Genomic DNA, 61144 nt, shown 5'->3' with positions numbered 1-61144 from the left:
CCATTGGAACAACATTAGAAGACCTGCTTCAATGAGCAACACTGCTTGAAAATTTGAAGGAAATACCTTTTTTTTTTAATTTAAAAAATAATGCAGTTGGAATACTATGTGTGTAAAATTGTTTGGCATGCAAAATGCTACAGAGTAGTAGATAAAATATACAGTACTTATATGTGATATGTTTTTTTTTTTTTTTTGGTATTATCTCAATCACGCTCTCTTTAAACATTTTAATTTTTCTAATCAGAAATTGTTTTTTTTTTGGTGGTATTTTTTGTAGACTAAAAAGGTAAACATATTATTTAAAAAAAAAACATCCACAATCATTTATGATACATGAGTAGTAAATAAAAAAATCATTATACTATTCAATAATTCTAATAAAATATTAAACATAAAAAATAAAAAATAAAAAATAAAAAAACAATTGTTTGATGAGGCAAGCTACAAGGTGTTGTAGCCAACCAATGTGGAACTTTATAACTTGAAACTTTTGTAGTTTAAAAATCTGATGTGGCAAGACAAACTACAATATGTTGTAACTTGCCATTGGAGATGCTATAATGCCATAGCATTATGAGTTGTTAATTACCTAAGTTAGTTGCTTGAAATGTAAGGGGTTCTAATGCTACCTAAAAATCAAAAACAAATTATATCTATATCACTGCCATTTCTCTCCCACAATAAAAATTAAAGAAAAATAAACTTAGTATTGGTGATCTCCTAAAATCACGCTTCAGGTTTGCCCAATCGAATTCTTCCTTTTCCTCCACAAGCCAACCAATTTTGGAAAGAGCATTTCCAATATCAAGAACATTTTTTTTTTTCTTAATATCGAACTTCCTTTAGGTTGGATTGACCTTCCAAATTTCATTTTTTATATAAAATTCAGAAGTTACAACTTTTAGTAATTCCTATTTCTTTGAATCTTTAAACGTCTTTCCATGTACAATTTTTTGGCCACTTCTAATTTCTTCCCATTTTTATTTTACATAATAATAAATTTACAAAACAATAATAATCGTACACTTAATGACTAATACTTCACCCCATCATGTGTATTTTTCATATTTAACGCGCGTGATCCTCGAGCCAAAAAATTAGTACTAGTACATAACACATGGATAATTAAACTGTCGGATTAATTTTGGTTTTTCTATAATTTATTTTGTCAATATTCAAAGGCAAAAGCTAGCGAACGTCTCGGGGCGTTTGATAAGATAACTAAAAGTAGAAATATTAAATTAAAATAAACATTAATTACACCGATCGACGCGTGATTTGATCATGCATTTCCAAATTAATACCACTTTAGGTAATAATTTAAATGTTTATCTAACGACCCGGGGACGTTCTTTAGCAAGATTCATTTTCAAAATAGACAATGCATAATTAACTACGAGTAATTAAGATTATCAAAATTGTTGGAAAGTCATGGGTTTGTTTCTTGTTTGGGAAAAGTGGGTCAATCAGAGTTCCAGGATGCGTGGAGAGCATGAGACTCTGATGTGTAACCACGCCGATTTTGCTTGCCCTCATCCACTATTCCCCCTCTCTATTGTCTCTTTTATTTTTTTATTAATTTAATTTCTTTTGTCAACATGATTGTATTACTCCGTAGCACATCACGCGTACTACTCTTCTTGAATTCCTAAATTTTTTCTAAACTTGTATTGAAATTTAAAATTTTATTATGCATTTTGCGTTTATCAACTATTATCTTATGTTAGTATGTTATCCATCACAACACTTCACTTTGCGTTTATCAACTATTATCTTATCTATCACAAAACTTTGAATAAACTTGATAGGCATGGTAGCAACAAAATTTCCCACATAAATCCTTTAATTTCACAAATAATCCTTCAATAAGTAATCTATTTATTTTTTAGGAAAATGATAAATGCAAGGAAAGATTAAAAATAATTGATTATTAATTGCATTGATTGACACATGCTTTTGACATAAATTCTCAAATTTATACCAATTTCCTACTCTTTATAGTAATGTTTATTACATTTTGTTAAGTTATCCTCCTCCTATGGTCAGCAAACGGGTTAAAACTTTAGCTTGTAACTAGTACAAGTATTTACTTTTCCATTTATGGTAAAATATGGAGTACTTACTACTGTTTAATAAAAATGATGATGTTGTTATTGAAACATGGATCTTGCCATTTTGGTAGAGCTAGTCAACAAACTTTGGCATGATACGACACAATAGACACGTGCACATGGACACGTCAATGGGTTATGAGTAATGTACATGTAGGCACGAAAATTTAAATTTATCACTTTCATAATCTGTAGAGATTATTTTTGGGCTTGTGACACAATAGTCGGTAAAGATTAGAGCTGGGCATGGGCCGGGCCGGCCCACGGGCGGCACAGGCACGAGCACGGTAGCGGCCCGACACAGCACGAACTCGCTAGCGGCACGACACGTCACGAGGAACGAGGGGTGGACCGTGGGTCGTGCCGTGAACAAAAAAATAAAAATTCGTCACAAACTTGGCACGAGCCCGCGGGCGGCACGAACTTTTGGCCCGCCAGCAAAGGCCCGCGGCACGGCCTGCCAGCACGACCCATAATAATAAAAATAATTTAAAAAACTATAAATAATAAAAATAAAAACAATAAAAAGAAATATTATAAAAATAAAAATAATAAAAAGAACCATAATAATATAAAGAATTATGAATAATATATAAATATTAAAATTAATTAATTAATAATAAAAATAATGGGCTGGCCCGCGGCCCGGCCTCCCAGGCACGTGGGCCATGCCATGGGCTGGGGTGTGTCATTTGGTGGCCCGGCCCGGCACGGCCCGCCATCACTCAGGCCTGGCACGGCACGACCCTCCTCCTGGCACGGCAAGGGCACAGCCTGCTGCGGCCCAGCACAGCACGATGCCCAGCTCTATACTAGTAAAGATGCAGAATTACAAGTAGGGAGAAATACTTAATAGTTATAATATTCTGTTCTATTCTATTTATAGTATAGGATTTTGTTAACGAACGTCCCCTGGACGTTAGATAAGCATTTAAAATATTTTCTAAAATCGTATTAATTTAAGAATACATGTGTAAAAACCTGATTGTGTCTCCCCAAAAACCAAACCCAGTGATGAGTACCTTTCACGTCTTTGATTATCGAGTTAGGTGAAGAGTTGAAGAGTCTAGTGAAGTTTCATTTAGCCTTAACCATTTCTAACCTTTTCTAAAATTTTTTAAGCCAAAATCATTCATTTCGTGCCTTTAAACACTAAATCATTCATTTCGTGTCTTTAAACCAAAATCATTCATTTCGTGTCCTCTATATAAAAACGCCCAAACCAGTCTATTTTGGTCAATGATCAATTATTGTGTAGTAGGATGGGGCTTGAAAAGAGCTTCCAATGATATATTATTATAAGTCCGAATCCGACTTATAACGAAGAAGTTATGGCTACAATACTAAACCGAGCCTAAATCGGACCTAGGTCCATCTTACCTACGATCCAATGATCATGAGGAGGGTCCAGTATCTTATTTCAATCCTAAACCAATTAGGATTCATTAGGAGCTTCTAGAATTCTCTAGAAGGTTATAATTTATCCTTTCCCCAAAAGATAACGATTAAAGAATTTGATATTGAATAAAACATCTATTTTTTTATAAGTCCTAATTCCGTCAAAACTGAATTTTGTGCACCATAATTTTTATCCAAATCTTAAATGTTTGGATATCCCTTGATATTATCTTTCCAATGATATATCATAATCCCAATTCCGAGCTATAACGAAAAAGATATGATTAAAATACCAAACTCTATCCAAAACTGACACTGTTCCACTATTTTGACCATATCTTTTATTCTACAAAAGATATAAATCTGATTCTAATTGGGATCAAAAGTATACTTCTAGAGCTTTCCAACGATATATTATTTATCTTATTCCGATTTCTGGATAAAAAGTTATGATAAAAACAAAAACCGCAAAACTGCAGGGTTATAGCGTCGCGACAAGTCTGTCGCGCCGCGATGGAACCTTTTTTATTCTGATCTGAATTCTGACTCTTTTCTAATCCTTCGACCCTGTTTTTTCTTATAAATTGAGGTCGTTTCACCCCATTTTCAATCATCAACAAGCTTGATCACCAACAATCATCATCAAATCCCTTCTCTAATACTTTCCCTCTCTCTCATGATTCTTTTCTTAGCCTTAGCCTAAACATGTCCTAACATACACATCCTTGATATTTTTCCTAAGAAAACACCATACCTCCTTCACGAGCTTCGAATACTCCTAGCCAACCTCGAAGTTGCTTTCGACCTCGACGTAAAAAGTTGATAGTTCTAAGGGTTTGGTCCCAAATCTATATTTCAATTCTTATTTGAATTATTTACTTTATTGATTTAATCTTTCTTGAAGTTACTAACGTCTGTATTGTTTTGATAGAAAGAGATACGAGGCATCAAAGTGAGTAATTCAATTACTTAACCCTTGGTTTTAATATAGAAATCAAGCTTAGAATATTATTTTGATTCCTAGTATCATGTTTATGGTGTTAATTAATATTTCTAATATCATGTTGATTCTTAGTATCTTGTTTAAGCCAAATCTTTGATCTTTGTTATTAGTGACATGCTAGGGTTTGTTATTAATCCGTTTAGTATCATGCCTAGGATCTTGCTAATCATCACGTTTTGATGTTTTGATTATGATGATTGTTGTGTTAATCATATATTGTTTGATTATTCATTATTTATGGTTATTGCTTGATCACGCCTCTTTTTATAGGTTTAAAGGGAATTTGTACTTAAAATCACGCGTAATAAGATAGTTAATAATTTGATTTAGGGTAATATGATTTTAATACAAGTGATTGCCAATATTAGATTTATTTGTGCATTAATAATCAACCAACATAGATTAAGCAGGTTTAGGATTAACTTGATATATGTATGTTGATCGGAAAGCGCACATGAATATCATAAGAATTAAGTAGAGGCCGATTTAGGGCGGGTTCAATCTCTTTTAGGTTGGATTTTTATCATCATCCCCGAATATCCAGTCATGGTTCCGAACCACTATGGAGTTAGCGATCTCCGTGATCGTGAATGGGGTGTAACCTTCACACCCCTGAACGATTTACAAGTTCCTAAAACTTGTTGGCGATTCTTTTATCTCTAGCATCTTTCCGTTTGGACGTCACCATGCCTAAAAGTATGATCATAGTGGGGCTCAAAGTTGAGTTTGAAAAATTCCCTACAACATGCCAAATTCACTCGTCGATCAATATAATTAAATATATTTACTTTTACTGAACTTATCCAACTCCACGGGACATTCGTTTGTTTTTGCCTATAGTATATCCAAATATGTATCATATATGAAGTAGAAGCAGGATTTATTTTGGTTTGTGAAGCATCATTTCCACATAATAACATTTTTTTTTTATTTTTCAAAAAAGCCTACTCAGCCAATTTAAGAGTACTAGACAATAAGACGTATTGTCTCCGGGCCAAAATTCAAACATAAGTATTTACAATTTTACAAAGGCTCGTAAGGCCCTTGGGCCAAAGCAATCATCAACTTTATGACCCATCTTATTTCTTCAGAGTATGGTCCATTGGTGTCGGGCCCAAATACTCATTGATCCAGTAGCTCATTCTCATCTGAAGTCTAAAGTATCATGCTATCAGCCATGTAAACAATTACAAGCAGTGGATATTATTTTACACAAATCTCAAAAATTTTAAATCCATGGAAAAGGTAGGAATAGGTCAATATTTGGAAGTAGATAGGCCTACAAATGTTATTACCTCCATTCTTTAATAATAGGGTTTTTCTATACACTAACTTTCTTGATTTTACTTTTCTACGTTGTGCCCTTGCATATAGCGAATTACACATTGTAATCCGTAAGTATAATTGGTAATTATACAGTAACATTGTCGTTATCCCGCCGTTAACAAATTCCGTTGTATTGTTTAATCGCCGTTAGTGGGGCCCACTCTCCACTTATATTAATATATTTTTATCGATTTGTGTATTGAAAAATATTCCGTTAAAGATTTTTGAGGTTATTTTGGCTCTTATGGGTATAAATTGAGCTCAAATTTGACAAAAAAAAAAACGTAAATGTCTTGTTTTGCGTGTTAAGAAATATCTCAATTTACATGTCATTATTTTTTTAGCAATGGAAATCTACTTTCGCAACTCACCTCTCACATCCACTCGTATACAATTACGAGTACATCAAATAACTACTTTTACCAAACAAACTAATCCCAATCGTTACAAGTAAAAAAAAAACTTGGAGATGGAATTGAGTTTGGTTACAAGTTAACACTACCGTAGGGAGTAGGGGAGGTTGAGGGTAGCATTAATGGTAAGGACAAGGGCAAATAAATTGGGTCTGAGTCTGACTAACAAAAAATGTAATTGCATTGCGTTTATCACTGCAATTGTCTGCTCCTACACACACTCTACCCTTTCATTTTATTGCCATTTTCATCTTCTCTCTCTTTCTCCATTTAATGCTCTCCCATCTCTCTCTTAACTAACCAGTTTTCATTCAATGCCCTCTTCTCTCGGTCACTTACCACTTATTTTAAATATTCAACGCCCAAAAACATTTTAATTCCATTTATTCATAAAATAAATAATGAAAAGGACAAAAGTATGCCTTAACTAGTATTGTAGTACCATTTCGCAAAAGTTTACTAGAAAGGATTACTATGTTACATCGACTCTTCAATAGTACCCGTACATATACATTTTACTACTAGTACCACGGTTTTACAATTTTTTACTGTGTCTAACAAATTTTGCAACGACTCTTCAATGTTCAATAACATAGGCACCCCGACATAGATATCGACACTCAGATGCTTGATTTTGCAATAAAGCATGTCATGTTCCAAAAATGACCAAGTGCGATACTTAGACATGTGCCTGTGTTAAATACTTAATACCACGTACTATTTGAGCCTAGTCAATGTATTGTAACATACTGATACTACCATACTACCAGAAGAAATGTTACTTATTTCTAATAGTTTTAACTAATTACTACAATTAAACTAAACTACCTAATTAATCACTCTTCTTTGAGCTGCAACTTGCTAACTTCAGAACTGAGACTGGTAGAAAGCTGTTGAGAAGATTCAGGAGGCGAAATTACAGCAGCAGAAGAAGAAGATTCATCTTCTTTTATCAAAGGTTTAACAGGAGGAGCTGCACAAACTGGGATTACTGATCTAATTTGAACCGCAGGCGCAATCCCTTTAAGATTACTGTTATAATTACCCATGATACCCATTTGAGCACAGCTTAACGACGATCCCAAAAACAAGTTCCTGTAATGGGTTTCGCCTTGTTGCTGAGTGGTGGAAATAGTCGATCTTACGACGCCATTAAGTTTACCATGACACACATGATCACCTTCATTGAGGTTGACATTTGTGGTGCTAGTCTTTAAAGTCAAAGGCAGGATCTTTGACATTGTTCTTGGTGGTGGTGGTGGTAAAAGATCAACAAAACTACTGCTTTTTTGCTGTGAAGTTGAAATTTCTGAAGGATTTTTCAAGGGTAAAGTTGTAAAATACTTGTGTGTATCATCTGATCTCCAAGTTCTTGCATTTCTTGATGATCTTCTATGATGATTACGATTATAATGATGACTATGATAATCCCTTTGTTTTCCTGTTTTCTGAGATTTGAAACTTGATAAAACCCTGGCAACAATCACTTGATCTTGCTTTCCTACTCCAAGATTGTTATTTTCTGCTGTTTCTATCTTTGGAAACAAACTTGGCACTGCATAACACAAAGTCACAAACATAACAATTAATCATCATAAAACCCGTGCATCGGCTAATGTAACAATTAAATAGGGACGGAGGGAGTAATACTTAAAAGTCGATAAATATATATACTTGTACACAGGCTACATACTTCTTTTCAAAGTAGACCAAGCAGATATAGCAGCATTTTTCTCAGCTTGCTTCTTAGTTTTAGCTGATTCACCAGTAAAACTCATACCAGCAAGCTCAACAGTACATGTGAAAACAGGAACATGCCCTGGTCCTGTTCTTATAGTTGTATAAACAGGCAGATTAAGTCCTGCTTTGTGAGCTGTTTCTTGCAAAAGGTTCTTGTACACTCCTGTCTCATCCTTCCCAACAACAACAACAACAACAACAAATAAAGACGGGATTTAATAACACCCCCTTGGCTCATAATTAATTGTCACGTTGATAGTCTAATTTTAAAAAAAACGGTAACATGACAACTAACTCCGAACAAAGACTGTATCATATCATAATTAAATGAAATAAAAATAGGAGCGTACAAGAACTCTAGCGGTAAGGGACTTGGACCCTCTAGAAGAGAGTAGATTAAGGGCAACTTCAGCAGCAGCATGTTCAGCTTGTCTTAAAGTAGGTGAATAACCTGGACTTTCAAATATTTCTCCATTAAAATTAACTGAAGCTTTGAATCTAGGAGCATGATCTGGTCCTTCTCTTCTGCAAGCATAAGATGGTAGATTGAAGCAGCTTCTTTGTGCTAATTCCTGAAGTTGATTCTTGAACATATTTTTTTATATGATTCTTGTATTTATGTTATATAAACCTTGTAAAAAAAAAGAGAGAAATTCAAATATGAGTAAGTAGACATGCATAAATGCAAGACAATTGAGATAGTAGAATGTACTTAGAAATAAATAACTATTACTACCAACAACAGTAGGAAGAGTAAATGAGCTAAAATAAAACTGGTGAAGAAATGAGTATAAAAAGGGAGTGAATTGTATAAGAATGAAACAAACCTGCTATTTTTTTCTTTTCTTTCTCTTAAATTCTGTTTCTATGAAGATGACTTTACTCCCACATTTGCATGGAGATTGATTGTTGGAAGTACTCTTCAAGTTAATAATAATAATATGGTAGAGAGAGGGATAGGAGATAGGACAGCTGACCAATAACAAAAATATTTTCCCATGTTTGGACGTTGTAATGATCTGACCTCTCGATAAAAAGTTATTTTTGTTTGAACGGTAATTGTCTTATTTATAAAAAAAGTTAAAACAGAAAGAACTGTTAAAGATGAAGGGAGTAGATGTTTCTGTTTATCATAAAATAGGTATTATATAATGTGTGAAGATTTAAAACGATGCATTACTACTTCGGGTTTTTTGTATTATAATAGTGTTAGTTATTTTACGAGATACAATGAGTATCCAATGCCACATAAAATTATCTGGTATACATGTCATAAAAATCTAAGCAGCCATAAGATTAGATTATGATGATTAAACTGACCAAATCATGTGAAATTTTTTACTAATATCAATATCAAAGTCAAAGAGAAAAATTATTTTGAATGGAAGATTACTATTTACAATAACCATAGAATAAAATTGTTTGTATTGAGACATTGACTTTCCCAATGCAAATAAAAGCACATTTTCCAAACAATTTTTCAAAATTCTGAAAAATTAAAATAAATTAAAAGTAAATTTTCCTCTTCGCTTTCTACTAGGCTAAAAAAAAAAAAAAAAAAAAAAAAAAAAAAAAAAAAAATCATAGCTTACGCATTAATGTCAATTTCAATCAACGTGTCTGTTTCTTTCTCTTTCCTTTGTCTTATTTAAGTGGATAAGTTATTACCCAACAAAAGGTTGTCCATGTGTTGACCAAACTGGTACCTTCCAAAGTATTGACTTTCTGATTCATATTTTTAATGACACCATCTTTTCTTCTGTTTTTCTTTTATTTATTTATTATTGTCTGTTTAACATATAGTCCATCTTTGTCCGCATAATTCTTTGATTTTCTTTTTTGTTTTCTTTTATCTCTGCTCTCTTCTGTCTTAAATCATCATAGGGCCATTTTTTTTTTTTTTTTTTTTTTTTTTTTTTTTTTTTTTTTTAACATTCTATCGTTCAAGATTATGCATAAGGATTAAAGATTCACGAATACTAGTTATTACACTAGTACTTGTTTTTAAATGTATGGAGCTGTACAACTATGAAGCGCGAAGTTGGAAACATAATTAAACTCTTGTATGGCTTTAAGGAAGCAGTTGTCCAGGTATTTTGGCGCAGATTGTTAAGTTGCATTGAAAGGAGAATCAGAGAAAGTAAGAGAAGTGTGAGTGAGGCTGAGAATACAAGCAAGAAGTGAATACAATACAAGGACCACAAAGGTGGAAGGAAAGAGAGAATTCATACATCACACCTGTATCTATGATTTCAAACAGCAGTTTTCGACGACTGAATATCAACACCACTAAGGAAAAACAAATTGAGCCCTACAAATTCACATACAAGTTAAACGTGCTGTTGAATTGGATGACCAAGTTTCCTGAATCACGCCCCGGCCAAACACATACCCCACTAACAATAGAACACACTGATGTAATGAAAAACTTTTACTTAATCCCCTGGGGTTGTCACAATTCACAACTTAATATCTGTATGCTGATTCCCGGCAGGCATCGCAGTAGTGCTGCTGCCACCTACTCTAGCTGCCAATGCAAGAACTTCGGGTGACATTTCCCAGTTCCCACTCTGCCTTCCCCAACTAGAACGTCTAGGGTGTAGTCCACCACGCTCCCCAATTTCATCTACATGACCTCTTGTTTCTGGAGATGCTTCGCCTAATCTTCCATCTTTGATATTTAGGATGTCATTGTCGCTTACTTGTCCTTCACCAGATTCAAGGCCTGGCCCAAATTCTCCACCCCATGTTGCCTTTCGGCCTATCTCTATGTCATCTGTGCCCTTTCCCATGCTTGGGCTGACAAATCCTGCTCCCATTGGCCGGGCTGATGGAGGAGACTCCCTAGGCACCAAGGCCCTGAAGTTGTTCTTTGATGGGGGAATACTTGTGCAAAATATTTCCTTGAAATTCTCCACCACTCCCTTGTTGTATGGGTTAGCCCGTCGATCATATCTATATCTGAAGTTTTCATATGTCGTCTGCAAAGACAGGCATTGAGAGGGAGCAATCCCAATAGTCATTAGAATCAAGCACTGAGAGGTGTCAACTACAAAACTCGCAAAGTTTAAATTCATAGAATGCATTACCTGATTTGTACTTATCAGATACAAGTGGAAGGCCGTAAGGCCACCCACAAACCAAACTGCGATGAATGTATAAACTATGAGAACAATGGAGGCAGGAGTCTTAATCATAGCCTTCCATATTGATATCTCTTCTGCGTCCATGATCCTCTTGATGTAGACCCAGCAAAATGCAAACACATATATACACAAGATTGTAGTTGTAGAGACAAACATGAAGAAGAATCGATAATTTCTCTGCAAAAAGTAAGCTATCATGTAAGCATATGCACCTTCTCAAGATTCCATCATCACAGGAAAGCAGGCACCATACAAGTGAGAATAATGACCTGCAGAGTACATAGTATGATATTCCTCCAATTTCAAAGGTGCTCAAAACATGTGAATTATCATAAAATGTACCAAGATTTTTACAAAAAACACAACATTCATGCCCCCCCAAAAAAACCTTATCTTACAATAAAATTATAAAAAGGTACTCCCATTTTATTGTCCACTTTCTTTAACAGATAGCATATTTCTTTTTATCGCCTTTCAATAATTCCTACCATGCTAACACACAATCTTAATACCTGTAAAAAATTCAACCATACACTTAGCACAGCACTATAAGTCAGTAAAACATTCCTTATACCACTCAAAATTGCAAAAAGTTATTCCCAAAATTCCTTTTTAAAATAAAAACCCGAGAGCTCAATAAAAACGAGTAGTCCTTAAAACATTGAAATTCCAACAAGAATGTCTTTATCAGATATTGCATCTAAGAAAAGTGTCATAAACGTAAAAACTATTACTGTGAAAGTATTCCGGCGGCAGGAGAAAAAATTGTAACAGCATGTAACTCGTCTCATGTTACCAAAAAAAAAAAAAGTGGGAAGACAATAAAAATTTATATAGGGCATAAAGCTAAGAATACAACATTTTTAAAACGAACAAACAAGAGCACAATATTTTGCATCACATTGCATATTTCTAAACACAGACTCTACATCCCCACGTATCACCACAAGGATGATGCATAGCAGCAATATTGGCAGAAAAGCCACTATAAGATACCTATAACCAAGCACTAAGTACTCACCAGCCCAATGCATTGCCCGACCCATGGACAATGATGATCAAATCTTTCCACACAATTGTTGCAAATTGAACAATGAGAGCAACGAGGAGGTCTGTAAAGCATGCAAGTATCACAGTATTTAATTTTCACTGGGATGCCATTGACCTCTACTTCTTTAATTCGCGGCAATCGTAGCTGTGGTGTCTGGGCGCCCCCAGTTTCAGCACTTCCATCAAAACCTTCAGGTTCTGGAGGGTGCGCATTGCGAGGTATTATACCAGGATCTCTTCCAGAAGTAAGTAAAAGGAGAACTAAATCCTGGAGAAAAAGAAAAGAAGCGTAAAATTTCAACATACCACAGATTTTTCTGAAGATATATAACGTAGGATCAAATTCAATACAAAAATTCAGATTTCAACAAGAACAAATGACTGGAATGCCAAAAAGGATCATTTTTGCCACAAATGGTAACAAACTTACAACCAATAATTATTCGGCCAACAGTAGTGATGACTTATGACGTCATACATTACACAACCTTACACTTCAGCTTGGTGGAAAATTGGCAGCAGTTCTTTTAAAAATGGAAAACTAGTTTTTACGTTTACTAATCTAAGCAGCCAATTAGAAACATCTACAAATTTCAGGACAATAAAGAGCCAAACAGCAAGTTACCAGATTTTACCTCAATCACATCAAGCTGCAAAAAAGGAAAACTGCATAAATTCAACATGTGTCTTATCAAGCTACTTTACTCAAACTCTTCATTTCACCTCAAATACTTGGGTAATATCATCAACACTCCAACATAGATAAGGCCAGGCACACTACACTTTTTATAACATAGCCTAAGTCTGAGACTTGGACATGTAGGCATGTAGTTGTGTCAATCATGAGTCCAGGAAACTTAACTAATCAAAAGCACTGCAACTCACTTACTACTGAATGAAAATAATACAAGACGCATATAAAAAATGCTTGGTAGATTAGCAACGTTCAATTAGTCATATAAGGCACGACAAATTTTCTCATAATGTGAGCTCAATGCGTAGTGATACGTAATTTTGGAGGCACCACACCTTCAGCCTTCAGGTCAGTTAAACCTTAAACATGAGAAAGACAGTATAAATATGATGGAATTCAAATACCACCAAAGAACAGTGGAAGTGTGGAACACAATGCATACAAAGATGTCTGTATATACAGTTGTACCAGGAACATTCATTTCAGTAAACAGGAATACAACATATTCCATGCAATTAATAAGTGCATGATCCGGTATTAATTGATACAATGATCAAGCATTCAAGTTATTTTCCTTACAAGTTGAAGAGATATAATAGGTAATCTTCAACAGACATTGTGTTATGTTATAATGGTTGGCAAGAATGGTGTAAAATCTATGCAAAAACCCATTCAAAATAATAAATAGTCCCCATCTCATAGCAGTTTGCTAGGAAATAAAATCTGGACAAAATCAAGGAGAAAGGTGCATATGATGAATCAAAGGGGAGAAAATTCAATAGGAAATACTTTGCAGATAATCAGATACTGCGTAAGGTTGTAATACGTGGTAAATAGGTAAAAATTTATGCAGTAACCATCCGACAAAATGGAGAAAGGAGCAGAAGGAACAGATAGAAAAAGAAATTAATGAAGGGGCAAGAGAGAAGATGCCACTTTTACATGATTCGATGTCTTAGCAATTTGATGACCAAAATGGGTAAAAGAATCAAACCCACCTCGTTTGGAGGTAAGCTAAGCAAAAGATTCCAGAGAGAGAAACAGCAAAGAAAGGGCCTCAAATGAGAGATAATTGTAGGTAAGCTAACAAAAGCATCAGAAAGTAGCAATTACACTTGTTTTGACGAAGAAAATGACTGCTAAGCCCAAAGATAGATCTAATTTAACTAATTTCTGAAGGTCAACATAGTATCATAAACCTATTTTCAGAACAACAAATACATCGTTTGGGAGACAACCTTATCTACACAGCACCCTCTGCTATTTATACTTTCCAACCATGTTTCCCACTCCTAAGGTCTACAGCTAAGATTAGTGTATTTGTCAAAAGTGATTTAACAGAATGAAGTTACTTCAAAGACATAGAATCCAGCCTCTTTTTATTGTGATAATCTCAAAGGGATGTTCCACAATGTCATGCACATATAAGTAAAATGGTTTTAACTTGCCTAAACCCAAAAGAAGAGCAAAGAAAAGGTACAAGGACTCAATACAACCTGATGTACAAAGGGACTTGTTCCAAACAATTAACTGAAGGAAAAACACAAATTTGATGCATCCCTCCATCTTATTTACAGCCTGGGGCCCACTTTGGACAAGGATGCAAATTAAAGCAAATGCAAACAATCCTTATAAAGGAATGAAAAAGAAAGAAAAGGGTAAATAGAAAGCTACTTAAAGCATTGTAACAATTAGCGTGCAAATGTATAGGCAAATAATCGAATTGACCACAAGAAAGGAATGAAAAAGAAAGAAAAAGGTGTACAGAAAGTTACTTATGGCATTATAACAACTTAAAAGTAAATGTATTAGCAAATAATTGAATTGACCACAAGATTATTCAGGAAATTCTGGATCTTCAACCATTCACAATGCCCCGAAGTATTTCAGTAATTGATATCATAAGCTAACATATCATGCAAGATACTTCGTATAATTTATCATTCATTCCATGAAGCTTCGGCACGGACAGCACAGGTCATGCTGTAAATACTGGTTCAACTAACTCAAAAGGCAATTCTCAAACCAAGCCATCTCAAATCCCAAAGTGACAACTCCAAGTATGAAAAATTTAGGATAAGAGGAACCCGACAAATCAAATCATCTTGAGAGATTGATTATGAGAGTAAAAAGAAATTAAACATGAATTAGGATGAATAGGATGCCACAGCATTAAATAGGAGGGAAAATGAGGAAGAGAGAGAACTCACATAAACAGTGACCACCACAACCAAGATTGTAATTCCCAAATTATAAGAATAAGCATGCATCAGCTTTCTAGCTACAAAAACACAAAATACTGCAATCGGGGCAACGATGAGGAATATGGTCAAAAATAATGACCTCACATCTGGTCCAAATATTAGCTGCCCCTGAAGCAAAAATTTCTGCAGAGTAACAAGCAAAAAATTCATAGTTAATGAGCAGAAAAGGCAATGTTAAATTTACAGCACCATGCCAATTCCAAATCTCAAAAATCTTCCAAAATCTGAATGACTAATATAGAACAATCAAACAAAACTTGACATACATAAAACAAGAAAGACCAAAGACTACCAAAATGCACAAAATGTAAACTCAGATTGCAAAGAATATGGCAAATAGGATATTACAAAATAAACACAGCTTCTACAAAAGAGTAAGTATCAGAATGTATAGATCAGCATCCAGCATTGCTTCCCATTTAACTTGTTTATCTTCAAAGATGAGAAAGATCACTTTAGCGACCAAAAATAGACAGTACATGAGAACATGACCATAGGCAACTTAGAGTCACATTGTGCCATAGAAGTATGTTTTGGTAAACGATTGACAATTGAAAGGAATTGAGAAGAAAATTATAGCAGTTCTATAAACCAAACACTAGTTTATCAGATGCTTCATATAGTATACAATTGTAAACAGTTCACAGTTTGTTATTATCCTCCATTAACACCACCATAAAATGCTAATCAAGAGAATGTAAAAATGTGAAGATTGCCGCAATAATGCCACAACGCAAAGGAAAATTCAATAAAGTTGCGAGAGGCAATCGAAAATACATTCCAACCCCAATTAATTGTAGTCCCCTTCTTACAGGACCATGTCACATCATAAAGTAGTGGCTCCAATGCAAAAACTTAACTTTCCTAGTCATCCAAAGCAAAATCATTCACCATTGTAAAGGCCTCCTCATCTCATCAGTTCAAGACACGACACAAAGATTCAACAAACATTGAGGTTATTTATTCATACAAAAGATCTTATTGAATCAAGATAATAATACTCCACATTCACTATCAGTATGCTCAGCAAAGTACAACAAACTCTCAAATGCAAAGTTCAATCTCCAAGTAAACAGCTACTAGTAGAAATTAGAAAGATATAGAATCACCAAAGATTTAGCTCACATTATTCAAAAACACCCAATTTTCAATTCCCAATTCTCAATAAAGCATACTGAATTCAAAAGCAGCATTCCCATAAATATCTAATTGACATTACAACCAAATCTACCAATTAATATCAAACTAATTAAACAACAAATTCAACACTTCAATACCCACTAAAATGGAAAAAATCCTAGAAAATCAAGAATACCCAGAACCTAAAAATATTTATTTAAAAAAAAAAATCAATAAAAAACAACTTACATTACTGCCTTTCCATGTTTGGTAAACCCTTAAATCAGTAGACCCAGATGCCGGATCCGACTTCTGTGACGGCGGCGGCACAACGTACATGCCTTCCTTTTTTTTTTCCTTTTTCTTTTTTTTTTATTGAGGGGGTGAACCCAACCTTCTTCCCCAAAATGCAAACTTTTCAAACCTCAGAAAAAGAAAAAAGATGAAAACTTTATTCTAGGGTTTTGCGAGGTAGTAACAGCTGAACCATTTGAGACCCACCAATAAAAATAAAAATTAAGCTGAAATCGGCGGCGAAAAAATTAATTGATTCACCGGAAAGTTAAAGAACAAAAATCAGAACAAGGGTTTTGCTTAAATTGAACAAACAAACACCCATAAAATTTGAAAAAAAAAAATAAAAGAAAGAAAAAAAAAGGGAAGAATCTTTTATTTATAATTTAATTAGCTTTTCTGAAATGTTTTCCCAAGAATGAGTGAAGAGTTTGGTGGTGGGAAGGAGAGAGAAAATGAGAAAGAAAGGAAGAAACTTTACAGGATGTTCAAACTAATTTGATAACGTGACTTGCTCTGTCTGGTCCTATTTCGACAGCTTTTCAAATGGGAAGGAACTTCAGTACTACGAGTACTATATAATTTAATTTTTGTACCTAATTAATTTGATTTAATTAGGGGTTTATACACTTAAAAATGTTGTAAATATAGGTAATTATATTGTTTCTATAAACAAAAAAGTTTTTAACACCTTTGGTTTGCACTCTTTGCAGTAGTAAGCTTTTTTTTTTTTTTTTTTTTTAATCTGTATTATGCTTTGACTTGTCAATTAGCAACTAATCAACAAGACTACCATGATTGACTTTTTTTATTGTCAAATGTATTGTCAACCTTTTATTTCGAAGCCTAAATAAAAACAAAAGTTTTTTCTCAAAAAAATCAATAGCTGAAAGCATAAGAAAAAATAAGATCATAACTCTTGATATCATCTAAGTAAAATAAAATTTAAACCATGTTTTCCATTAGTTGTTTTTTTAAAAATATTGATGATAACATCATTGATCTACATGCAACACACAAAATGCATCCCAATATTAAATAATACGAGTAGCAATGGTCACTTCGCTCATACACGTCTCTCTGGTAATCCAATCCTTTATAAAATTTCCAGCATTAAGTAGTTGTTCTTTTTAAACCTCCAATATAACCTACGGTTGTCATCACTATTGCAACCACCATTCTTACCCTAACAATTGTGTTTATTCTAAAAAAAAAAAAAAGAAGACAAATGTGTTTATTTGTTTTGCTCTCCTTGACCCTTTCTCAATCACCATCAATACCACCATTGAGGAGACCAATTGGTAGCTATGGAAATGAAATGAGATAGAAAGACATTGTTCTATATCCACAACATTTTCTCCCTTATACGTATACGTGTTTCTTTTAGAAATTTTGAAATTTTATATAGTTGCTTAATTAAAGTCTTTTTGGTCGAATCTTAATCTAATAAGATGACGAAAACTAATATAACTAATTTCAATACTTTTTTTTTCCTGGGATAAAAACTAACTTCAATGGCTCAAATAATCATTCACTCAAACAATTAAGGGGGTATTTGGTTCATCAAGTTGGAATGCATTGGTATAAAATCTTATACTAGAGAGATATGGATTTTAAATCCCATACTAGTCTAAAGTTGTTTGGTTTTATTATTGAATGAATTATATTCTTCATTAATAGAATGGATTGTGAATCTTAGGGGGAGAAGTGGGTATGGGGGGAAGTTAGAACCCCTTGGGTATGAGATTCCAATACTAAAAAACTAACCAAACAAAAAACTAGATGGAATAGATTCTAACTCCATTGCAACCCATTATAAATGATCCAACCAAACGACCGCTAATTTTTTTTCATTACTTAGGTCAATATTAACCTTAAAATCCATGCTTTGTATTTTGCTTGATAGGTTGTGACTTTGTGAGATTTTAAATTTTGGTGCTCTACTGTATCTTCCCATATCCTTTATATTTTCAACATAAAGGTTATCTATTCATTAGATGGGAATAGATGAAATTCCATATCCACATAAATCTAAATAACCTGATTCAAGTGACATTTCCATATGAATTTGACCAATTATTGATGATTAAATCATCAAAGAGGATGAACAATATCAGATTCAAACCTAAGAATATCGCTATTTTATCCAGTTTCATACGAAGTATGTATGTCATTCAATAGTTTCCTACACGGTTCACATCTTCAGACAAGGACAGAAATAAATCAAATAATAGCTTGAGTAAACAATAATCCATCAATAAGCATTGCACTGAAAAGCTTAGCTTCACACGACAAAATGCATGCCACAATGGAAACTTGACAATGGCATGGAGTTTGTTAATCTATACTAAATCCTAGTTTCCTACAATGTATTTTTTTTAAATAAAAATAAAAAAATAAAATAAAATAAAAAACTGAGCTAAACTAGTTTATCATTTTCTATTCCTAACACTTCTAATTCCCTTCAAAACAATGCCAACTTGCAAATATACTCATGGCAACTCTATCTAACTATCCATGGTTATCGATGTATTGCAAGTTCACGATGAACTATATCTCTAGAAAGAATATCTCCAACCAGGTCTTCCAAACTTGAGCCACTTCTACGATTCCTAGTGCATTTGCGCAACCCAACTGCAATTTTCAGCAAGAGATAAGATTACAGTCAAGTGACTTCAGTATTCGCTAGCTATTTTCAGTAAATGTCTCATAAGACTTAAAAGAGAAGATATCTTGCTTGAGATTGTAAATCAAAGATAACTACCTGCTTACACCATCAGAGCCACCACCTGTACTTTGTCGTCTCTTCTCTCTCCATTTCTCTCCCCACAATTTGGCCTCTGCTACAGCCTGCTCTCTATTTACATCAGGGTTCAATGTTTTAGCTGTTTCCCCAGGGGTAGGGCCGATGTCTATAGAAACTCCTTCAGATTCACTGCGAGTACGAACATGCTTCCTAGTTGTCAGATAGCTCATGGCAAGGGCAACATCATGCATGGTGGGCCGAGCAGTTGCTTTCTCTCTCAGGCACATGGCTGCAACCTCTACAGCCTTGTTCAGCGAAGACACAGAGAATTGCCCTTTCAGCCGGGGATCTGCTAACTGCAAATATTTTTTGGGATCTTTCAACAGGGGACGTGCCTGCATCCACAATCAAAACCTTGAAACTCAGACAACTTTCACCTCTTTCATTCCCGCGTTCACTCAAATGTGAAAGTGCTACTTTCAACTGATAAAAAGAAATAAATCAGAAGATACCAGAAATCAGACTTTATTGTGGTAGACAAGGTGAGAGACCATAACCAGCCTAAGATCTCAATCAAGTTAGAGGCACATTGTACAAGATTTTTCCAAACTTTTATTTAGTAAGCTAGCAAGATGATAAAAGCATAATCCTACTACCAATGGTATTAATCATACGACTTTTTTTTTCTAATTACTGCCGAGGCCAAAGGGAAACATTTTAAAGTGCCAATAATTAACTACCATCCATTGAAGATGATGAATACTACCTGAAGTTACCAAGGAGATCTATCTAACATTTAATTAAGCAAAGTCCATAGTTAAAGTGACATAATAATTTTCCAGTCTTCTAGCTAGTTTTCAATCATTCCACTAAGGCTACTACTTAAAAGCAATATGAACTATGAAGGCACCAAAATCTCCCAACAGATTCGACCAGATGACCAGACAAATGAGGAGATACATAATACATGGGGAACAAGTTAAAGAAAATACCCAATCAACAAGAGAAGTTCTACCACCATGACGAGTTGGTTCAACTGCTTTACGTCCGCTGATAAGCTCCAACAAGACCACCCCGAAACTGAATGTATCCGACTGTGGTGTTAATTTACCAGTTAAAAAATATTCCGGAGCACAATACCCATGAGTACCCATGACTCGGGTGGAGACATGAGAATTATCTCCAACTGGACCAAATTTTGCAAGCCCAAAATCAGAGAGTTTTGGGTTGAAATCGTTATCCAGCAAAATGTTAGATGGTTTTAAGTCTCTGAAAATAACAGATGGTTTTGCTTCATTATGCAGGTAGTCCACTCCTTTAGCTGCACCAGCTGCAATTTTCATTCTTGTCTTCCAGTCCAGTGGCTCCTTGTCAGGTGGAAGATCTGCAAAGAGGCCACATTCAGGACATTAACCAATGGTAAAAGAAAGTGATGAGAAGAGCATGCACCACATGCATATGAACTCAAAGTAAAAATAAGATACAAACAATAAACCACTTAAAATGATTTTTCTGTGAATGTACCATGAAGATGAGCTTCAAGGGATCCCATGGGCATGAATTCAAGGACAAGAAGACGCTGAATGCCCTCAGCACAATATCCAATCATATTTACGAGATTTGGGTGGCGCAGAAGAGAAAGCATGAGAATCTCCACTAAGAACTCCTTTTCACCTTGAAGACCAGATGGATTGAGTTTTTTTACAGCAATAACCTGCCAATGATCATGCATATTCAAGAAAAGGAGTTTCAAGACATTATACAGACTAGTAACCCTGAGATTAGAGCTAAAACGATTTACAAGGAATACATATACCTCACTGTTGCTCTCAAGTATTCCCTTGTAAACAGACCCAAATCCACCTTCCCCAAGGAAAGTTTCTCGGTGAAAATTTCTTGTTGCTGTAGCAAGCTCTTGATAGTTGAACACTCTAGCTTTATTTCGTCCATTTCCTACATCATTAGTAACAGGAGACTGCTCTTTGGAATCTACCTCAGCTTTCTGCTCATGTTTATTGGCTTCTGCAACATTAATAAAAAAAAAAATTATGAAGCCCAATGATTAAAAGAAGTAATACAAGCCAATCACACGCTTCAGCCCTCTGAAAAGAACTGAAAACATGAAGAATGCCAATAGTTAAAATTTTATAAAAAATACTTAAAAAAAGTGATGCAAAATTGAAGATTATATACCTTACAAATTAACAATGTAATTCATAAACTACGATACTTATGGTGCTTAAATACTATTCCATATTAAATTCATATACTAAGGGTGCTCACATTCCCAGGTGAGATACCGATAGCTATCAATTATCTACAGACAAATTTTGGTGCAACAAGCAATAAAAAATATAGAACTTCACCAATGATTCTTGGTTACCCAAATCATGTAATATTACAATCTACCATTTCATATATTGGTAAAAGTCATCCTATAATAATAATATAATTAGGCCCTTTAAACACATGTTAGCAAGATGGATCAATACTACCTAAAGATGGGACTCTCACCCCAATTATAGCTTCTCAATATCTAGGCCAATCTCCAAAGGATTGAACTTCAAATTAACAAATATGGAGTACAATTCTTGATGTCAAGGAATAATCTCATTAGAGTTTACAGGGCGAGTAACAATTTGTAGTGATGAGATCGCGGATTACTCATGTATCGATTAAACTATCGGAAAATCCAAAGAAATCATACAAGAACCAATCTAATTACTACATCAACCACCAGTTCAATATCAAAAATCACTTTTCTAATACCAATATCATAATAATGAACCAAATAACATTTCACATTCTACAACTAAGGTATTAAGTAATACCAAAAAGTCTTAACCAACTTCATTACTATCAAATGTCACAATTAAGGCATGTTCTTCTTCAAGCACGCTAGAAATAAAACATTATAATTGACAATTAACAAAAATTAATTCAAATTTCCAAAAATTATCATTTTAGGTTATTTAATTGGACAAGAAATTAAAACGTGACTGAAATAACACTAAAAATTCCTAAAATTTTCGTTTAAAAAATCCTGAATTAAATACAAAACAAAATTTTAATCATGCTAATACTTATTATTAAATTAATTCAAACAGCAACAAATTGAACAGATTAATTAAAATTCGTCATAAAAATAACATATAAATGATCATAGATAAATCTTACCCAAATTACGATCAGGGACAGCAGGGTTTTTAAAAGATTTTAAATTCTCCCCATTAAATTCCTGGTAATTCCTCCTCTTCCTCCACCCAAAACAAAGCCAATCAAGCATTTCTCAACAAAGTAAACCCAAATAATTAAACCCCTCTTCTTTTCTATTCCAAAATTCAGAGGTTTTACAATAAGAATTTCAAGAATTAAAAAATTAATCAAAACCCAAACAATTCAGCATTAATGGGTAATACAGATACAAGAAATGTGATCAAGAATTTGGGTTTTTTTCTGGGTAAATTCAGTAAATTTGCTAGCTTTTTAAAAGGGGGATAGAATTGAAGAAAAAATCAAAGTCAAAAATTAAGAGAGAGAAAGAGAGTGAAACAGAGGAGTATAGAGAGTGCAGTTACAGGGTGAAAGAGGGAGGACATGAGACAATAATAAGAGGAGTTGAGAGTTCAGGCAAAACATGCGATGCCTTAAAAATGAGAATTTTTTTCGTGTTTTCACATTCTGGCTATGCTGTAATATTTATTCCCTCTCACGTGTCCCCCCTTTTTTTTTTTTGTGTGTGTGTTTTTTTTTTGTATTTCATTGTCTCATTTTCCAACCAGCCTCCGGCTCTTGCAGGGGTGGCCCATATGGGCATCTGGTTCGAGTTCGGGTCGATTTATCTTTGATAAAAAGGCTTTGCTGTTTTATATTGTATTTTCCTGTTCAATTTTATTGACATTTACTTTGTTTTACTCTGTTCAGAAGCTTAAAATAATAGAGGTATACTCTCTATTTCGACATAATTGAAACGTTTTATTGGGATTGGGGGTGTAGTTTAAGAACATAATGAATAACGACTATATATTGGGTTGTTTATTTAATGAGTAAATAGTGGGTTTATTTTATATTATTACCAAATGAGACATGTGAAGGTATGAAACTTTAATGAGATGTGTTGGGTGAGTTAAAGACGTAGTGCATCTTCCATTAATAGTCGTGTGTCAATCAAACTAAGACAGTTGAAAGAGATTGATATGGCAGTAATTCTAAAATGGAGTAGACGGATTAATTTTAACCTTTTTTTTATTGAGTATGGAATAGGGTAAAGGTATTCATCTTATTTTCACTTATTTCAAATCTTATAAGTTCAGATAAGATAATTTTAAAAATAAATAAATAAATAAGTTATAATAAAGGTTGTTATCCACATTGAAATTATAAATAAATACCTTTATGATGAAGTGCTATAAATTACAGAAAATGCATGATTATTTGTCAATTAAAATTTGAAAATAAGGAAAATCTTGATTTGAGTATCAAACGGGTAGGAAAATTTTGATTTGAGTAAGGAACAGGTTAGGAAAATTATCATGAAGAATTGTTTAGGATGTAACCTTATTGGATGTATGCATGTATCAAAGCAAGTCAACATCAAGCAGAAGTTGGCCTGTTTAGTCAAAAGTGGTTGCAAGATGGTGATTACCAAAAGTCGACGTAGTACTTTGGTAGTTTTAATACTATAATTAGATTACGTCTTCCATATTTTATCTTACAATTGTGATGATCGATGCCTATATAAACTTATCATACAAGTATTTGTTTGAATGAAGTTACCTGATTCAAGAAATAGCCTTATACTATGTATAAAGTACGCGAAATGTACATTTATTAGTGCATTATTATATATTAAATACAATTATTATTCAATTAGAGTTTTGGTCAAAACACTAACAACTACTGATTTAAAAAAAAAAAAAATCACTCGCTACTTCAATAACTACGGTCAAACACGTCCTTACTATTTCGTTTAATTCCTATTGTGATGAGGATTTCTTAGTATTTTCGCGTAAAAAATAAATAAATAAAGATTGTAAAGTTGCCAAAGGAAAAAAAAAAAAAAGTTTTGAGAGGAAGTTTTGAGTAGCCATTTAATTTTGATATATTATAATAATATACTTCCTCCGTTCTTTTTTACTTGACTCGTTTTGACTTTTACACTATTCATCACCCGTCCTTTGACCATCTTTTGTGAATAATGTGTAAGGAAAAAAATATTCATGTGGGATCTCTTTAAATTCGACTCAATAAGTAGTATTATTATTTATAACTTTTATAAATTTTATTTAAGGAGAATTAAAGTTATTAATCGTTAAAGTTTTACATTGACAAGCGTGATAAAAGAAACAGGTCAAGTAAAAAAGAACGGGGGAAGTACATGATATGAAAGTAAAAGCTACTTAACTACAAAAGTTATTATGTACTCCGATACAAATTTAATCGCATGCAAACTTATTCTCTTCTTTATAAAATTTAAAATATGTTTTTCAGCAATAACCACAATTTCAAATATGTTTTTACAAGTATAAATTATTTTCTTATAATTTTTTTATTTTTTTTGACAAATGTTTTTTTTTATATAATCATTAAAGTTTTCATGTACAACTTTTGTGATTAATTAAATCCATTTATTTTTTTACAAAGGAACCACTTTCTTTGGAGAATAGTATACGTACTAGTGTACTACTCGTAGTTTACTAATAGAGTGCACAAAATAAGAGCTAATCTGTAACTTTTAGAGCGAAAAGCCCAGCTACTTCACCAGCAACTTAAATTCAAATCTTTACCATAATCTTTTGCATTTTCGTGTGGGCAAAGCTAACTAGACCGTAATTTGCGATTTTAATTTGATTAATTATATATGATTCTAAAAGGGCCAAATCTCACAGCATTACACGTTCAAAAAGAGCATGCATACTTTATTCTATGATTCTAAATGCTTTTTTAAAGATTACACCCATAATTTCTTGTACATGAAGCTTAAACTAGATCGGGCAATCGGCTCCTAATTTAAGGCCAGAGCTCTTCTATTCACCTGAAAGGCCAAGGCTCTTGTATTCATTTATAATAAAATTGAATTAAATGAAGCTAAAGATTAGTTTCTCTAATACAATAATAATGGCTTCAAATTGAAGTATACATTAAAATACTCAACTCCCCTCTAATGAATATACGGAATGTAAGCAAGAGGAATTAGCCTTTATATATACCGAGGGTGAAATGGAGAATACCTACTCTTACAAAATTTATATGCCCTCTTGTGTATACTACATTGATGACACTGGAACTTTAACCCCTGTATTTTTCTTTAATCTGCAGTAAGATTGAAGATGTTCTTCATCAATTGTCCCCAAACCAGACAGTCGGACGCCATACATTTTCAATCTGCGAATGTCTCGAGTGATTGGAGATTGCCAAATCCCATCCCACCAGCCTGGTGGAAGAAGTGGCGTGTATGCGCATTGTTTGGGTTGCCCATGGCAACTCAATGGGCCAGCAAATCTGTTCCATGCATGTCCCCATCCTATCTGATTAGTCAATCCATTTCTCAGCATATTGCTATGAAAGCTGCTTAGGAATGAGAAACTGGGGTTTGTGTTGGAAATTTCATCTGAAGATTGGGAGAAAAGGGGTAGAATGTCAGGAGTTATAACATTTTACAGAAAGAATGAGATCAGAAAATATTGTAGTACCGAGATTACGAGCTGCAGCTAAAGCTGCAATTAGCTGGGCATAGGTTGTTCCAACTCGCCTATTGGCCCCCGAAACAACAGCATATTTTGCTCGCGATGCAAGAAAGAAATCCACAAATGCAACCCATCTAGGTGCTGGACCCCAATCCTTGGCCCTAAATGGTAAAGCATGTGATCTGCTGGCCTCGAGAGAAATATTTCTTCTAAAATGCTTGTAATCGAAGTGAAGAACCTGTAGGGCAATTTCAAAGTTAATGCAAAATGTGGAGAAGCTGTGGATCTTCTTCCTAGAGCTTGTGTATAGGGATGTTATATTAGTTCATCCCATCAATGTTCCAAAAACACTAAAGCAGTAGGAATTGAGTGAATAGTATAGCTATTTTAGGTCTCAGATGCATTACATTGGATGTAAAAACGGACAAAATAAACTGAATACCTCAGCAAGTTCTTGTAGACCCGGTTTGATTGTGCTTATGAAAGAGGGGGTATCAGAGACCACGACCACCTTTGGTCTTGCTACCTGTTCGAAGTTCTCCATGGCTTTTCTGATGCAACTTAGTGCAGCTTGCACTGGCCACATTGACCTACACATTGCATGCATCCACAAAATCTCTCATTAATTGGTGATCCAAACACATTGAAAAAAGTGAGAAACTCGATGATGGCAATCAGACAAAAAAATGCCATTGAACATTCAAAATTAAAAGTTATGATTAGCATTAGCTCAAGGCATTTCAAATTTGAAAAACATCATAAGATCATTTACTTTATTCAGAAAATCAATATTTCATGTCCTAGAACTAATATCTTTATTTCTATGTCCCGCTTTGATTACTTTTTTCCCATCTTTTTTTCCTGAATTGGGGAATTGCTAAAGTTATGGTCTATTTAAAGTGGGAAAATCCATACCAAGACGGAATAATTAAAAAAAATATATATATGTTTCAACTACTCTACTGATCATGTAAAATTGACTGGTTGTGCAATGATGATTAACATTTCAAATTCAATGCAACAGGGGTGTCTCCCAACATAATTAACCCTGAAACCTAGTTGCCAGCACAACTTGCTCGAAATTTTCCATTAAGAACAGGAAGATCTCATGGTTGTCAAGATCTGCCATATTGGGATTTCACAAGATCGCAATTATATTAGTGCTATTTGCTAAGCAAAACCTCTAGTTCCTTTCTTTGAATCTAATCAAAACTTAGAGAGACACATCATGTTTTCGAGCCTCCACTGTGTGAGATAGGTAATTAAGTAGTCTTTTTCTGAGTTAGCCAGCCAAGAAAGCGTTGTTGGTTCCTTTTATCCTGATTCTCATTTGGGGTTTCTAGGATTGTAATATGAGAGGGTGATTCACATAAGAACATTGATATAATTTCAGGTGTTCAGCTGTATTTGACAGTGACCATGTGGCATGCGCAGATGCGCTCATGGCAGAACAAAATATACCTTGGGCAGCCATGATGCTTCTGCCTCTACCTCACACTCACCCCCCTCTTCCTCCTATGCCTCTTTCTCCATAGTAATGTTAGTATTGTGGTTTACTTTCTTGAATTTGTCTATATTTTACATTACATACAGAATGAAATTTTCTGATGGAAATTCTAATACCAATTAATAGATATGAACAGGGTTCCAGATTTCACATTACTTTAAAAAGAAAGGAAGTGCAGGGAACTCAAAGCCACAAGTATGTCCTAACTCAACGAATTCACCTTGTATGTCTAATAGAATACTGCCAAATGAAAGACTAGCATCACTGTCACCTTGTAACCATTGCTTATTATTGCTGATAATAATATGAAATATTGATTTCTAAGAAAAGCTAACTTCATTATAGTACCTGCTTGTCAGCATCCGCATGTGCAATGTGATATCTGGCTCTTCACCACTGGCAAGAACAGACTTTACTGCAGCTTCAATACTCTCGGAAGGAGATATAAGAACTCGCATCAACTCTCCAAAAACATTAGGTCTAGTATTAAGTTCTGGCTTTCCAAACAACTCGTAAGCTGCATTTCTCATCTCAGGATGTACATTCTTCAAGAAAAACTGAGCTGCAACAGCATCTGTTGTATTTTGCAACCTATGATAAAAGAAAAGACATACCATGTTAAATCAGCACACTATTACATCTAACAAGAGAAATGTTTTTAATTTTACCAAATGATAGGCTGCTGCCACTTCCTCCAGTTGCTGCAGAGGATGTCTGTACGCAAAGGCTTTTGAAAATCATCAATGCGAACAACCAAATGACGACCATATTTTGCCACACAACCATTCTTTCTCCACAAATGTTTGACTTCTTTCAGGGTAAACGAGGCATTGCTATAAGTAATATAGTCCTCAAAAGGATACATTCCCCTGAAAAAAAGGACGAGTACAATTAACACTTGATCAAGACAGAACAGTGGTCATCAAAAGGTTTATGAATTTATCTCAATTTCCTATCAAACGGTCAAGTAGGCTATAGATATATTCAACTCGTTATGATATCCAAGGTTGAACTCATCAGAATTCCTAGAATAGCCTAGCCTACCTACTACTAATAACAGTATGCAAAACCGACAAAGAGATCGGTCTCCTACCAGCTATAATCAAAGGAGAATCATTATTAAAAGTATCATTTCCTCTATAAGTCTATACTACATTAAAACATGTAAGCCGAAGGCTTGAGAGAGAACCAATTTATGCCTGGTTTGCCCAATGATCAAGGAACGATTTAACATGATGCTTAATGCTGCAGCCGTCAATATCTTGTACATTTCATTCCCAAATCCAGCTTCAGATGCTTTAGCTATGACAAAACCATGCCGACAAAATTGCTCTGGAGGGAGCTTCTGAACTCTTGAAGGACCTGAAATCAAAATGTAGTTAAATGAACTTGATCAAGTTCCAAATCAACAAGACAAGCTTTTTGAAAAAATGCATTTTACCCACATCCAAGTGTGCTACAGTAATTGACATTATATAGATACAATTTGCAATTGTCTCATTTACAGTAAAACACAAAGTGGCATGGTGCATGAACTTTTAGTCCAACAAATTTGATAAATCCGGACAAATTACCCATATAAAAATGTCCAGAAGTAGCATCCTAAACCTATCATTTCCTAATCATTCTCTTAATCAAGAACATTCTACACAAAAACCCTTTATCGTATTTGCATCGATTAATACCTATGTTACCCGAACTCTTCATTTTACCACATGTTAGATCTTTAACACTTGGACACATACCCGTGTCACACTCGAGTATGGTATCCGAGTGACCAAGTCAAGTAACATAGATTACCACACCGGCCCTAGGCCCCTAGTTATGGAAGATTTACAATGATTATGACATTCAACGCCCTAATTATGGAAGATTTACAATAATTATGAAATTCATTACTGAAATAGCTTTTGGCAATAATGCAACAAGACAACACAAACTTCTAGGCAACGATTGAATACAAGCTATAGTTTCAAAAAATACGAAATCATATAGTTTATCAATCTACATAACGCGCAAAATTAAATGCAATAGTAATAATATAAATAGTAAATATTCCAACAAAAAAAGGATAAAATTACCATTAAGTTGAAAATGATGATGAATCAATCTCCTAACACGAAGAGACTCCTTCCAAGCAGCAAAAGCAGGCTGAAAAATCTGACCCATTTGTTCAACAGTAGCACACGACGACGTTTCAACAACCTCATGATTATTTTGAGGAGATAATACAGAAAAAGATGAAGAAGAAAGATTATAAAAATCTGGGTTTTGTTCATTATTAACAGAAATTGAAATTAAAGCTGATGAATCTGAAAACCCATTTGAAGAAGTAATAGAAAATACAGCTTCAGTAGAAGGATCTACAAGCTTAATACTAAGCACTATTAACCCAATTAATGTAATCATACCCATTAATAAAATCATTAATTTTACAGAATGTAATAACACTAACATTCTTTTCTGGCTTGACCCAAATATTCTCATTATTGATTTGTGGAATTTTTCTGGGCAAATATATTTGATTTTTAGCAAATACTCTGACTCTTATTTAAAGGAGAAAGAGAAGAAGAGAGAGAGATTTATATGGTCGTGTCACTGTGTCAGTATCTCCGTGTTGGATTGCATGACGGGAAACTCGGGGTCGAAGAAGGTTTTTACATTTTTGCACCTTATATTATTATTATGGGATTATGGGATTATTATGTGAATTTGAAGCATGTCGGTGTATTATTAATTTTATTTTATCATATGATACAGAAAGTGTTTTTGGATGTGTATTTTCTTTGAATTGAATGGATTGCATTTAATGTTGATTTGAATTTTATTTAGCTTTTTTTATTACGTGGTACGATGCATTTAATGTTGAATAAAGCTAATGTTTTTGCAATGTGAGATGTTTTTGGTCTAGTACTAATTATCACCTGTTATACATCATGTTTTACTGTTCTAGACAAAATAGTAAAATATTATATGAGTGGGTATAGTTAAAAATAAAAAAATATAAAAAATTGGAAAAATAAGAGAAGAGTATGAATGGGGGACCATTAAATTTAATGTAAGAGGAAAAAATATTATAAAACAATAATGGGGTTAAAAAAAAATAATAATAATAATAATATTTCCTCCGTTTTTTTAGTTGACATCATTTGACTTTTACACTATTCACAAACTACACTTTGACTAGCTCTTGTAATTTATAGCTACGATAAAACATAGTCAAGTGGAATGTTGTTTGAATCGTCTCAATGTATATTTTATTAATATCTACTTTTTTTATAATTTTACAATATCGCGAATTAGAGATATTAATCATTGAAATAGTGTGTTGGCAAGCGTGATATGAGAAAAGTGTCAACTAAATCAAAATGGAGATAGTATATAATATGAGTGGGGTTTTTAAATTTGAAAACTAGACACTTAAAAAAAAAAGGCCGTTTTTTAGAAGTGGGACATTTAAAAAAGCAAAGAGAAATGTTTGTTCATACTTCATAGTGTAACAAACTAACGGTTATTTTTAGTAGATATTACACATAATGAAACGGGGTAATAGTTTATTCAAAGTACTAAGGCCTTGTTTAGTTTAACTTATTTTTACTTATTTCAGAAAAAAAAAAAAAAAAAAAAAAAAAAAAAAAAAAAAAGTTTAGATCAGAAAAAATAAGTTCAAATCAGATCAGATCAGAAAAATAACTATAGATCAAATCATCGTTTCATGTGCAGTTTTTTATCGCTAAATATCTTTAATTTCATAATGAAAAAAATTAGGAAAAATTCATGGCAATAATCCGACCTTTAGCCCATTCTTTTTTAATAATCCGACCTTTCGATTATTATTTAATAATCCGACCTTTGGGGGCCTTTAATTTTTATTGGTCCCATTTGACCAGAAACCGGTTGAACAGGTAATTTTATTTTTTTTGGTTTAAAATACACGTGTCATTACATAATTGGTCAAAAAAAAAAAATTAAAAAACCCAAACCCAATTTAGCCACCAGCCCACCACCACCCAAACCCAAACTCTAGAACCACCATAACCACAACCTTCCTTCTTCCAGATCCGGCCACCGGAAATCAGTCCTCCTTCCCCAGCGCCATCCCCTCCTCCCTAGACCAACTAAAGACCACCTCCTCCCTCCTCCGCCTCCATAATTGGCCCTTATAGCCACCCCAACTGTCGCACAGCCATTAGCCGCAAAGCTCGCAACCCCCTTAAATCACTCTTCCTCACCCCAAAATCACCCCACCAGCCTCACCTCCTTCCCTCGCCCCGATTCCGACCACCTCCCCTAAACCACCAACACCCCAGACGGCCAGACCTCCCCCGAAAACCACCACCCCATCCCGACCTAAGGCTTGAACGACCAATCAACCATCCCACCTCTACCCCTTGCGTCGCTTCAGGATGAACGACCACCCCCTTCCCCTCCCTATCTCACCTGAACACCCTACCCCACCCTAAAAAAACCTCCCTCGCCTTGTGGTTGTTTCGAGGAGAGAGATCGAGGGGGTTTACGGGGATGATGGTGGTGGTTCATTCAAGGGAAATGAGGGGGAGGGGCGACGGGATAGGAGGAGGGGGTGGCTGGCTGGCGAGAGGATTTGGGTGGATTTCCGGTAGGGTAAGGGGGGATTGGGGTGGGGATAGGGGTGGCTGGGTTTGGGATTCTGGTGGGCGGTAGGGCTGGGTGGTCAGGGAAGTGGTGGGGCTGGGATGGGTTTTCAGTTTTTTGTTTTTTTTTTTTCTTTTAAAAAATCTTACTTTTTTTTTGAATTTTTTTTACCAATCACAGGTCGCCACGTGTCATAACAGGTTACATGATCGGTTGGGACCAATAAAAATTAAAGACCCCAAAGGTCGGATTATTAAATAATAATCGAAAGGTGGGATTATTAAAAAAGAATGGCCTAAAGGTCGGATTATTCACATGAATATTTCCAAAAAATTATGAAAATTACATATTAAAAAAATACACATTATTACTAATCTAACAAGACCCCAACTTGATATATTTTTACCTTATAGATTATCGTATATTTAAGATCAAAGTTTGGTCAAATCAAACAATCAGATCAGATCAGACCATATCAGATAAGTTCAGATAAGAAAAAATAAAGTGAACTAAACAAGCCCTAAGTATATTATATTACGTGGCTGGAAAAAAAAAAAGGATGAACATTTTGGTGGTTACGAGGGACTAAGGGTGTATTTGGCACTAGCTTTTTAAGTATTGTAGCTTTTAAGAGTTTGACGAAGTCACAATACTACGAAGTACATATTAGAAGAAATAAGAGTTTGGCAATGTAGTGGTTAGGTACGGTAGCCTTTTGTGGTTAAGGTAGCTTTTATGAAAAAGTGGAAAGCCTGATAATATTAGTTTTTGAAAATTAAAAATAGCTGTTGAAAATTTATTATATACTTTTAGGGGAAAAAATATTATTTTTTATATGTTGACAGCTAGTCAACTGAACACTCATATTTTAATTACTACCTCCGTTTCTTATTATGTGCAATAAATGAATATTTTATGTCTCACTAATAATACCTCTTTGTTGTGCACATAATAATAATAAAAAAAACGGAGGTGGTATCTATCTTTACAGCTAAAAACTACTTACACATCTAACCACTATTATAACAACTAACAGCTACCTCCACAGTTGTATTTTGCCGAACACGCCCTAAATAGGAAAGGTCAAAGGTGATATTAGAGCATCTTCAATAGCAAGCTACAATATCTTGTGGCAGGGCCGTCTTAAACATTTTCGGGGCACTGTTCTAATCTTAAAAATAAGGCTCTTACCAAAAAAAAAATGCAATTATAATTAATGAAAAATAAACACTCAATTATTTTTTTTAGCTTTTTATTTTTTATTTAATTTTATTTTCTTTTAAGGGGATAATTCATATATTCCTAATTCTCGTAGGCGTAGTAAGAAAAAATAGTCTGTCAAGGAGAATATTAATCTTGCAATCCAATTATTCAATTACAAATTGTTGAAAAAGAAAACATTTTACATTTGTGCTTGAGAATTAAGATTTTTTAAAAAAAAAAAATCTTCATAACAATTAAACATTTAACCCAATTTTTAAAAAAAATAATCTAAAATCCTAGTTTAAATTGAAAAGTAACTACTAAAACTCTATAAAAATGAAAAATCAGAACAAAAAATATAAAATTAGTGAATTACACATAGAATTATTAGATTTAGCACACCTCGTGAGCAATCCACAAGTAATGCAAGAGGTTAATTAATCTTAATATTTTACCTTTCTAGATCAAATTGTTGACTGATATTGTTGGTTTAGCAGAAATATAGTGATTTGATGGGAAAATCATAGGTACTAATAATTTTATTAGTGATTAATTTGGGGAGAAAATTAATTACTGTATTTTTTAGGTTAGAAATAATTTAACAATAGAGAAATTCATCCTTCGTTTGATTGACTTATTTAATGGCAGAGAAGGGTAAGAGTCTTAAAAGGTATTATGAAGTTTTTGGGTATAAGATGATAATCAACGGAAAATTAGCAATAATTGAAATTTTGAAGTTGTGACAATTTAATGGGAATTGCAATGCATTGAATGGGGGTAATTAAGTTCTAGAAATCTGGTATAATTGTGTTTATTTAGCTCGGATGCGTGTGAATACAAGGAAGTCTGAGGAAATGGATTTTTTTTTCTTTTTTTTTTTTACAATTGGGCTCCGAAAATGTTGGGCCCTCAATATTATGGGGCCTGTGCTACGGGTTTGTTTGCACAGGCCCTTAGCCGGCCCTGCCTTGTAGCTTACCTTGATATATCAATTTTATAAGATAATATATTTTGTAGCTACAAAGTGCTCCAATGGCGAGCGATTGCATATTGTAGCTTGAATATATAAATGAAGCAGTTTTTATCATACACATGTCATATTTTAAGTGGATGAAGTTTTCATTGAAAAACCAAGCAATGTTGCTTGTTTGAGCAGAGTTGTTTAATCTAGCTACATCAATATTTTCAAGCTACATACTTGCCACTTTATTTTATTTCCTAGCATGTTCCTTTTGTGTACCATTGGAGATGTTTTAATTGTAGATGTGATCACGTCTAATCAAACCCGAAAATGCTCAAATTTGTGCATAATTTTTTGGCCCTGAAATTCAGGCTCGGTCTGAACTTTTAATATTTTTTGGTTTTTGGACAACCTATAAATTAATTTTTAGTTGTAATCTTGGCTTGAGCACAAAAGCCTGCTATTTTTGGCCTGAAAAGGCAAAAAGAAATTCAACATAAAATATTTAAATAAAAAGAAATAAACAAAATCACAAATTTTATCTTAGAAAAATATTTAACTCATTTTAAAATTAAATAATTAGAGTGCCACATAAAAAAAATTAACGAATATTAATATTTAGTTAATAAAAAAATAATTATTTTTGTTTTGATAATATGGTTTTAACTCTATAGATAAATAAAGACATTAAATATTTATTTGATCACAAATTCTTATATAAATGTGGTTGGCCACACTGTATGACTGTATGATGACCAGCTTTCACGGGCTTACTTCATCAGTGTTCTAAGAGTTACTCGGTCAGTGTTACAAAGGGAACTCGATAAGTGTTACAAGGGTTACTCGGTCAGTGTTATAGGAATTACTTTGTTATTTTACAAGCAGCCACATGCCAAATGATGTGGTCAGCCGCACACAAAATGCGTCGTTATTTCATAATAAAAAAATTCAAGTAAAAAACGGAGAGAATAAAATCACAAATTTATCGTACAAATTCTTTAGTATAAAAAATATAAGAAAATTGTGCAATGCACGAGTATAAATCTAATGGTTTATATATTCAATTTTTGAAAAAACTTATGTTTTAAAAAAAATAACGCTACTTTTTTACAATATAAGTGTAACTATTCCACACCCTTTGACCCATTTTCATGGATAATTATTAATTTTATACTCAAGCGAATATTATAATGGACCATTCTATTAAATTCCAACATTGTATTTCACTTTGAATAAATTTAGTTTTGAAGCATTTTAATAAAATCTTCCCCAAGAAGGTTATATAAGGATTTGAGGTCTAATGCAAGTATCCAAATAGAAAAAAAAAAACAATTTAAGCAAAACTAATATAAATTTGATATACAAATAAAGGGGCAAAACTTTGATTATGAAACAATAAGTGCTCATGTATTGTAATAAATAGTTGTGAAACCTATTTTCCGTACCCACATTATAAAGAGGGTACCTCGGTTTATCTCCTTAGTGGTGTTTTTCTAGCTAGTTGATAAACAATTTTTTTAAAAGGAAAATGTATTAAAATTTCCATTGACCATGAATTAACGACGTTAGATTGAATTAGAAGATTTTCCACCAATATTAAGCTGGTAATAGAACCCAAATTATGAATTAGAAGATTTTTCTCCAAAATCAATGTTCCCCGATTGTTTAAAGTTTGAGATAAATGAAAATGGGGAATTGAATGAAAGGGGTTTTGAGTTTTACAAGAGTTGCAATGAAACCACAAAAATGGTGAAGAATATTCTTCCATGAAAACCTCGTGATAAGGAGGAGAAGAGGAAGAATAAACTCCAACCCCGCCATTTCTACCACTGGAAAAAATAATAATAATTCCCGATCTAATTTAAAGAAAAACCCTATGATAAACAGGTGTAAATAAGGGGAATGATCAATTCTAATAGGGTAGGCCATGATTTCCATTTAGAAAGCTCAATAGCTAGATGCATGGGAAATTAATGGTGGAGGAATAGAGGTGTTTAATGGTAGAGGAAGCTATGACAACTGCTCACATATACCATATAGTCATTTATCTCCATTAGCTGTACTTTACTTTACATTTACTGTACGTTATACCCCTCAATATACATTTAAATGTACTATTTACTCCTTCATGAACTTTACGAAGTATATGTTTATCAAGGTTATAAACTTGGATTTTATTCATTTTAAAGAAACTAAATCAAAATCTATCTTTAATTTACAAATTAGCGAAATAATTTGATTTTAAAACTTGGTGAATCAACACTCATATACCGTAACAAAATTGTAGAAATTAACTATAAATTAAAAAGTTTAGAATTTAATACTTAGAAATAAGTTGAGTGGTAAGAAAAAATGAGATTCAACTTAATAGTATTGTTAATTTGAAAATGGGGATTAAAAATCTTGTTACTTGAATTGATGAAAAAATAGAGATAACTTTTTTTCCCCTTTTAAAAATGTACAATAAGGTTGTGTTTTCAAATGAAGATCCATAAAACGAGATATATAGACCTTTGTTGAAATCCTTATAGCAATGTTAGGTATACAATGTTGACACTTGGAGCAAAATCATATGTGTAATATTTTTAGTAAAATGATATCAGAAATTAATATAGTAAGGTAGATATTAGATTTAACTCCTTTAACCTTTTTTTTTTGGTCGACCAAAAATGATTAGATTGTGGAGACAGTCTATGGGTTCAAGCCTCCACCATGCCTATGTGGTTTTCGTTATAGGTTGTCTTTAGTGGTGTGAAGAGTGGAAAAGTTGTCCCAAACAGGTTGAAGATGTAATACCCCGTATTTTTATATGTATATTAATTTAAAATATTATTTTATGGAGTATTTAAATAATTTAAAATGAATTATTTATAGTATTTTATTAATTTAAAAAGGTTTATTTTAATTAAAGGTTTATTTTTATTTATTTAATTGTTTTGGAAATATTTTATTTTATTATTTAATAAACTTCGGGGCATAATTATTTTATAAAAGGAAATTTTAAAGTCAATGGAGTTTTAAAGAAAGTCAAATGCCATTTTGAATAGGAGTAGGAATCATTAAGGGTAGAAAAGGAATTTAAGTTAGGATGGTTTTGAGAGAGGGTATAAATACCCATCATATGAGCAAATTAAACTTTGCCCAAGGTGGAGAATACCCAAAGGTAAAATATCTTTCTTTCCTCTTATTTTCTCTCCCCTTAATTTTCCCCCTCCCCTTTTGTTTTTCACCTCACACGCACACACATATGGTGGTCGTCTGCCGCCACCACTTCCCACCGGCCGGCCACCGTCGCCAGCAGCAGCCACCGGCATGGAGGGCGGCAACAACCCCCTCCCGTCCGTGCGGTTGTGTTTTCTTTAAAAAAAAATCTCTCTCTCTCTTTCTTTTGTTTTAAATCAATCCAACCTTGTTTTAATTATTAATTTTTGATGTGTGTGATGATTTCATGATGTTCTAATTATGATTATTATGTAATTAATTTTCAGATTTAGTTTTTGAATCAAAAGCCTCAAATTGAAAACTCTAGGTTTATAAATTAATGAATATTGATGGAAATTTATTGTGGTTGATTGAAATTATTGAAATAAGTGTTTTTAAACATAATTACAACAATTTTATAAGTTTTTATAAAGCTGGAATTTTTATATAAAGGTTAGAATTATGTTTCATGAAAGGATTTTTAATTACCCATTAATTGGGAATAAAAGTAGGTGGTTTAAATTAATTTTCAACATGTTTTAGAGGGTTTAAAAGTGATTTAAAGAGTGTATACATTGCTGAAACTTTATTATGAATAGGTATTAATGTCTCTTTGTAATTTTGGGTTGTAGGAGATTTCCAAGTGAGTGATTTCGTGTAGTCGTGGTGATTTTGAGATCATATTCGAGGTACGTTCACGTACTCGTTATTTATTTAAGTGTGTAGAAGCATGCTAGGCTTTGTTTAATTGATTCCAAGGTAGTATCATGATAGGTATTGGTTGGAATTGTTGATTGAGTGGATGTTGGTGATTGATTTGTGAAGTATGGATTACTTAAGGTAAATAGATGATTGGAATTAATTATGTTGGCATGTTGAATATGAACCACACTTTTATTATTGGCATGATTGAGATCATGTTTAATTAAACTAAATGTTTAATTTGGTTTGGAATATAAAAAGGAGTTTTACGATGGTTCATATAATTTTTATTGATGCTTTAAGCATGGGAGTTGAGCTATCAAGTGTCTTAGTACACAGGGATAAAAGAAAATGCAGTGCCTAACTGCACTTAAGGTGTTCTAAACACCGAGGGATAGGATTTGCGGTGCTTTATGCGCTTAAGGTGTTATTTAACACCGAGGTAGTTTAATTTAAAAGGGTTCAACATTAAATTTATGTGGTCACTAATTATTCAAAAATTAAATTGGTATGTTTAATTGCTTGAATGAATTATTATGATTGATTGTGTTATGGTTTGAGAGTCATCACCAAGTCTAAAAAAATATGTAAACAACGTAAAGTGAAAGAGATTACGCACCAAAACTCTTGGAACGTATATACCTTGAGGGGTCGTTTGGTTTGCACGGGGTAAACGAAATGGAATTAACAAAGGGAATGGAAAAGAATGGAATGAAAATACCTTATATTCTTTATGTTGTTTGTTTTAAAAGCAAAGGGAAACAATCCCACCACCACACAACCACCATTTAATTCACTTTCCACCTTTTCCAGCCACTATCCATCCACTAAATCACTCGGCACACCTCCCTAACCATTCGTTGCCCTTCGCCGGCCCTCCACTGCCCCTCGACGGCAGCCGCGCAGCCCGAAAAACATCCCTCGGCCCCGAAAAACCCTAGAAACATCCCCCCCCCTAAAAACATCCCCCACTCCCCGTAAAACCCATCGTCCGACCCTCCCCCACCCTCGAAACCCTAACTCCTAGGGTTTTGAGGGTGGAGGAGGGTCGGCCAACTGTTTTATAGTGAGGGGGAGGTTGGCTTCGTGGGTGAGGGAATGATTTTCGGGCGAGGGTCGGGGAATGGCGGCGACGTTCCAGCGAGAAGTGGGTGAGGGTGGCTGATGTAGGTATGTTGGTGGTTGGGGAAATGAAATGGGAAAGGCTAGGGGGGTGTGGAATGGGAGTAGAAGGTTTTTAGGTAATCAAAGGGGAAGGGGAATGATAGAAATGGAAAAAAATAACAACAAAGGGAATGATTCCCATGGAATCCATTCCCTTTGATTATTACTGCGAACCAAACGACCCCTGAGTATGAACATATGAGGGGAGTTATGGGGTTTTATATTTAATCATAGCTTATATTGGGAGTACAAGACACTGTATTTTCCTATATTTATTTTATGCGCAGGACGTCCAGTCACTTTCATGTGGCATTTGCCTACACGGTTAGCTCCTGGTGTAGTTTACCTCAATTTATTTGGGCACGGATTTAGTGGGAAACCCGTTCGATGCGTAATCAAATTAAATAAGCAATTCATTTATTTATTGTTGTATGCTTGTAAACAGGTGTAACAAGGTAAGTTGTGTGTTGATAGGATAAAAGCATGATAGTGTGTACTGTTTACGTTTATTTACCCAGCTTTGCTGATTATGTGTTTGTATGTTTGTTTGTCCTTGTCTTTATCTTGGCCCTACGACAACCCATTTCTAATGGCGAGTAGTGGGGACAAAGTAAAGGGAAGTTTTTCAGGTGTTGAAGCATATTCATGATGGGCATGAGTGAAGAGCGATTCCTGTTTAGTTTCCATAAGAATATGACGTGTTTATTCGCTTTGATTATTTTATATTTGCTTGTGAGACTAACACAAAGGTTTTAACATTCGTTTTGGGTTTTGATAAGGGCCTACAATGGTTCCAAGTTGTAGGTTGACTTCGTTCGACTTTGGTTTGACTTTACTTTCGTTTGGTTTGACTTTTAAGTTGACTTGTTTAAAATGGTTTTAAAATGAGTCTTCCGCTGTGTGTCTTTGATAATCGTCTTAGCCATTTTCATGTTGGCAGTAATGTCTTAGAATTTCCTATTTCGTATTTTAAAAAGAGCAAAACAGGTATTTTAAAGGAAAGAAAATTCTAGGGTTTTACAGAAAATGATATGATACTTCTAACTACTTTATAAGTTTTATATGTTATACTTTATCCTTTTTTTAGTTGCATCACTTTTGTAATTGCAGACTCCTATGCAATATTTAGAGAAAAAGAGTCCATGTGATAGGAGAGAGGTAGAGAGAATTTGTTAACTAAAAGGGAAAGCAATGCATCTAAATTGAAACTTTTATTTTTAGAAAGTAATGCATCTGATAAAAAACGGAGGAAGTATGTAATTTATTTTGCACATACAATAATGGGTTTGACTACATTGATATTTTTTCCCCTCGAAACATAGGAATGTTAATGGGGCAGGGCAGAACGGGGCGGATTCTGACATCCTCAACTCCATCTAGCATTTTCATTCCTATCCCCACGGTGGGTCCAAATCTAAGACCATCCCGTCCTACCCTCCACTTGGATATTTACACCCATGACCCATCTAATTGCCTGCCACCTTTCCCGCCCTGAAACCACATTAAGAAAGGAGAAATAAATTAGCCCAATAAAATGGTAGTGATGAAATACTAAATACATACTAAAATGAATTACAAAAAAATAATCAATTAATTAATACATAATCTATTTTTCCTTGACGGAACGATAGCATATTTTTTTTTTCTTTTTCTTTTTCTTTGACACAAAATCTAATATATCATATCACTAATAAATAAAGTCAGTCTCGCAGCCAGGCCACGAGACATCGACACTTGGCATTCCAGTTTTTCGCCAATAGGTATTATTATGACACATATGATGCTAAGTAAGCAAAGTTTGGATAGATATTTAAAGATAAAAAAGTTGTATAGTGTTTTATATAATTATTATCGATATACTTATAATATTTCATATATACAAAATTAATCATAACTTTTAATAAATATCTTATAATTTGGTACTATTTTCATCATAAAATTCGTTTTAAAAAGTTCTTTAAAATAAGACCCATTTATAATATATTTAATTTATTTACAAAATAATAGAGATTTATTGAAAATAAATTTTAATCATGAAAAATAATTTTTGTTTTGGTAAAAAAACTTTTAGTTTAGTAAAAATAATTTTGGTTCAATAAAATATATTTCAAATCATTATGTCTAAATATCTTGCATTATCAAAAGGGATTATATGATCGTATTTAACATTCAATCCAAAAAGTTTATCCTAAACTTTTATCAACCATCTGGGCATCGCCCGGGCATAAAACTAGTCTATTAACTATTACTAAAACAGGAAATTGCTGACATCATCATCTCCCCAAGCTGTATATGCGTCGCTTTCTCATAAAAAAAAAATTCCGCCTAATGCACTTGTCATATATATTTTTGGTTATTTTTTATTTTTAATCATTTTCATTTCAATCTTTTGACCGTTTCAAAAAATAAATAATAATTATTTTTTGGTAACTACGAATATTTTTTTAAAAATTATTTTTATCTTTTTAAGGTTTAAAAAAAATGTTATTTTGTGTATGTGTGTGTTTTTATTAAGGATTGTGCAGCAACTTAACTATGAAGTCATGTACTAATAATATGGATGTTTGTTATACAAAAATGAACTAATGTTGTCGGTAAATGTTTTCATTGTTTTGTAATTCCAAGGTGCTTCTATTTACTTAAATTACAAGTTTTTTTAATTTGTATTTCGAACTCTTAGATGACATTTAAATTCGTATGCATATGGTTTGATTAGATTAGATTGGTCGGCTTTTATTTTTATATTTTGTTACTTATGTAATTTATGATGATAGTTATGTTCTTATGATCTGATTTATAAGTATGTCTGGAGAAATAAATAACAGAAATAAGTTATTTCATTCCAATAATTTTTTTTAATTCGTGCATCGCACAGGCCTAATCTAGTATATATATAAAGGGTAGTTATTTCCCAAGATTTTAGAGCGCCACGTAAGATTTTAATTTTTAAAAAATTATTAGAGCACCACGTAGGATTAGTATTTTTAAACGCTTCAATAGGATTATGCCATTTAAGATTAGTTTTTTTAAAGCGCTACGTAGGATTATAATAATAAATAATAAAAAAAAGCGCCACATAGGATAAATATCAATAGGATTATGCCACGTAAGATTAGTTTTTTTTTAAGCGCTACGTAGGATTATAATGAAAAATAAAAAAATTAATAGAGCAACACATAAGATTATTATTTTAAAAAATTATCATGAATAAAATCAAATGATTTATTTGGGTAATTAATGGAACCAACATTATGACAAATATTTATAAAATTACATAAAGGAGAATTTTTTCAAGATATTTTAGAGCGTCACATAGGAAAGTGTTATATATTAGCCAATGAAAAAAAGACTTGTAATTTTTTTATATCCAAAATTTATATTAATTATAAAAATAAAATCAGCGTGTTTTCTGCGTGGCCGGCTGAGAGACACCAAAACACTAACCGGATAACCCTGACCAAGTAATTCCGACCACACGGTGTGGCTAGCTACACATGAAATTTTGTGAAATAAAACATTATTTTTTCACATTAAGAATTTTATCTAAATATGAGAAACAAAATTAATAATTCATTTTATAATTAAAAAATTCAAGTAGTAAGCATTTGAACGCCACAAAGTTTATCAGATAAATATATATTTAGAAAAGTATTTTATTTGAAAAAATACAAACAAAGCAACGAGTGTTTGAGTTTCTCAAGTCTAAACCTTGAGTAATTTGCATTATTTATTTATTTTTAACTTTTTGTATTGTATTTTGTTTAATTTTTTTCCGAAAATATACGTGTAATTTTAAATATACGGGGATAAATCCAAGTTTATCATATGGTGCAGGTACGTGACAGGTAGTCAGGTACAATTTGGGGCAGGGCGGTTATGATTTTCGTCCCCGGCTGGCCGTCTCATCCTCACCATATGCTAAACTTGGATTTATCCCCGCCCCACTTGGGCCGAGAATCGGGGATGAAATAATTTTTATATTTAACCTGCCCCACATGTGAACTTTATCATACCCCATGATATTGTAACCGTTATTACGTGGATTCAATCAAAGATTTAACCCTTGATTTACTCCGTAATTATGCCAATCAATTATTTGACTGATTACCTTCCCCAAAATTATCTCTTCATTTTATCGTTTTTTTTAGCAATTACCGAGATTTTCTCCCTTGATTATTCGGCTCTTCTCGATTTAAATACTGGACTCTTTCGGTCTTCAAGAACACAGGAAAAAGTCGGACTTCCTCACTGTTGTCCTCATTTCTCTCAAAAAATATTCAAAACACTATTCGAGCATTGTATTACTGAGTTCTCAATTCACATTTTAGATAAAGTCGTGTAACCCTGGGGTCGATTGCCGTGAGTCCGTGTATACGAGTGGGGGGGAAATTTGACTTTAGGGTAGTGATTTCTGTCACGCCACGATGATACTCTTTGCTTTTTAGATAAGTTTTATTTCGTTATTAGTCTTAATTTCCAACATTTACTACCATTAATTATATTAATTTGGGGTAAAATACTATTTTTCTAGCCTTTTCTCTTCCCCGATTTGGAATTCAATATATCATTTTGATGAACTCCTCTGTTATAATCCTTTGTTATAATGAATACTTTTTTTTTTTTTGAAGAAGAATTATATAATGAATACTTCATATTATATACATTATTTAAAATTTTGAACATTTTGACATTAATTTTTGTAGGCTTTTGTTCCTTCTTAATTTGATAAATGTTTTATTGACTACTTCGTAAAATGCTCTTAATGTGTTGCTGTATTATTTTGACATCAATTGTTGGAGGATATTGCTATTTTTTTTTAAATAAAAATTAAGTTTTATTTTTTTTCCATATATGATTGAGTGTGTGATGTAGTTTTTCAGGTGTATATTGATTATTGATATGACATTTTTCACATTTGATCTTTTTGTTCCAATTAGTAGTCCTACTTGCAGGGGATTTACAAAGAGAAAAAAATATACAAAATGGCTCAATCAGAAAACAAGTCAATAAATTGGTTCATTGATTGTGACTTGGTGGTATGTGTTATTTTAGACTGTAATGTTGCATCATTGTTTTTCTTTTATTTTTCACATTGTTTCTTAGATATTTCATCCATAGAAGATTAGAAAGTTCAAGTTGGTTTTTAACAACAAAAAATAAAATAAAAATACTATCAAGTAATAAATTGCCAAGAATTATTTACGATATAAGATTTTCAAGATAAATAGATTGCTTTAAAAGGGTTTTTTGTGAAAAAAAATTCCTTATTTATATTCAAGTGATACGAGGAGACAATTGGGCTTTAGATATGAGTTTTGGTAGGAAATTATGCATGACTTCTTGAGTCCTAAGTTTTTAATGCTAATGCCAAAGCTTTTAAGTGCAGGTGAATCAACAATACAGGAAGAATGTGAATGTCATTTTGTGACTTGAGGAGAAAAAAAAAATTATTATAGGTTTCATAGGATCCATTGATTTTGGTTTCATTAGCTGATCTTTTTCTATTAGCTTTCATGATTATTTATAATTTAAAAGGCTCACAAGTAATTGAAAGATATCATTTAGATGAATAAATATCACAATTGGCAATGCTTAGCTTAGGTCTAAGATTGTAGCAATTTGTTTTACATTATAAAAACATTGGATCTCCTATTGAAAATGAAAATGAAAATGTTAATTATATATGATGTATATATGGTACCATATGTTTTAGAATTTTTGTAAAAGATTTAGATTCATACCTTGCAATATGCTTAATTAATTTCATTCTCTTACTACATTACAAATTTTAATTACATATATTTTGAGTTAAATTCAATCCATTAGCAATTTCAATATGCAAATGAACAATCCTTCCAAAAAAAAAATTAGCAAAAAATTTAACCTGTGCATCGCACGGGCTAAATATTAGTATTTAATAACAGGAACTCTTATAAACAATTTGCCAAAGTGTTGCATTTCACCTTTTTTTTATTATTTTATTTTATTTTATTTTTTTATTTCTTTTCCTTTGATTGTCCACAATTCTTTTTCATGTCATTCAATTTTTTTGGGCCTTTATTTTTCCTTCTTCCTCAAATTTTAAACAAAAAATAGAGTGCCAATTTGCTTTTTTTTTTTTCCTTCCCCAATTCGTCATTATGATCAGATTAATCCTTTTTCACTCTAATCTCTCTGATTTTTTCAAGGTTAATTGTAATTTTCCTTCCCTTTTATTTCTCATATTTTTAATAAATTTCTTTTAATGTTTAAAGTTTGTCTGAAATTTTCAATATCTTTATGTGTTCCTTTTTTTGTGAGAAATTTTTTTATGTGTTCTTTGATTACTAATAATGGGGTTGATGGGAGAATCGAATATACAATTTGTATGCACTATTCTATACCAATTTACCATTTATGTGATTAATATTACGAAATTAAAGATATGTATCTCTATAATTTGTTGGTAATAATTTTTACGAATGTATATTCATATGCCAATTTTGTTACGCTTTATTTTGTTATCACTTGTATATATAGACGGTGAAGTGGAATGAAAAGGCCGGGAAAATTTCTTAACAAAAATATTCACCAAAACCTAATGTTCTTCGATTCTCCTGTTTTCTTATCACGCATACGAAGTACATAAGTATTTGGCATTTGATAGGTTCACTTGTTCAATTCTCTTACTATTTAAGTATTTAGGATGTCCTATCTTTTTCTTTGGGGTTGCAGACTCGCAGAAGTTGACTGATGTGTTTATTAATATCCAACAAGTACTCTTTGATTATATTTTAACTTATGTATAAAGCGCAAACATTGTATTGATCAAAGTGATGCATATGAATATTGACAAAGTCGAATTAGGGCACTTAAATAAAAACGAATGGAGTACATATTTTGGCTTAAATCCAATCCACAGCTAATCCTAATATATGATACGACAACCATTAAGTTAAAAATATATATTTTTTAAAAAAATTTACCCGTTCATTACACGGGCTAAATACTGGGGCCGTTTGGTTGGGGGTATTCAACAAAGGGAATGAGAATCAACGGAAATCATTCCCTTTGTTGTTGTTTGTTAGGCCACTTTTCCAATTCCCTTTACCCCCTTCATTCCCCTAAATCCTTCCAAGTTCATTCCTCACCCCCCAAGGTATTTCCATTCCATTCCTTGGCCACCACCACACCACCATACCACCACCCTCCTACCTACCCACATCACCGGAAACTGCACCACCGCACCACCGCCTACCCTTCGCCGCACCTCCCTCACCCCTCGTCGGCCATCCCCTCAACTCCCCCACCCCTCGCCGGTCATCCCCTCAACTCCCTCGAAAAAATTCCCTAATCCCGGCCATCCCCACGTTGCACCAGTCACCGCCCCTCCCTAACCTTTCGCCGTCCCCGAAACTATCTTCCCTCCCCGGAAAACCTTCCCCACACCCACGCATAACCCTTGAAAACGCCACCCCTTCTCCTCGAAAATGCCACCCTAACCCTAGAAACCCTTCTAAGTCGACCACCGTGTAGTTGCAGGGGTTAGGTCTGAGCGGGGAGGGGTTAGGCATGGGTGGCGAGGGGTAGGGATGGGGGTTAGGGTTCCGTCGGTGAAGAAAGTGAGGGTGTGTGGGTGTGGTGGTGATGAATCTAGTGATTTCCATTGTTTTTTTACAACCAAACAACATACTACATTTGAGGGATTTTCATTGCATTCCATTTCATTCCCTTTGTTCATTCCATTCCAATTACCCCGTGCAAACCAAACGGCCCAATAACCGTGTATGACACGAGTTAGCCAGTTAGATGACGAAATCTCTCTTCAAAACAAATTGAAAAATCAAAGAAAAAACACCCTAAAAATACACAGAAAAACAGGGGTAAATTTGACAAAAACAACTTCTCAACTCACGCACCCTTGCAAATGTAATTGTATTGTTGGCTTTGTTGCCCTCTTCTCTTCTTCTTCAAACCCAAATTATTTGTTCGTCCCCTTTTCTTCTTCTCTCTCCTCCCCTGTATCCAAATTTACTGCACTTCACCCTAACCTGCTAATTTTTTTTCATCCTAAACGAATTAAAAGGATGATTCTTCCTTTTAATTCACGCAATTATACCTAATTTATCCATTTTTGTCCTCTTCAATTTAGTTTAATTTCTGGGTTTTGGCTGTATTTTTCCCGGTTAGTTGTTTTCTATATCCCCTGCTTCTACATTTTTGTTTCGTCTTCATATCTTTATCTTAATTGAAATTTGATTTCTTTCTCGTTTATTTTTACCTCCTTGTTTTGAATTTTCATGGGGCTAATTTAATTTAATTTTCCTAACTCTTGTAACTTATTTTTTCATTCGAGTTTTAGGGTTTTCTTTGTAAATTTTGCATCTTTTGTTTGTTTTCAATCTTGATTACTCTGCGTGAATAGTTTTGTCTGGTGCTTCATGAATCAAGAACGACTGATTTTTTTTATTTTTATTTTTTTTATTTATTTCATTTTTTTTATAACTTTAAAATTCAAGTTGGATAATTAATGAGTGGATATAAAAATAAAAAAATTATTATGAAATCATTGAGATTATACCGTGACTATTTTTTTTGTAATTTATTTTGTGGGTGTTTGATAAGAGACTCAGAAACCTACACATATGAGAAGTAAGCTGAACTGTTGAAAGGGTTGGCAGTTTCAACTTTTGGGTTGACCTAAACAATTTAGTAATTTTCTTCTTTTCCCTTAGTTCTGTACTAGCTAGAATTCTAAAATGCTAGTCAAATAATAATTAATGATTCCCTCCTGTTCCTGATCAGCAGTTTAATTTCTTACTGTTAGCTAAGCCTTGGTTTGGATTCAATTTGATATTCGCATTGTAATTATTTTTAAAATTCGCTAGTGTAGTGGTTATCCACCATTGACACTTAGGAGTCGTGTTCAGAATCAAGTAAAATGTTTATTATGAATGAATTTGGTTTCACTGTTAATACTTGGCTGTTGAATTATGCTCATACATTGGAAATTCAGCCATTTGTTTGAAGTAGTCATGTTGAACTTTACATATGTTAAGCTGTTTAAGTGGCCATTACCGTTTATGACACTTTGTTCCTTGAAAAGTAATGATGTGGGCCTGCTTTGCCTATACCTTTTTTTTGCTTGTGAAATCTGGAATGGATCATTCACTCATTTAAGTCAAGTATCGGTTACTAGTTACTACAAGTACTATGTTTGAGACTGGTGACTTCTGTTCACGTTACAACTAGATTACAGTAGACAATATAGGAGTTTGAAATCGTCTGCCAAAATTCCGACAATGTATTATTCACCATTTAACTCTGTAGATAGCTTGCTGTATTACTGTATTGATCGTTGTTGGTTCTCATGTCATCATGTGACATGTTGATCTTCATGTTGTTGTTGTATTCCTGCAGATAAAGATTGTTGTATTACTGGGATGATAGTGTAGCTTATTATAACTCAACAGTTGGTGGAATGTGATTCCACTATGTGTAATTCCGTTGTGTTTAAAATGTCAAAAGGGGTATCAAATGGAAAGTAGTAATTACGTTGCACCAAAAGTTGTGGACTTTGGCTGTAACATGGCTTTGATAGTATGTTATGCTACTATATAAAGCTGCCTGTATAAGATGCTCAGATGATGAGTAAACTTGTTATGTTTAATATGACCAGTTATTTTTTATTATTGTGCTGAATATCATGTTGAAAATATGGATTGAAGTTCTAATAGGATTGAAACAAAATCAATTAATGTGAGATTTCATGAAGGGGACATGGGACCTTGTTCCTAAAAGACAGATTTATAAGAAATTAAAAAGCTTGAATACTTTAATAATGCTGGAAGAAATTTTTTGTGGATACTTTAATCATGTTGAATACTTTAATAATGCTGGAAGAAAGTTTTTCTGGATGTTGGCAGTGTTTCTTATGAACGTTTTATATGTACTTGCTGTGAGTCTGTGACTAACTCTAGCTCATTGTTTTTTTTTTTTTTTTTTGATGTTGAAGGTTTTCTCGTTAAAGGTCCACCAGGAACTGACCGGCCTTTTGTGTAGTCGTGGTGGACTTGCTTAATAAAGAGAGAGTGAAAATGGGCAGCACATTCAACCCTCAGATTTTAGTAGAGAAATTGACAAAGCTCAATAACTCTCAACAGAGCATAGAGAGTATCCTATTTGCCTTTAACTTTTAATTTATATGCTGTTCACCATCTCTTCCTTTTGTAATAAATTTTTTTTTGTTTGTTTACTCAATCTTCTATCCTAAATTCTGGTTTACTACATGCTCATGTTAATCCATATTCAGTATATGTTGGGTTTTGTCATTTTAGTTCTGTTTATGGAAAGTATGTAGAATCGTGTCATATCATCATAGGGATACTGTTATGGATTCCTATCTTTTCATTTTTTTAAATAACCGTTACGGACTCATATCTAGTCATTCATATATTTGGATTTGTTTACTTTACTTAACTTTTGCTGTGAAGAGTTGTCTACTTGTATATTCTACAACCGATGTCATTTCAGTGTACATTCTAGTATTCTACACTGTCAACTGTCAAGTTTTGCTTATCTGTTTTATTTATATTACGCAGTGTAAAGTTTGTGAGAGATGTATGAGAATCCTGATCGTACTCCTTTAATTGTATCTGTTGCTCAAGGCCACATTCCCCTCCCCCCCCCCCCTCTTTTTCTTTTAATTTGTTTTAAGAAATTAATCATCAATTAATTGTATGGCCTATTATGTTGGCCACTGTTTTCAGTTTCTTCCTCGTGCCAATTTTGTCATCCTTAACATCAGATAGCTCTATCTCATTGGTGTATTTTTCACATGAATAAAGCAAAATTAGTGGTTGAAACTTGGGACCGACAATTTCATAGCTCTCCACGTGAGCAAAGGCTGGCCTTTTTGTATCTTGCGAATGATATCTTGCAGAATAGTCGGAGAAAGGGTGCTGAGTTCGTAGCAGAATTTTGGAGAGTCCTTCCTGAAGCACTTCGTGATGTTATACGCAATGGGGATGAGTTTGGAAAAAATGCAGCTCGTAGACTGGTGAGTCTCTTTTGTATTGAGTGGCAGCTATTATCTAACGTTTGATCTTAGTATTTTCCGTTATCAATTTACTACTTGGCCCCATCTATCACTGTTCTTCAGATGCATATTTACATCACATATGTTTTTGAAGCATGGAAATGCTCAATGGCATTTTGGTGCATATTGAATTTCTAGATAGGTGCTTTGAGGCCCAGAAACTGAAAGGACTAGAGAAAATAATAGAAAAAGCATCAAATTTGTATCTGATACTTTTTAATATAACTATTTGCTGAGCCCTACCAAATAGAAATTTGTATCGTGGATAGAGTTGGATTGATATCTGGTGTTGTGAGAATGATGCGTCAAATAAAAGTTGAGCACCTGTAGCATATCATATTATGTATGCCGAAATCCTTGAAGTTAGAACTAGATTGTGTGCATGCAAATGCATGGGTTATGTATATTATTTGAAAGGGAAATATAATTTCCTTTGATTCTATGCCATGACTTTTAAATATGAGTTTATTCCAGTAACTTAATGAACCCGACCATTTGGTCTGGCTTATATTATCTTTACAGATTAGTATATGGGATGAAAGGAAAGTTTTCGGCTCAAGAGGGCACATCTTGAAGGAAGAGTTTATGGGCAGGCAACCAGAAAACAATGTTAATAAAAGTGGGAAGCAACTCAGCTTCAAATTTGTAAGGAATCTTACTAGCTGATTAGTTGATCTGTATTGTTTGTTCTGTATGATAACTTGATTACTAACACAAGTTTCACCACTTGAGTGTGGACAGAGACAATCTATTGGAAATATGTTAGATAAGATAGTTTCAGATTTTGAAACAATTTATGGGGGTCAATTGGATGAAGATGCCTTACTGAGTAGATGTACAAATACCATTAGCTGTTTGGAGAAACTTATAAAGGATGTTGGCAGCGGGATTAAATCAGGTAAATTTTTTATGTTCTTTTTGGAATGTACTCATCCAATTTCAACTCCATTATGATTCCTTCCTCTGGATGTTATGTGTAGGTAGATTCAATTTTGGGTTTTTTTTAGGGTCAATCTTCTTTTGTAGAATGTAGATGTCATATGACTTTTCTTGAATTGATTATACTATTATTAAAAAAAGTAGATGGCTAGTATTGAAATATTGGAGCATTAAATTTCATTTATGTGGACAATGTAGCCTAAGATGTTGTTAAGGATGTTAATTGAACTTTACCCCACACGTGAGTGTGCTAGCCTGTTCCCTTGGCCACGTGCCTGTAGTGAATAAAAATTGTTTGGCTATTATTTCTTGGAGCTTACTTTTGTTTAGCAAATGTATTATGTTGTCTAGTTATCCTTTATGTGGTATACTAGGATTAGGGTTGATATGGATCTAGATGCAAAAGTATGAATCTTGAACCAAAAATTAAAAGTAACTAAAAGACAATACATTTGATCACTCCTGAAAGAATGAATTGGTTTTTGAATCCCTTCAAATACTCTTGAATAAGGTCAATTAATAATACTAAGTATTAAAGGTTTGTGTATCACTGCTATCACTCTTGAAACACTTAAAATTCCCAAAAACTAATTTACGAAGTTTCCCTTTTAAAGGTTTATTAGACTAACATAAACGTTAATAAATATAGAACCCTAACTTAACTCTAATATGCCCGTAAGCCTATATAATTACAAATTTACAATAATGAGCCCACAATATAACAACGCTAATTGACGTGTAAAATATATTGGAAGTAATTTATACCCAATTAATTATTTCTCATCCACACCAAGGGTAGTGCTCTATTTACATGAATTTTACTTATATTATCTGGATAGCCTTGTACTTTTCTTATTTGAACTGATTAACCCTTATCAGTTATCTTATTTTATTTGAGCTGATTATAAAATTAGTCCTTGTCAAAACTTCTCAACCCTTATCTTATTTATTAAAACATATGAATCCTTATCTTTTTTGAACTTATTGGCCCTTATATTATCTTAGGGGGCATTTGGCTCACATAGTGGTATGGGTTTGAAATCAGGAATGAAACTAGGGTAGTATGGGGTTGGAATTTGATTCTTAATACTTTTTGTTTAGTTGTTGTTTGGGAATGGATATCTTATTTTTTTTATTTGATGCCTTCCCCCTTGGATTTCTAAACCCATACCTTGTGGGTTTGAGGTATGAGTTTAGAAATTAGATTTTTCTTAAACAAATATCATGTATAGGTTTTACTCATTCCAACCTCATACCTAAAACCTATGAACCAAACACCCCTTATTTGTACTTATTAGCCCTTATCTTATCTAAACTTATTGTCCCTTATATTATCTTATTTGAACTTATTAGCCCTAATCTTATCTAAACTTATTAGACTTAAATTAATTAAAAATAAGGTGCTGAAAAAATATAACCCAAGTTAAGAACCTAGAATTGTGTGTGGAGTTTATTGGGATAAGCGGTGGTCTTATTTAGGAAGATGTGAAGTGATTTGTTTCCTTCCATGGCTGTTTGATGATAGAGTGCTTAATTGTCTAGGAGATTGGCGTGAAAGCTGAAATTATGGTAGGATGCATGTGTAAACCATAAATGTTTGGTTATACAATGTTTTCCTGCAAGTACAAGGCATGCCGAGTGAAATTTAGCTCCTTGCTTTAGCAGTGTTTTCTTTCAATTATACCTGAAATTTTGTTCAATAGCGCTAACAGATTTGAAATGTGCTTCTCTTGTTACCTTGTTGGGGTTTAATGGTCTATAGTCTTTTCAAATCTTACCGTGAGAGATGTTTTTGAAACTTGCCTTACTGTCATCTGAAGTCATAATAGTTTCTCTGCTGCAAAGTAATGGTAATATTCAATTGGATTCTTTTAAAAGACACCCTTATTTTCAAGTGAATTTGAGTAAAGTACACACTCATATGACAATTAATAAACAATTATAGGAGCTCCAAGCCTCCAAGTGAATTAGAGTAAAGGGCACTCATATGACAATTAATAAACAATTATAGGAGCTCCAAGCCTCCAAGTGAATTAGATTTTCAAATTTTATTCATTTTAACATGAACAACTTATGATACGATTAGTTAATACTGGTTTATCATTTTGAAAATCATGTTACATAATACATACCACTACAACCATTCATATAATCATATACAATTACTGGTAATCAGAGCACCGTGTCATTGCAATCAGCACCAGCAACTATCAGAGCTGGAATTTCATATTAACCAAGTAACAATCCACCTCCACCATCCAACACATAGTTTAAATACAAAAACCATTCCACCCACAATCATATTTAGTAGTGGATGATTTCACCAACATATATTTCTTCGTAGATGCAATTATGGCATGGTAGTGGTGAACATTGGGATATTTTGGGGTTTTGGGTTTTTTGATTTATTTTTTGTTAACAAAATTTTCAAAACAAGGAAAATTTTGGAGGACTTACTACCATCGAGTGAGCTGATGGCAATTTTTGGCCTCACAATTGTTGAAATTAGTAGAGAATAGGTATGTTAGGAATTTGGGTGTTGTGAGCCATGTGAGGTCTGCAGGTTAATCAAAGCAAGGAATTTCACAAAGTTTGGTTAGCAAGGGTTATGGAGATTTAGCTATTCGGGTAGATTGATGGGGAGTTTGAGGATTAGGGAGAATGGAGAAGCAAAAGATGATATAGAACAGAGATAATAAGAAGTTATTTGGGGAATATTTTTGATGCAAAAGATGTCAAAAAACCTAGCAACTGTTTCTTCAGTCAGGAGCAAAATTTTGAAATATTTTTTTAAGTGTGCAAAGGATTTTTTTTTTTTTTTTTTTTTTTTTTTTTTAAACAATAAATACTTATAGCAGATTTTTTATAGATACATTCCATCTGTCTAACCCGGACTCCCTTAGCTGTCTAAAAGCATGATTAAAATTGTAATGGATTTGTACAAACATGATATATCTGAGTGGTAAAATGCTGGTTTTCAATGTATTATAGTGTTACAAATTATGTTTTCATTTTAAACTTTCCTTTATTGTTTTCATCAGTATATCCAACTTTTTGGGATGGAGGGAGTAAATACTTAATGGCTGCTTGGCAACAAGGATAAAAGGATTAAAATCTGTGGTGTGTACTGTCATTGCCAATTTCTTTCTACTATTATCATTCAGGTTTTCTGCCATCATATCCCCTCCCTCCCTCTCTTTTTAACACCTTTTTCCTATTAAATTTTCTTTCATGCTTCCTAGGCTCCTAGCTGGTTGATCTTAGAAAACAAACGTTCTCTTTGCCAACCTGAATCCTTAAACATTTAAGTGTATAAGCAAAAATTTGTGCTGCAGCTTACCATGTCATACATCAATTACCCCTTTTTCGGTTTGAGGGATTGAGGGTGGTTGTGTTGGGGGTGGGGAGAATGCTGTTTCACCCCTTGCTTTATTTGTAATTTCCGGGAGGCTATGCTGGCCCTTGAGCGTCAAGGCTATTGATGGATCTACCCATTCCTTGATGACAAATAGTATAGTTTTGATGTATTTAATTAGGTCTCACTGTAATTCCAAAATTAAATAATTGTAAGGAGAATGGAATATGTACGAAGTAGCTTGGTATACGGATTATATACTTCTTAAGGGTTCTTATTCAAGGGTTGTAGCCCTGTAGGGAAGGGTGAAGATCGAAATTGACTTGACAAATGCAATTTACAGATAGGCTTATGGCATAAGGCTTATATGCAAGGGGAAAATGGCTGTACAATATGGTGCAAATTACATATCATCTTTTCTTCAGAGTAGTATAAGATCTTTAGGAATGCTTATTGATATGGATATCTAAGGTGTTAGGTCTTATATGAATAGAACGTACCATCTATGCTTCAGTTTGTTATTTTGGAACTTGTTCCAGCAAAATCATTTGTCTGGATACTTGTCAGTTAGTGTTTAGACTGTTTACAGGGACTCGTTTGGTTGTTCCTACACATTTTTTTCACCCAAAACCCCATTTCACTTGCTCGTCTTGGTGCTAGTTCCTACCAAAATTATTGGCTTGATTCTTGGCTATTGAGACTTGCACGTGAGTTGGAGAACATGTAGTTAATTAGCCTATTAATGTTTAAAGGGACTCAGTCAGTAGTTCCTACACATTGTTAAATTCAAAACCCCAATTTTATGTGTTTCAGACGTGTCTTGTCATTCAACCTAGTCTTGCGACAGTACTTCTTTGTTAAGCCTTCTTGGCTAATTTTGTATGGCATATGGATGGGACCAACATTTGGTTTTGAAAATGCTGAGTACTTGAGTGTCATCATGTATCTTTACTTGTGTCAGTTGAACACTTAAGTAGTTAAGTGTCATCATGTATCGTTAATTAACTGTGGAAAAAGTAGCTAGTTGAAAACAATTTCTTTGCCATAATCTCGTGTAGTATTTTATTCAAAGAAACATAATTTTACGGAGCTGCAATTTTGAAGGAGAGCATTATGTTCGACCTTCTTTTTGAGAGAATGAAACATGACACACAGCATATCGGCATATGCCTTCCTCTTTATTACAAATGTTTTCCTCTGTTTTTCGATGATGATCTGTATGCATCTGTTGTTGGTCTTGAGCTATATTTTCTTTTAAACACCTTGTTAAACAGGTAAATTCAGCGGAGCTGAATTGCAAGGACAGCATGCTGCGTTGAGGGAATGCATTGAACAGCTGACAACACTTGAAGCTTCAAGGGCGAGTCTTGTATCACATTTGAGAGATGCTCTTCAAGAGCAGGTAAATTATTACAGAGTATTCTTTAACTGTGATTTTCTATTGTTGCATTTTTATTCTTAAGTTTTTAATTGAAGAAACTACTTTGTAACTTAGTGTGATTGTAATTAAAGTATTAAACCACCTCTAGTTACTTAAAATGACCCAAATTCTCTAAGTAATTGTTTAGCCAAGGCAAAATGGCTATTCTATTCCTTTCGGTGGTTAGAAGTAAAATTCTTAAACATGTTTTTTATAAGGCGGTTTCTTGAATTTTAATTGTGTAAAGTGGTTTCTCAAAGAAAATAACAAATTCAACTGACTTTTTTTCTAATTTTTTTTCTCAATCTGCGCTGTGGTGGTTGGAGGCGTTGTTCTTGTGGCTATATCAGTTTTGTGGATACTTTTTCTCCCTTTAAACGCACTGAGTGGTGTTTTGACTTGTTTGCAGGAAATAAAACTGGATCAAGTGCGTAGTCAGCTCCAAGTAAGTTAAACTTCATCATATCCAATGTTCACTGATATAAGATGGTAAATTATAGTTCTAGCCAAATTCAGTATCTTGATACTGCCGTTAATTTCTCTTACCATGTAATGATTGTCACTAGTCTTACTCGTACTACTCACATGTTAAAAAATTTCAAGCTTGAGCATCCATCCCATAAGAGAATAGAGGGGAATAACACTTGTGCTCTTATTCACCTCTTGACTGCATATTATTTTGTGCTGTTTCTCTGTCCCTGCAATTAATGGCTATGTAGATGATTTTGCAAAAATTTAGAATGCTTACACGTACCAGAAATGTAGTACATTTTGAAATTACCTATTGGAATTTATTTCATTTTTCATTCAGTTTAGTTGAGGATATCATAATGTCTTTCTTCCTGTGCTGACTATTCCGCACTTCTGGCATCTCCAGGCTGCTCAATTGCAATCGGATCAAGCTGTTATTGTTAGTCGACAGTTTGTGAACTCTGACAGCAACATGACAATGGAGGAACAGGGTATGAAAGATGTTCATGCTTCCTCTGCACCACCTGGTTTTACTTCTGGGGACAGGCAACCAAATCCTGTTGTATACACCAGACAAGTCCCTTTGCCTGATAAGTCTGTTACGTCTGCTGAGGACGATTCCCGTAAATCTGCAGCTGCCGCAGTGGCAGCTAAGCTTACTGCTTCTACTGCTTCAGCTGAGATGCTCAGTCATGTCCTTACTTCTTTGGTGTCAGGTGTTGCTTTTGGCAACTCCACAGATTCCTCTGGTGATCCCCAACATTCTGATAAGAGACCCAAACTTGAGAATGAGGCAACTTCCTATACACCAGCACCCCCTCCGCCGCTACCCCCTCAAAATCAGCAACCACCACCGCCATTGCCACCCTTCCCCCATCCTGAATCCCTGCAACAGAATCCACAGCCAACAGCTGGTGAGCAGCCGCCCCCACCATCGTCTTCCCCTCCACCTCTCCCCCCTTTGCCACCGATGCCATTATATCCAATGCAACCTCAGTTTATTCAGACTGCTGGATCAATGTCTAATGTGGCTTACAGCTATGGGGCAACCCCGCAGCCACCCCCTATGTCTGGATACCCTTCTGTTGGGGCCCCAGTCACAGGTATGTCTCCTTATGCAGCTCCTCAGGGTAACCCGTATCAACCTTATCCAGGATCTGAAAGCGGGTTCTATAGCCCTTCGTCATCTGTGCCTATGGCTCCAATTTCACGTCAACAGACTTTGTAGTTTCATAATTCGAGTTGGTTGAATTTAGGGTGGTGGAAGATTTGATTAGATTTGCTCCTTTGTAGAAACCTTTTGTGCGATTTGTATCATTTGAGGTTATACAATGCATAGTTAGAATTTGCACATAGCAGCGCCCTAAACTATTTGTAACTTGTAGCCTTTTACAAATTAAAATTACAGATTTGGAGAATTTAACATGATGCTTTGGTTGTATGTTGTTCCGATTTGGTTATTTTACCATACTTGATACGTAGTAAGGTTAACTAATGGTGTTTCTTGTTGTAACAAAGGATTTATGTCCCGTTTGATAGCTGGTCTTAAACGATCATAATGATTAGAAATCTATTAGTAATTTTTTGTAAGAAAAATTCATTGTCCATCTTTAAGAATCTCTTTTTCTACCAAGAACACATAACAATATACGAATTACAAAGTAACATTTTGTGTTTGTTTGTGCATTGACGTATTGGCCATTTAGCTAGATGGGTACGAGTATAAAAAAAAGATAACTTTGTGCTAAATGGGTTTTAAAAACATGGGAAATAGATGGGTGTAAAAAAAAAGTACTCGTAACATTTAGACCTAGATTTGGGTTGGAGTTTTAATCGACAATATACTACTACGTAATATTTATTAATTAGGCAGAGCCACCCTTATTATAATGCCATGCATGATGCATCAGGTTTATAACTTCATGGTTCAGAATTAGTAATATGGAGCACATTTATGTTGTTCTTTTATGAACTCTAAGGAGTAACATTCTACAAATTTAATCAATTTCCCGTATTAAAAAAAAAATCAATTTAAACAAATATTTAATTAAATTTTGATACATTATAGTACTACTAAATTTGTGTTTTTTTCTTGTCAAAAAAAAAAAGTGATATTTTTGGAAGTTGAACCAAGTTACCTTTAGACCAATGTTTTTGACAAAAGATGGTGATATTAAAAGAAACGCATTCATACAGATATAAGCATATAATATGACAGTATGACATTGTACATTTGTATTATAGTATAATTTATACCAAGTACGGTGTATTTTTTATAAAATAAAAAAATACAATAAATAAGTGAGGATGTAGCAAAGTAGCAACTGGGGTTGTCTGGTGCTTTATCCTTTTTGGAGCCAAACCACACGACATACACTATGATTACTTTAGTGGCAGTAACTGGATGGTCAAATGTTCTGAATTCCAATGATTTTGGGATTTTACAATTTTTACTTTTTGATTTTGTATAATTAGATTGATTAATAAACATGCATTATATTAAGCCTTGACCATGAACTGGTTGGAGATCTATACTATGACAAGTCAGCAGCCAAAGGGTAAAAAACTTAATCAAAGACAATTACCATGAGATCTTTGTCGCTATGATTCTCCTTTTTTGGAGTTGCCCCATGCTACAACTTGTAACTTTACACTTATATCGTCGTTGGAGCACATGACTTTCGAGTACATATAAGTTAGATCGTGATTACCTATATTATACATATGTAAAAACTTACTATAACATTTAACGCTGGGGAAAAGAACTACGAAGTAAATTTATTTCAAAATTAGAGAGAATTTAATAGGGATATACATCATGTACCTAAAGTGCCAATATGCAACTATAACACCTTTTTTTTCACGTGAATTACAACTCATTATCTATTATATAAACATCACACAACATCTTGATTCTTGAGTAGTCGTGATAAAATTTAAGTTTCGTTTTTATTCTTGACAAAACTTACTTGTATTTGAAGTAATTAAACGTTTTTTTTTTATTTTTTTTATTTTTTTTATTTTCTATTATATTATCTCTCTTATATGCTTCTACTCCATCAGTTTGTCATCTTCTCTCATTGTTTTTTTTTAAGAAGAAATCTTCTCTCATTGTTAGATCACAATAAACATTCATTAGCTCATTACATACCTCGACTAAATGCATAATAATAAGGCAAAATTGCTTTAAATAATACGAACTTTACCTCGTCCGTTAAAAACAAGTTGAACATTTGTTTATTTCAGAATAATACGAACTTTGGGGGGTGTCCGCTTTAAACAGGTTATGACCTGTTGTTGACTTGATTAATAGGTATATGGGACACGTGTCAATGTTTAATTGGGTTAAAAAAAATTAATTTATTTTTTTTATTTAATATTTTATTTTTTAATAGGTAATAATATTGATTATTATTATTATTATTATTGTAAAAAAAAAATAACTCCAAGGATGGGTTTTTGGTGGTTTTTCGGGGAGGGAGGGTTATGGGGAAGGGAGTTCGGTGGTCAGCCACCGGAACAGCAGCCCACAACGCCAGCTAGAAAATTTCCGGCCGACGCACGAGTCCACGACGCCGCCAGCCAGAAGGTGGTGGTCGCAGCCAGGCCGAAAACCCACCACGACCATCTCCACAACAACAACAATAACAGCAGCGGCATCAACAACACCAAAACCACCACGCAACTCTCCACCACTAACCAGTCGCACATCCGAAATCACTAAACATCGCAACTCTCCACCACCAACAAGTCGCCACCCACACAGCCCCACAAATCGCAGCAATTCGCACCCCAGTGCCACCCTTAAACTCCCTGAACACCGCGAAACCCTCGCCACCACCCAAAACACCAACCACCACAAACCCTCAACACCAGACCTACTAACCAGGCCACAACAGCAACAACACTCACAAACCCCGACTCTCCCTCGTAACCAGCAGCGCCACATCCCCTCCACCTTCACCACCGAAATCACCATCCCCTAGTTTCGGTTAGGGCGGTTTCGGGGCTGGGTTTTGGAATGGGGGGTTTTCAAATCAATTTGGGGGTTTAGTGGGTGAATTGCGAGGCTCCGAAGAACTTGTTGCTAATTGGTGGTGCTGCGACGGCCGTTGGTGGTTGCGGTTAGGCTCTGCTGGCCGGAGCTTGCTGCTGCGTTGCGTGGTGTGTTGAGTGGTGGGGGAGCGGTGGTAAGGGAGGAGGGTGATGGGTGACAGGGGCAGGAGGAGGTCAGGGGGAAGGAGGAGGGCCTGATTTTTTTATTTGTTTTTTTATTTAATTATTAATAAAATCATAATTAAAGTTGTTATTAAGATTAATTAGATTGTTAAATGAATTTATTAAAAAGAAAAAAAAAATTAACCGGTTACTCAGGTTCTAAGTAAAATAACCTGTTTAAAGCGGACACCTCCCAAAGTTCGTATTATTCTGAAATAAACAAAAGTTTAATTTGTTTTTAGCAGACGGGATAAAGTTCGTATTATTTAAAGCAATTTATCCTAATAATAATAATAATAATATAAAATAATGCACAACG

At 33.8% G+C, this 61144-nt stretch overlaps 5 protein-coding genes across 6 annotated transcripts; 1 reads left to right on the top strand and 4 right to left on the bottom strand.

Moving 5' to 3' along the window:
• Positions 1-6698: 6698 nt before the first annotated feature.
• Positions 6699-9061, bottom strand: LOC110694670 (double-stranded RNA-binding protein 3-like). Its single transcript, XM_021871833.1, has 4 exons — positions 8822-9061; positions 8345-8625; positions 7948-8167; positions 6699-7809 (listed from the first exon to the last, which is right to left on the bottom strand). Exons 2-4 carry the CDS (start codon positions 8585-8587, stop codon positions 7091-7093), a joined length of 1182 nt encoding a protein of 393 aa, XP_021727525.1. The 5' UTR covers positions 8588-8625; positions 8822-9061; the 3' UTR covers positions 6699-7090.
• A 1074-nt stretch (positions 9062-10135) lies between these two features.
• Positions 10136-17121, bottom strand: LOC110694669 (probable protein S-acyltransferase 7). Its single transcript, XM_021871832.1, has 5 exons — positions 16517-17121; positions 15095-15271; positions 12162-12458; positions 11084-11317; positions 10136-10975 (listed from the first exon to the last, which is right to left on the bottom strand). The coding sequence occupies exons 1-5, from the start codon at positions 16604-16606 to the stop codon at positions 10454-10456; spliced, it is 1320 nt and encodes a 439-aa protein (XP_021727524.1). The 5' UTR covers positions 16607-17121; the 3' UTR covers positions 10136-10453.
• Positions 17122-18762: 1641 nt separating this feature from the next.
• Positions 18763-23618, bottom strand: LOC110694667 (probable serine/threonine-protein kinase PBL7). 2 transcript variants are annotated; one of them, XM_021871829.1, is made up of 6 exons: positions 22485-23608; positions 21124-21329; positions 20832-21021; positions 20300-20691; positions 19326-19702; positions 18763-19195 (listed from the first exon to the last, which is right to left on the bottom strand). In XM_021871829.1, exons 1-6 carry the CDS (start codon positions 22591-22593, stop codon positions 19174-19176), a joined length of 1296 nt encoding a protein of 431 aa, XP_021727521.1. In that variant the 5' UTR covers positions 22594-23608; the 3' UTR covers positions 18763-19173. The 2 variants fall into 2 exon arrangements, with proteins under 2 accessions (XP_021727521.1, XP_021727522.1); XM_021871830.1 differs by lacking the exon at positions 18763-19195 and having other exon boundaries at positions 19444-19790; positions 22485-23618.
• A 1590-nt stretch (positions 23619-25208) lies between these two features.
• Positions 25209-30635, bottom strand: LOC110694666. Its single transcript, XM_021871828.1, has 7 exons — positions 29582-30635; positions 28700-28862; positions 28169-28369; positions 27849-28091; positions 26436-26583; positions 26000-26231; positions 25209-25917 (listed from the first exon to the last, which is right to left on the bottom strand). The coding sequence occupies exons 1-7, from the start codon at positions 29985-29987 to the stop codon at positions 25574-25576; spliced, it is 1737 nt and encodes a 578-aa protein (XP_021727520.1). The 5' UTR covers positions 29988-30635; the 3' UTR covers positions 25209-25573.
• Positions 30636-47100: 16465 nt separating this feature from the next.
• On the top strand, positions 47101-58102 carry LOC110694664 (UPF0400 protein C337.03-like). The gene is made up of 8 exons (XM_021871827.1): positions 47101-47509; positions 49340-49497; positions 50136-50383; positions 50945-51067; positions 51164-51320; positions 55991-56118; positions 56546-56581; positions 57014-58102. The coding sequence occupies exons 2-8, from the start codon at positions 49422-49424 to the stop codon at positions 57833-57835; spliced, it is 1590 nt and encodes a 529-aa protein (XP_021727519.1). The 5' UTR covers positions 47101-47509; positions 49340-49421; the 3' UTR covers positions 57836-58102.
• Positions 58103-61144: the final 3042 nt, after the last annotated feature.

This window comes from Chenopodium quinoa, unplaced genomic scaffold (assembly GCF_001683475.1).
Source record: "Chenopodium quinoa cultivar QQ74 unplaced genomic scaffold, ASM168347v1, whole genome shotgun sequence".
Taxonomy (NCBI): domain Eukaryota; kingdom Viridiplantae; phylum Streptophyta; class Magnoliopsida; order Caryophyllales; family Amaranthaceae; genus Chenopodium; species Chenopodium quinoa.
The sequence above is the reverse complement of the archived record's forward strand: the minus strand, read 5'-3'. Positions and strand labels throughout refer to the sequence as shown.

Excerpts from the sequence above, each read along its gene's own strand:
- LOC110694667 (XM_021871829.1), bottom strand. The coding sequence starts at position 22,593 with ATGCTTGATTGGCTTTGTTTTGGGTGGAGGAAGAGGAGGAATTACCAG. Across the intron at positions 21,330-22,484 it reads TGTCCCTGATCGTAATTTGG|AAGCCAATAAACATGAGCAG; the intron begins GTAAGATTTATC and ends TTAATGTTGCAG. Across the intron at positions 19,196-19,325 it reads GGCTCTGATGGTGTAAGCAG|TTGGGTTGCGCAAATGCACT; the intron begins GTAGTTATCTTT and ends TGAAAATTGCAG.
- LOC110694666 (XM_021871828.1), bottom strand. The coding sequence starts at position 29,987 with ATGAGAATATTTGGGTCAAGCCAGAAAAGAATGTTAGTGTTATTACAT. Across the intron at positions 28,092-28,168 it reads TGGCAGCAGCCTATCATTTG|GTTGCAAAATACAACAGATG; the intron begins GTAAAATTAAAA and ends CTTTTATCATAG. Across the intron at positions 26,232-26,435 it reads GTCTACAAGAACTTGCTGAG|GTTCTTCACTTCGATTACAA; the intron begins GTATTCAGTTTA and ends ATTGCCCTACAG.
- LOC110694670 (XM_021871833.1), bottom strand. The coding sequence starts at position 8,587 with ATGTTCAAGAATCAACTTCAGGAATTAGCACAAAGAAGCTGCTTCAAT. Across the intron at positions 8,168-8,344 it reads CCCTTACCGCTAGAGTTCTT|GATGAGACAGGAGTGTACAA; the intron begins GTACGCTCCTAT and ends GTTGTTGGGAAG. Across the intron at positions 7,810-7,947 it reads TTGGTCTACTTTGAAAAGAA|TGCCAAGTTTGTTTCCAAAG; the intron begins GTATGTAGCCTG and ends TGTGTTATGCAG.
- LOC110694664 (XM_021871827.1), top strand. The coding sequence starts at position 49,422 with ATGGGCAGCACATTCAACCCTCAGATTTTAGTAGAGAAATTGACAAAG. Across the intron at positions 50,384-50,944 it reads AAAATGCAGCTCGTAGACTG|ATTAGTATATGGGATGAAAG; the intron begins GTGAGTCTCTTT and ends TTATCTTTACAG. Across the intron at positions 56,582-57,013 it reads AAGTGCGTAGTCAGCTCCAA|GCTGCTCAATTGCAATCGGA; the intron begins GTAAGTTAAACT and ends TGGCATCTCCAG.
- LOC110694669 (XM_021871832.1), bottom strand. The coding sequence starts at position 16,606 with ATGTACGTTGTGCCGCCGCCGTCACAGAAGTCGGATCCGGCATCTGGG. Across the intron at positions 15,272-16,516 it reads AAACATGGAAAGGCAGTAAT|AAATTTTTGCTTCAGGGGCA; the intron begins GTAAGTTGTTTT and ends GTTACTCTGCAG. Across the intron at positions 12,459-15,094 it reads TTGTGGTGGTCACTGTTTAT|GATTTAGTTCTCCTTTTACT; the intron begins GTGAGTTCTCTC and ends CTTTTTCTCCAG.